General features: G+C 41.6%; 3 protein-coding genes across 3 annotated transcripts in view; 2 read left to right on the forward strand and 1 right to left on the reverse strand.

Annotated features, from left to right (window-relative positions):
• Positions 1-3,122: 3,122 nt before the first annotated feature.
• On the reverse strand, positions 3,123-26,901 carry LOC111239890. Its single transcript, XM_022769828.1, has 5 exons — positions 26,156-26,901; positions 25,153-25,415; positions 23,927-24,980; positions 21,702-21,776; positions 3,123-3,312 (listed from the first exon to the last, which is right to left on the reverse strand). Exons 1-5 carry the CDS (start codon positions 26,899-26,901, stop codon positions 3,123-3,125), a joined length of 2,328 nt encoding a protein of 775 aa, XP_022625549.1.
• Positions 26,902-42,970: 16,069 nt separating this feature from the next.
• Positions 42,971-51,172, forward strand: LOC111239883 (BCL2/adenovirus E1B 19 kDa protein-interacting protein 3-like). The gene is made up of 6 exons (XM_022769814.1): positions 42,971-43,197; positions 46,325-46,475; positions 46,723-46,804; positions 47,397-47,470; positions 47,984-48,130; positions 49,419-51,172. The coding sequence occupies exons 1-6, from the start codon at positions 43,155-43,157 to the stop codon at positions 49,465-49,467; spliced, it is 546 nt and encodes a 181-aa protein (XP_022625535.1). The 5' UTR covers positions 42,971-43,154; the 3' UTR covers positions 49,468-51,172.
• A 7,097-nt stretch (positions 51,173-58,269) lies between these two features.
• The window catches only part of LOC111239880 (thrombospondin-4-B), a 15,007-nt gene continuing 1,338 nt past the window's right edge, over positions 58,270-71,938 (forward strand). The window contains exons 1-19 of the mRNA XM_022769807.1: positions 58,270-58,350; positions 61,442-61,639; positions 62,473-62,723; positions 62,840-62,942; positions 63,097-63,179; positions 63,294-63,345; positions 63,463-63,614; positions 64,941-65,078; positions 66,560-66,637; positions 66,745-66,897; positions 67,056-67,160; positions 67,269-67,376; positions 67,850-68,009; positions 69,330-69,448; positions 69,542-69,594; positions 69,729-69,922; positions 71,072-71,250; positions 71,517-71,565; positions 71,668-71,864. Of these exons, the coding sequence (XP_022625528.1) occupies positions 58,272-58,350; positions 61,442-61,639; positions 62,473-62,723; positions 62,840-62,942; positions 63,097-63,179; positions 63,294-63,345; positions 63,463-63,614; positions 64,941-65,078; positions 66,560-66,637; positions 66,745-66,897; positions 67,056-67,160; positions 67,269-67,376; positions 67,850-68,009; positions 69,330-69,448; positions 69,542-69,594; positions 69,729-69,922; positions 71,072-71,250; positions 71,517-71,565; positions 71,668-71,864 (2,451 nt within the window). The 5' untranslated portion in view covers positions 58,270-58,271. The remainder of the gene's footprint in view (positions 58,351-61,441; positions 61,640-62,472; positions 62,724-62,839; positions 62,943-63,096; positions 63,180-63,293; positions 63,346-63,462; positions 63,615-64,940; positions 65,079-66,559; positions 66,638-66,744; positions 66,898-67,055; positions 67,161-67,268; positions 67,377-67,849; positions 68,010-69,329; positions 69,449-69,541; positions 69,595-69,728; positions 69,923-71,071; positions 71,251-71,516; positions 71,566-71,667; positions 71,865-71,938) is intronic.

Below are 71,938 nucleotides of genomic sequence, written 5' to 3' on the forward strand. Positions count from 1 at the left end.
GCGTGAGCCAACTTTGACCCTTGATGTTTCTTTGAAGAGGCCTCAAAATAAGCTCTCTGTTTCTCTGCAGGCCACCACCACCATGTATCTCCGCAGCTCCATAATGACCAGTCCAGACTGAAGCCCGTTTACCTGGAGTGTCAGCGTGACACACCCACAGCCCGGGTTGCTTTACATTTAAAGCTTTTTCTCCCTTTTGTGCGTGCCAGCATTCATTCTTGAATAGCACTGCAGCATTGCTGACAAAATAGTTACCTACCTCACCCCAGAATCCCTTCACACACACACACACACACACACACACACACACACACACACACACACACACACACACACACACACACACACACACACACACTCGCACTCGCTTCCTTTCTCTTTATAGATTCAGAGCCAGTCTTCTCTGGCTCCTTTGTTCCCCACTCCAGGCTGGGCTCAGATCCTCTCTGCTCTCTGTAAGCCCGCTCCGCTCTGTCATCAGGATTACAGGCTGTGCTGTAGCAGATTAATGACTGACAACTCTACACTCCTCTCAGCATTGCGCGGCACACACAGAGCTACTAGGAGGGAGCATGTGCCTGGTTGTGAGGGAGAGAGGAACAACTGCGGGGGAGATAATGCATTGTGTTGGTCTGAGAACAATATGTTAGCTGTGCGACTGTGTATATGTGTGTGAAGTGGAATTGTGTGGTGCCGTGTGTGACAGGGTTTGTGTGTGAAATGTATTGCTTATTTTGAAGCGGAGGTGCGTGCGGCAAAAGCTTTTCAACTTCTACACCTCAGTGCAGCACAGCGGGACGGAGAGTTAAGTCGGTGAACATGGGGCCTCTGTTGAACAAGCTTAGGTTGATGTGTTTGTGTGTGTGTGTGCTCATGTGTACATATGCATGCTTGTGTACTCATGTCTTGAGAGCCCACGCGGCAAGAAAAAGTGGCAGTTCCAAGTCCAGCACATGAGGGACTGTGGACCCCTGACTGCCTGACAGGGACCACAAAACATCTATTCCCTCCAATGACACTTCCCAACAAAAACAAAACAGCTTCTAACTGCTTTGTTTGGGGCAATGTGAAAGCTGGCAGTAGTTATACAAATCCAAACAAGCAGGCAGACAAACTGAGAGCTAACACTTTCCGAAGTTTGGGATAAATTAGGCCACGATCTCACACCACCTCAGAGCCTCATAGAAGCAGCTTATGTGTGTCATGAATTACTAAGTAGTAATATTTGGGGCTTCTCACAGCCATCAAACAGCTGAGGCTTAATTTCCTGAGACTTGCCCTGGAGTGTCCAGGAAAGTGGGCTGTCTGAGCCGCCATCTGAGGACTGAGGAGCTGCTGTTACTTGCATTTCGGTTGTGACATCCTTGAAATGCATAAAATGTTTTTTGTCATTTTGTTAGAAGTCATTTACCTCTCCTTGTCTCCTACAGCAAATAACATCTAATGATGACAAGTACATTTACATTTAGTTCATTTTTGAGGTACATGTTTTTCTCAACTACATTTATCACAATATTTAACCATATGTGAGTTATGCTGTAGCTATATAGCCAAAGTTGGCATTAGCAGCTGTCTATTTACCAGTCTTGCCAACAGCTTCAGCCATCGTTGTGTTTACAATACAAGAGGTTATAATATGTCCTGCGAGTAGCTACTTCTTCAGGGCAGACTGGACGCTACAGTGACTCGGTATCAGAAAGCGACAAAATGGGAGCTAGCTGGTTAGCATGCTAACTTCAGTAGAAGAAAAGAAGTGATATAAATGGAAGCAAAACAAGAATCAACATTGGCATTACTTTTCAAGGAATGAAGTTTGATACTGTACTCACGTTTTTTCTAGACTGGTAAGTAAACAGCTGCTAATGCTAATGCTGGCTATGTAGCAATTGCAAAACTTACAAATAGCTTGTTTTAATATACATATGATAAACTTATAAAATATAATGCATTGTTAAAGATCAACCCAGCCGTTCCCAACCATTTTGGTTTGTCGGTGTCTAGTTGGAGACCCCTCGTCAGGTCACAGATGTTAATGAGTTGTTCGCAGCTCCACCAAAGAGACATTTCCTGTTCATGTAACAAGCTAATAATGTATTTCTCTGCAGAACAAATACTTTTAATATCTTAAGAACTGATAATAGTCCTGTACTTTAACTTTAGTGGGTTAAATGTAGGAGTACTTTCATGTATTGGTATGTTTACCACAGTAAAGAATCTGATGATGAGGATTCTTTCACCACTGATAATGTCTTGAAACATGAAAACACACACCAGCCAGCTGTGGTAAAATACTTTTATAGAGCAGTAATCCATATCTGAAATATAGCATCCAAGCAGAATAGCTCTGATATGTACAGAACTCAATTCACCCCATTTTCTCATTTTATATTTGCTTTTTATGTAAATGTGTCAGTTCATGTGTTCATGTATGTGTTCATGTGTGTGCTGTATGTGCATGTGGACACGTATAGCAGTTTGTCATCAATTACAGTATATTAAAAGTTTTAAATACAGGTCATAATAATTCTTTTTAAATGTCTCTGGATATAAAAGCTGGTGTTCTGACCCATTAATGAAGTCCATTAATGAAGATGAATCCTTCCACTCTGTCTTTTTGCCTAGAAACTCTATTCATTTAATCTTTTATAAATATGCTCTATCCTCTCTGCTGTATTGCCTGTTGTACTGTGCCCCTTGCCCCCGTTCCACCCTCTATATATTCTCTTTATATCTCCTAATTGCTTCCTAACTGTGACTCATATTGTGGACTGAACTTTTGCTTTTATTTGACTTCAGCACTTTTACTTCCCTGCACCAGTATCAAACCTGTAAGTGCTGAAGAGGCATTTTAAGAGCAGTAACAACATGTACGCCCCAGTCAAACCATTCTCATCAACTCCAACAGCAACAGCTAAAACCATAACCTCTGTAGCTCTTTCTCCTCCCACAGCTTTGTGTTTGAATTTTAATTCTCCAAGTTCATTCCACACTCATTTTGCAATCAAACCACCGTAGTTAATCATTTGTAGTTTTTTTTTTTTTTTTTTTTTTTTTTTTTTTTTAAAGAAGGGTATGCAGTGCATTACAGTATCAAAATGTCTCTTGCTTCTTCCTCTGGACGCTCAGAGGAACCAGAAGCATTTCTTCCTGTTCTTCTTGTTGGTGGCAGGCGGCCGCACCGCTTGAGGGGAGTCTTGTTGGTGGGGTGTGGTGGCCTGGGGAGTGGAGGGCTGCGGTGAGCCCTCCGGAGGGTCGCCCACCTTCCATGTGCGTACCACCTGCCCTTCCTGCAGACGAAAGTCATGCTCCACACTGGAGAGAGAAAAAGGAAAGAGAGGAACAGTGCAGTAATGTGTTACTTCAACCTGCAACAATTGATTTTTTTGATTTCCCTGAGGGAAATATGTGTCTCTTTAGCTGCTAAATGCTCCACCATGTTCACCAGCTAGTCTCTAACTTGTTGTTTGGTGCTGAGCAAGTCGCATACAGTGTGTCTACAGAGATTATTTGCTGAAAACAGCTACAAGACGAGAGTGGTGAGAGTGAACAGTAACGCTGCAGGTCGGACAACTGAACAATGAGCTGAAAGACGCTCTAAAGCTCTGTGAAGCTGAGAGTGCTGAGAAGGCCTGCAGATTCAGGTGATCATTTTCTGTAGGTTTGTGACTATGAGCGGCCCCTTTCACATTCTCACACTGTTTTCACATTATTATTTGATATATTATAAAATAGTGATTATAGCCACTGGTACATGCACGGTATGCAGGATACGATCAAGAACTAATGTGAAAAGCAGTGAAGACTCCCACATGTGCCACTTCCTAGTAGACAATAATGAAGCCGTTGACAAAGTGAATCAAGTGCAAAAATGCTGAGTGTCACAGAAATGTTGCAGCACCAGGAGGGATCCCAGGACTGCAGCTGACACACACACCAAACGAAAAGTCAGCAAGGTGCATCGTCGGTCACATGACAGTTTAGCTCAGGGGGCTTCACTGGCTTCACTTCCGAAATGAGATGTGAACTCCAATGCACCCCTGCAGAAGCTATAGGTAAAGGTAAGCAATAATAAATGAATGCATCTGCAGTAAAAGGAATAAGGACAATATTTGCTTGCTGAATTACTTTTGTCAGCAGTTGCATGTTGGATAAGCTTTTCCCCCCGTGAACTGATTCTTTTTCCCCCTCTTTTCTTTTTTTATTCATTTCACTTTGCTGCTATTCTTGCTTATTATGCAGTGGCCTAGTTAGCTGGTGTTTCTCATCACAGCACAGATGCTGGAAATAAAGAGGACTCCCTCGGTTGACGATATGAGGAGAGAAGTGCTGCAGAGGAAGCAAGGAGGACTGAGCTCAGCAGCAGCAGCAGCGGGGCCTGGAGTTTTCAGGTGAGAAGAATAAGGACTCTCACATTCATATCCATCTGGCTTCATAACTCCCACTCCCTCAGTCACTCAACCACTTCACTCTGGATGCCCACTGGTGTTCTAATGCACAAAAAAAACAAATGAAACATCAAACTCCAGACAGGAACACAGTGCAGGCAATGGGTGCGGACAGAGTAAACAGTAAAAAAGTGAGTGGGTACAAAGAGCAGTGGAGAGGATTTCTTCTCTCCACAATATTTACAGCAGGTAGGAAAAAAGCCACTTCAACTAAACCTCTTTGTGGCAGCTGGGACTGCTTCACAGCTTGAAACAAACCTCCAAAGCTGGGTAAAATGAGGTGCTAGTCGATACAAAAGTAAGTTGATGGAGTCTGTCTCTGCCGTTCTACCATCCTTAAATGAATAGAGTAAATAAAGTGCTCCGTTCCTCCATTTTCACAGCCTCTTTATTTGTGCCACCATACAGCTCAGTTCCTTATAGAGTTCCCCAGTGACTCTTGCCTTGCGTCTGCTGTGTTCCCGCTTGGTGAAAATGAATAGCCCCGGTCCACAGCTCTGCGTGATCAAGGCACACTGGCGCTGTAGGGAGCTGTCCACCCTCAACCTTAATTATCTGCACACTGAGCCCACAAACTGTGGCAGGCAGGAAGCTGTGAACCTAACACACTTCTTCCCACTGCTCCTGTTCAGTCCTATGCTCATATTTTTTGGCTTAAAGGCTACACCCCACCTCAGGCTCTGCCTCTGGGCAAATTAGGTGTGTTTTACAGATGATGGGTGGCCATATTTCAGATGTAGTGTCACAGTGCTACAATATATAGTTCTCAAACTTGGAGCGTGGGATGATCATGCAAGTGTGTTGACCTGAAAAGTTGCAAGCTCAGTGTGTCAGCGCTAGTGTAGGTAAAGCAGAAAAAAAGAAGTGTTTTGCACAGCTGTGTGTTTACTTTATGTTCTGTAACAAAAATCACACGGCCTTGGGAAACTTTAAAGTCCCCTGCAGTTAAAAATGTGTTTTGCTTGTTGTTATTTCACTTGGATGTTTTACCTTCAGTGACTGATGTACAGTACAGTGCGAGAGTTTTGGACAGATGTTAGGTGTTTAGATTCTTATCATACAACACCATCAGCGAGGCGTCAGATTAAATTCATTCAGCAGCAGGACAACGAGCCAAAAACAGTCTGAGAGAATTATCTTCAGACACAAGAAGAACAAGGAGTCCTGCAGCAGATGTTCTGGCCTCCAGAGTCCTGATCTCAACATTATCTAGTCAGTGTGGGATCACATGAAGAGACAGAGGACACTGAGACAGTCAAAATCCACAGAAGAACTGTGGCAAGTCCTCCAAGATGCAAGAATATACCTGCCAAGTACCTTGAAAAACTGCGCACAAATTTGTCAAGGAGAACTGGTGGTCTCTTCTAACTTTCGGTCCCCACTGTAGATTTATCAACACCACCATGAAGACAATACCCTTTGGAGTATATCCCAAAATATTGAGGTGACTCATTAACCAAGCTTAAAGCGGACAATCTAAAACTAAGGGCTATAAAGAAATGGACACGTATGCCTGTATACATTACAAAGACTGTGTAGTTGGGAGCCTAAGATAAACAACTGAATAATACAGAAACATAAGATGAAAGATAAATGATAAGAAATCATTGATAGGGAAAAGAGGCAAGTCTAGAAGATAGACTTTATATAGCACTTTTCAAACAAACGTGCTGCCCAAAGCGCTTCACATACCAAGACAAAACAATAAAAAATTAAAGTCAATAAAACAGTATAAGATAAAATAAACACAAGTGTTAAAAATGGATATAAAAATAAATCAAAGACTAAGGTCTTAACATTAGAGGTTAAAAGCCAGATGAAAAAGATAGGTCTTTAGTTTCCTTTTAAAAAATACTGATTGAGCTTCTAATTAGCACTGTGCAGGACGTGTATCTATAAGGCTGTATCTGACATTTGCATTGAACTTGTCCTGAGAAAGACCAAGTGTGGCCGAAACCTCAGTTATACGATAAAATCACTGGAGCTTAGTGTGCAGTCATCTGCTCTCCAATATGCAACCACCAGAGGTGTGGTATGAAAACTGGAAACCTCCAGTTCGAATGCACTGAGAGTGGACTCTTTAATGAAGGAGGACACATCTGGCATCAAGTAGTTAAACTTTGGAAATGAAGAATATTTGCACACATCCATGGGAGGAGGAGTAAATATGATTTTAAAAATCAAAGAGCCATATCAGATGCAAATTACCCTTCAAAGAAGAGTGTTTAATGTGTCCTTTTCTTTTGCCTTTACACACATCTAATTGTATGATCCTCTAAGTCCTGGTGGTTGAAACAATTATAACCTCAGAGTCTCAGTGGGAGGATCAAAGTGACTCCAAAGTCAACAACACATCAGTGAGAAAAGTTAATATTTCTTGCTGTAAAACTAGTGTACACGTCAGTACACTATCCATTCCCACTGTGTGACCTTACTTTGAACACGTTATTCCATCCTTAGAGATTTGCTGTATAAATCTCTTCTTTTTTTAATCATTCAGTTTGGGACACAGTGACCTTACCCAAGAGCAGTGCATCTCTAGAGGGGATTGACTCAGCAGATTTGTAGTTACCACATCATTTGCCTGCAATTTAAAAAAGATTATTTACAACTCGAGAGTGATATTTAAAATGTTATTAACAATATTACTAACACTAGAAACTCTCATATGACTGTGTGTGGTGCTGTAGCTTTAACTGCAGAGTGCTGGTGAGCAGGATCCTCGCCTTCTGTTTCACTCTCTGTAAATGAGGATGTTAAGTGCAGTCAGATTGGATACAGGCTAAAAATCTGACAGCCTGAAAACAATATTTTAAAATAATATAAGCACAGAGGTTGAGCAGGTCTTCATCGCTTTCTCATCCTTCCATCTATAAAACATTCATACAACAGCATCAGCAGGAGATCATCATTTCTCCTCTATCTCTCCTCCTCTGTGCTTTCGCTCAGTGGCGGAGGAGAGACTTTGAACAGAAGTGCAAAGGCAATCAGCTCGAAAGATCTTTACAATTTTCTCTCCTATGGGCTGAATATCCTTAAAAGAAAAAAAAAAGAGAACATTTCATTTCAGGAGGAATCACACAAGCAGTCAATCTCTGTAGAGAGTGGTGTTCATCTGTGATGAGGTACCACACCCACAAATACTTGTATATCTCAACACACAATAGAAAAGATAGATGTGCACGCACGTACATACACACTCCACCATCTACTGAAACCTCCAAACCCTTCGACATCAACACACACATACAACAACTTCCCTATTAAGGAGGACAGGCTGTACCCCGAGTTATTACACTCTCCTCGGACTATTATTCTGAGATGGTCCCACCAGCTGCTTGGCTGTCACACAGCATCCCAAACTGTGGTCTGGCTTTAAAGATCTGTCTTTGATATCTGCATTAACATTCAGATTGTGCTGATTTGAGAATGAGTGCGATGTAAACAGTGTGTGTGTGTGTGTGTGTGTGTGTGTCATAAAGTCCATCTCTGCATTGTTTGATTCTTGCACAAGATGGTAATTTATCCAGCCGGGCGTGATTTTGTTTAGCTCATCCCTTTCAATAAACTCGGCAGCAGTCTGATACGGAACACTTTAGAATATTAAAAATAAAAGATCTTCCTCAAATGCAGATGCACACACTCCCTCAGTGTTGTTTTGTATGTCTGTCTCCATTTGAACTATATTATACGTATAGCATTTTCACCGTATGTGTGATTCAACCTGAATTCTATTAATTAGCAATAGGTGTAGCCACAGTGCAATTCTCTTGAAAACAAAAAAAACAAAAAAACAAACATATACTGCCTTAAAATATAGTAAAAGTATAGGTGTGGGGCAGAGGGGTTGTATAGCATTGATCAATACTTGTGAAGTCATTTAAGGCAAGTCAGGTGAAATCAAGACTAAGCAGAAACTCTAAGAATCACTTAGAAATATTGGGCAGTAAGTGCATTGATTGACCGCCTAGAATTTGGCCAAGCAATGAAACTGGAATGAAACAGAGAAAATAGAAAATTGGTGGTAACACAATTACACCACTAAAGTGAAATCAAAAGCCTCTACAAAGAGGTAAGAGCACAAAATAAAACATGACTAAGAGTCTACAGCCATGCTAGCAGCCCTGTGACGCTGTACTCAAGCTTAATGCTAATGCCGGCGTGCTAACATGCTGATGTTAAGCAGGTAAAATATTCACCATTGTCACTGCCTTAGTTTAAATTGTTAGCGTGCTAACATTTGCTCATAAGCACTGATGTAATCAGTTTTGCAGGTATCTGGTCATAAATGAAAGTATCAGACAGATTAAAGGAGAACAATGTCTGTACCAAGTTTCACGACAATCCATCCAACAGTTGTCGAACGATTTCACTTAAAAAAAACATTGTGGCACTAGAATAAAAGTCACCAGTCAGTAGCATTTCATCCTCTGGGTAACATGAATGTCCAATGAACAAAATTTCACATCAGGATGACGGGCTTTAAAAGAAAATCTTTAAATCTCCAGATAAGCTCCAGAAATTTAAATTGTGATCATGAGAAATTGCCTAACATTCAAAGATAATGAGATAATTAAGCCATGATCTCAAGCAAGACACCCAGTCAGCCAGGCTACAATCATTTTTTTGCCATTGTCAGGTTCACTTTATTGACAGCTGGCTGAGGCATCTTGTTTTGCCTGTTCTGCTGGTGACTGACGGAGGGCGGGTCCCAGTGTAGCCACGGCGCTATCAGAGGAAGGTGTTATTGAGGAGAAAAACACTGAAAACAGTAATCCTGCATATCCAGACCCTCCATTCATCAAGCTCACAGAGGTCTGGAGGAAATCTCATCACAAAAACTGAAGATATACAACAGGCTTCACTAACAAGATAGTGGACTCGGGCTACAACCAATTGAAATTGATGTCTGCAACAAGCTGAGATTGGTGAGGCAAAGTATTATTTCAGTTTATATCGCTGGGAGGAGACCGCCTGACTGAGCAAGAAAAAACAGACAGTGACACTGTAAACATGACTTATACCTCAGGGACTCATCATCATATGATTTATGCTATTCACGGTAGGGTCTGACTATGCAGTATAATTTATGGTAATCATAGGATGCTAAAAGCCTAAATGCACATCACCAGCAGTCAGATCACATTTTGCCACAACACCTCTTTAGCATAAGACACAACAATATATTGTATTGAAACTCTAAGTCTGCCGGGATACAAATCTGGCCTTTTCAAGGTCAGTGCATTTGGCTTCATAACTAAGTGCTAAGGTTCTTGGCAGCAATTCAGAATAAACAAAGGGAAACCTGTTGTGGATGATTTTAACCTTGTGTAGCCCTAATATTAGTGTCTCTTCCTCCATCTCTGTCCTCTCTCTTGCACCTTTGTTTTCCATTGTCAGAAAATAAATGTCTAATATTTACATTTTTATAGCAACTGCTCATATAGATTTCACTAATGTGACCTTATTAGTGACCTCTGGCACTTTCCACGGTGCTTTGTTTTCAAAAACCAACAGCACAGCCATCCACAGTGAGACACTCTCACCTTGTTTGCCTTTCTCTCCTTGTGGATGGATAAATAATACAAAATGCTGTTTATTGAAGAGACCAGATGAAGAACCTGGAAGGTTTAAGATCAGAGAAAATCCTCTGCATCAAATAGCTTTGTAAATAAAGAGCAAGTGAGGTTAAGATTGATTACTGAGGAGGCATAAGCTAGGGATGAGGAAATAAAAGCAGATGTAGGCCAAGAGCTTACAGTCCCATCAGAGTTAGCTTGTACCAGCTTAAGACCTGACCTGCTATCGTGGTCTAACTCTCAGTGCTTTGTTTACTTTGTAGAGCTCATTGTACCATGGGAAGATGCTGTACAAAGTATATAAATGAGACAAGCTTACTGAACCAGCAGCCAAAAGCAATGCTGGCAGTGCCGAGCATCCAGGATCTGCTCTGTGGGAAAAGAAAAAGCTGTTTGCTGTGAATTCACACTCATTACTGGTTTACTTTGGGAGTTCACTGTGCGTGCACGCTGCTATCACCTAACCGCCTCTGTCAGTAGCTGCTTTCAGCAACCTGATTAGTTAATGTAGCATGAAAGAGGTGTGACAGGTCAGACGTAGAACTGTGACAACATAAATACGTCATGTTTGGCTGTTGATGGACCAAATATCACGTTCATCTTGAGAAACGAGGACCGAGGGAAAAGGATATTAAACCTACATTACATTTTTGGTCACTTGGGGGCAGCGGAAACAAGTTGTGAGCACAACATTGATATACTTTTTAAGTTTATTTGGCGAACTTGTGGCACTTTACAGTTACAGAGCAACATTCTCATTCACTTGCAGTCAAATGTAAGTCCGATATTCACTCTGTTTTAGCTCTGTTTTTGATCTCCATCAAATGTCTGGCTCTGTAGCCGCTGAATGCTTCACTATGTTCACCAGCTAGTTGCTAACTGCGTCTGACTGCCGTGTGGTGCTGAGCAGGTAGAGCGCAGTGGGCTGTTCAGGGGCTTTTTCACTGAAAACAACCACCTGCTGCATCTGGAAACAATGCTTGTGAGAGTAAACCAAAACTTAAAAACACTGTTAAGCTCCGCCGAGCTCCGGGGAACTGCAGAGGCAGGTGATGATTATCAGTGGGTTTGTCACCATGAGCAACACCTTCCACACACAGTCATTTGATCCACTGTTAATATAAAAATATTGATTATAGCAACTTTAAATAAACTGTTGCTAAAAGGAGAAAGCACAAAACTGTGAATTCAACCTTAGATTTCTTTAAACGTCTCACAGCTTTAATGGTAAACCTTTCATATTGTATGTCTGCAGTTAGCCTATAAAGTTTGAGCTACAGTGCAGTTAACCTTTCCTGTTACTGGGGGCCATGAACTGCTGAACATGTCGTTTCAGTTCAGTCGAACTGTGAGTCTGAGCATCAGCGCAGTTTTTTTGTGTGTGCGTTAATGTGTAGTTAACCACAACTTAGTGTGGATCTGTGTCGACACTAGCTGAGGGTTTGTATTGAGGAAATTGGACTGAAATTTACTGTTCGGCCTCCCGGGGCTGTTGTGGGCCAAATTTAGTGCAACATATGTGATGAGGTGTGCTTACACAGTCTGTGCTACATTTCAAGCCAGGACTTTTTCCTCAGCACCCGCCCACAATGGATATTTATCCGATGCTCAGCAATCGCACAAAAGTACTGTAGAGTTTTCCTGTTGCTGTGAAAGTTTTCTAAGTCGTTATTTGCTCACCTGCATCTTATCGTGATACAGTAAGTCAGCTAGGGTGAATTAAAAGAGGTGATGGCTGCTTGCACGTAGTGGGCAACCTGTTTGTCCTCAGCACCACTGAGGTATTGAGTGATAGCTGCTGGAGCGGAAGGCTCTGATGGATGAGTGGCTATTGAGGAGATCTGAGAGTGAGAGAGAGAAGTGTGACGGCAGGGTGGCAGTTTGCCATCTAAAAAAAAAAAAAGAAGAAAAAAAAAAAAACCAACTAGCAGAATCCATCCATCTTTATCTCTGTCATACCCATTCATAAATGCACTGTAACGCATTGAAGTCATCTTCATAGTTTTCTATGTGCGAGGGGCGTGTTTTGTTTCGCCTCTCTAGCATTTGGAGGTGGGGCAGATAAAGACAGTCTCTGGAGGTAATGAAGATTAAGGGCTAAGGTGAGCTGCGGGGAGAATTGCTGTGCATAGATGCAGAAAATAGGGAGATGATTAACACCAGTGTTTACCTCAATTGTTATTTTTTGGATGACCGAAGAGGCAAAATGATATAATAGACATATTTAACAGAATAACAGTGTTTTGTTTTGTTTTGTTTAGATTTGTTTTGCTACAGCTGCCAAGACAATATACAGGCTCTCTGTCTGGAGATGATATTTTAGTGTAGCTGTGTTTATGTTGTATAAAGGAGGTAGACACATCATTGACAAGAAACTAATATAGAAAATAAACAAATCCCCAATGTGTATGAACTTGGACGGCATGATTTCAACCCACATTTGTATGCAGATCACAGAGGAACAATAAAATAAATACACAGTAAACTCCCATCTACTCATGACGACCATGAGATGTGAGGAAAAGCTAGTATGTATTAATACAACACACATATATTGGGTTCTGTTGTATATAAATTCAGTTTTCTAATAAACGTTCTAATAAAAAACCCTTATAGAGAGTTTATAAATTGTAACTAATGGCTTAAATACTGTTAATAAATCATTTAAAATGCTTTATGAAGAAGTAAGAGTAAGAGAAGAACATTCCCTCTGGCTATTAGACTCTTGAATGGTAAACCTCTGATGCTTTAAGGAACATTTTGTTTGTAGTTTAAGGTTGCCAGTAATTATTTATGGAATTTTTGCATATTATTAAATAATATATTTAAGTTATTTGACCTCTGAATTGAAACCTTCTCAGGCTTTAAGGTGAAACATTTTTGCCTCTCATTTATATTTATGGTACTTTGTGTATTTAAATATGTTCTCATATGTTTAATGGTTTTATTATCAGTAACGTTGCGTTGAACATTGTCCTGTCTGTCTTATTGACACTAAATATGAGTATAAGTATAAGTTCGTAAAAGCACAAGTTTTTCACTTTCTAATGAGTCATCACAAAAGTAATAACAAAATGTTAAATCATTACAAAATATAATTTTCACAACAAACTATCGAATTTAGATGTTTATAATTGGTTAATAAATGGATCTGAGTCAGGAGGCTGCGCAGCCCTCTTCCAGAAAACAAGTGGTCAATTGTGCCACTGGTGCCATCTCCCTGATGGTGCCAACTAAAAAAGCAAGGGAGGTGTCACAGCATCAGTATGCTTCACCATTAGTGATTGTCAGATGGTCAAGCAGCATCTGAAACCCCCTGCACCAACACCTTTACAGCATTTAATGTCATTTGCTGTGTGTAAAAAAACGAGTGCTATGCTCTTTCTCTGAAGAAATTCTATGTGAAACTGTGCGCCATTATCTTCATTTGAACAATAATCATGTCCACGCCAGGCTTTTCATCCCGTCTTTGTGGCTGTTGAGAACAACTATAAACACTTGCCTGCAGACAAGGGAGGACGATATGTTGTGCAAACTAATTCATTTCAAGCACACATTCATGCTGGGGGAGCCAAAGTGATTTCTTAAAACCAGGCAATCCAAAACAATGCTTATAAATGATTTATAAAACCATTAGTAAATTATTACTAATAATTACCACTTACGCTACCTATAAATACTATTAGACTATAATTTATGGGAAAATATTGCTCATGTTAGCAGTGAGCATTTAATCATCCATCGATCACGTCTCATAATGACATGAGCTCAGTGCCAAAGCAGGGAGAAGATGGAGAGTGGGTGCTAGTGGAAGAGCTTTAGGGATCTAATTTAGCTGTGGGTGTGATTCTAAAGTGATTAGTATTTATATGACACATCATCCACATTAGGCAGCGCTTCCCTGTTCCACATGCCACTCTTTATCTTCCTCTCTCCTCCCTGTTTCAAAGACATGGCAAAACGGTGATGGGCACCATCTGGCACTCACTGTTGGCACAACTTGGGCTCTGTGATTATTGCCAAACAGCATGAACAAGGGTTCTCGCTCTCCCTCTCCTCTTGGTGTGTCTCTCGCTCCCTCTCCCTCTGTTTCACACCCAGCCCTATATCTGTCATTTCTTCACACAAACAAACTCATGAGTGGATGGATACACATTTGCAAGGACATATAACAATTTTTATGGTTTCACATTACCAGTGAATGGTCTGAGACGAATGCGGGTTTTTTGAGATGTATGCACTGCAACACGTCACATACCACTGTGCCTGTTATTTTCTAACCGTAGTGCTGTCAGTGGTGCAGGAGAAAAACAGAGGATATGAAACAAATAATAATCTTCATTTCTATTTTCTTGTTTTCTTGCTGCGAAAATCTCATGCTCCTGCTGGCTGAACATTTCCTCTGTGTAGTTTCATATGAATGAGACTGATGCCTACAGTGTATTTTCTCCTTCTCCCCTGTGAGATGCCTGTTGCTCCACGGCTCAGCCTGAAGTAAAGATGGATTACTGCAGAAGAACTGCCTGCCCTGCCCTTTACACATTTCACACACACCACTTCTCCATTATCAGCCTCATCCACGGGGGAAGTGCTGCGCATGCGCACACACACACACACATACACACACACACACACACAGGTCTGAAAGCCCTGACAGGGTTGTTAGCAAAAGGTCAGACTCAAGAATCTGACAAATCTTTTTTTCTTTTTTTTTTTTTAGAGAAATGAAAACCTCATATCCAGTTAAACTGAAAGAACACCAGGCCCCATTTTTCTTCTCTTGTTGTCTTTCTATCAGTTTCTATTTATCTCTGTTTCTCTCTACATATTTTTGCTTAAAGATTCAATGTAAGGAAGAAGTTATGAAATGATTTAAGAGATCAGAAAAAAGCAAATCCAGGCTCTGCAGTGAGGAGATTATGCCCTGATGTTGATTCGCTGCAGGGACTTGCCCTGGGAATTCAATAGGTGTATTATTGACTCATTCGTAAGCTTTTTTTTTTTTTTTTTTTTTAAACTATTTATGGCATTTTTTCAGCAATAGCCATTTAAAATATTTCCATTCTTTAACTGACTGTAGTGTGGAACTTTTCATTAGTACTGACTCCACCATTCCCACCTGACAAATTTAAAGCCAATATTTACTTTCTTTTAGCTTTAGTTTTAGTTTTTGGTCTCCATCAACCTCCGAGGGAAATATCTGGATCTAACCGCTAAATGCTCGACCAGATGATAGCTAACTGTTTCTGTCTGCTGTTTGGTGCTGAGCAGGTCGTGTGGAGAGTGGTTTTATATGCTTTTCTAAACTGAAAACAGCCGCCAGCTGACTGTTGACTGACTGAAAGATTGAATAAAAATATAGCAGATTTAATGTAAACACTCAGAGAAACCAAATCCTGCAAGGCTGGACAGTGGGTCTGGGTGGGCGGGGCTTGGGACATGGCTGAGGGCGGTGACTGCTTTGTTGTGACATCATAAACTTACAGAAGTTCTGACGGCTCATTTTAAGGCTCAGTTTCTGAATAAACGCTGTGTGCATTTCTCTGTGGACTGAGCGCTTTGATACTTTTACAGTAATAATATAGAAGATAGACCTGCTTTATAATGAAAACAGACATAGGAATCTCACTTTATACAATACCTTTCATATAAAAATATTGATCATAGACACTTTAAGGTTAAGATCATGGTTACAGTTCATAAAAAGGCAGAATTAACTAGACTAGTTATTCGCCCATTCACCACCCTGACCTCCACACCTTCCAAGTTTTAATAGGACACATTACTTTCCGATGTGACACTGATCATTAGCCCTGGATGAACATTGTGGAGCTCAGAGTCCAATATGAACATAATTTCTTCAGATACTGGGCTGCAGGATTGGTTTTATTTTTTTTTTTAAAGTTGCTTTTGAAATTCATATTATGTCTTCTCTCTTTCTCCTTTATACACACACACACACACACACACACACACACACACACACAGGTTTCTCTGTCTCTGTAATATACTCTGTTCAGTTTTTTCTTTCTGTTGCTTTTGCTTCGTTGCTTCTTCAAATACAGATGCACTTTCCCTCCCCTCCTTTTACTTAACCTCTGTATTTTCCTGGGATTTCATTTTATATTCTATTCAGTCAGGTCTTTTCGCTCCCTGTTATGATAATGGCAGAGAACTGTCAATGTTTAATGAATGGCTGGAGGCTGGATACAGGTTCAGAAATATCCTTATAACTGTGAACATGAGAAGTTCATCTATAATTTGCTCACACATCACAGTGTTTCAGAGAAGCTCAGCTAAATGTGCACACAGGGAGGCACAGATTTATTTTGGACAAGTTTCTGTTCATTTGCATATTGTATGTATAGTGCAGATGTTGGTTTCCCTGAATAAACTGTGCACAGAAACACATCAGGTTCTGGTTCATTTGGCTGTGGAGGGGAAAGCAAAGCTGTAAGTAGCTGCCTGGGCAATCTTTCCTACTCACCTCCTCCCTGACGCTCCTCTCACCCCTCTCTCCTGCTGCTCCGATACCCAATCCAGAGCTGCGAGTTTGCACCACTTCTCCTCATCCCCATTTAGGTGTGAAATGTATTTATATTCAAAGCGCAGAAAAACGGAGAAGTGGGGAGAGAGAGTGGAGGAAGTGACACAAGCAATCTACTGGAAAAGGCGCCTCTTTCTGATGTCTGTAAAATAGCATATTCCTCTGGATAAAACCAGGACAATGAGAAGCTGTCAGTAGCTATGGGCAAGTGTTTGGAGCATGTGGAGAGTATTTGAATTGGACTGCTATGCCTTTCTGGGCCACATGAGAAAGTGAATCAAAGGCAGTGAAAGGAGACTTTCACTCCAAGAGACTCCAAGCTGAGAAGTGGCACTCTGGAGACGGGGAAGTAGACAGAAGCACATTATAGAGGGCAGGAGTAATGTGAATGAGGGCTCCATGCACCACGGCCCACAGCTCTTAGCGCTGCCTTGAGTGACAGCAAAGACACTATACATTGTTCTTCCAACTAGATTCTCCACTCTAGAGTACGAGTTCTCCATATTCCCTTGACTCAGATGTACAGAGAACTGATATTCATGTCCTCATGTGCCATTAGGAATTTTTTATTTATTTATTTTTAATATGATGAATTCATTCTCTCTGAAACTTATCAGCCTACATTTTACTGCCTGTTTAACCATGCAAAACATGCAGCACCGCTCCATCCTGGGGATCTATTGGACAAACGTGTCTGGCAGCCATCCTTCAGCCACACCAGGCCAACAGAGAGATGTCTCCAGGTCTCTTTTAACACTATTATTACTTTTTAAAATCTTTTAAAGCTGCTGTGATTAAGTTTTTATGTGGATGAATATTTCACTGCACCCTAGAGTTAGGCATTTGTTAAAAAGAGAGAGAGAGAGAGAGAGAGAGAGAGAGAGAGAGAGAGTACACGGAAGAGGTATCAGAGAAAAAAAGTTGGAGATATTGAGATGCATGAAGAGTCATCCCAGTTTCCTTCCCGGTGCCCAGTCTCCAGTGTCTCTTATGCTCCACCACCTCACTCTCTGGTCTATCGCAATCGAAAGACAGCGTGCAAGTATCCACTCCTGTCATGCGATGTTGTGTCAGTGGAGATGTGCGTCAGGAAGCGCTGATTCATGATGGGTGTGTGGTGAGAATGGCGAGTGATGAGTTGTTACTGTAGGCGCTGTCACAAAATGTTCGTCTCAAGCTCTCCCAATGGATCAGTCTATAGCCTTCGTTCTACGAGTCTTGGAGACTCAGTAGAGGAGTCCTCCACTCTACCACCACTGGCATGCATATGCGTATCAGTGATGTGAGGAGGCATTCATTGACAAACAGGATGCTTAAAGAGTCAGCCCAGATTGTAAATGAGAGGAACAGAGAGACAACAATACAAGTGTGAAATGATGCCACAGTACAGATACTAAACAAGCATGAGTGGCATCCTCACAGATAGCAGCAAGCAGGGAGGAGAGAAAGAGCAAGCAAGACTGCTTCTTCAGCAGCCCCTTTCTCAATTATCTGCTGTTCAGCGAAGGCGATGACGGATTGTGTTTGGGAAGAAAAAAAAAACCTCTTTGTGGACTCATAGTTTAGCTGAAATCGTATGGTCCAGAGAGTCATTAATCCATCTCAGAGTAGCAGCCCATCGAGCTCCTCCAGCCAAATGCGTGATCGAGCAATAGACAGAGCAGCAGAGATAAAGCAGCACAGCACAGATCTGATTAAGGCTGCCGTCTCCTCACACTCCACGGGGATTAAGCACAACAGTTCCTTGTTAGACCTCCCTACTTTGTTTCACACAGCACATTTGCCATTAGCAAAACAGAAAAATAAAATAAAATAAAACGGAGAGAAAATCACCACTTCACTCACTAATTAACACTCCTGCACGGCCACACAATCACACTCACGTATAAATATGCAGTTAATGTGCCACTGGTGCTGGATAAATAACATCACATACATCATGCATTATTCTTCCTGTAATATGAGACCCTTAAAAAGCAGAACAAATGAAGTGCTTATTTATGAGTCTTGGTTGGGTACAAAATGTTCAAAATGTTACATTCTGTAGCCACAAGTATCTACATTTGCATGCTTGAAGTGTCATTAGCATTTTTATATAAGCGTTGCCCTGAAAGATGTCTTGAGTAACTGGAGAACAAAGCTCTGTATGCAAACACATAGACACAGATGTATCATAATGGTTTTGTACTTGACATACTAATATTATTGATATTAGACTTTTATTTTTTTTTTTTTAAGAAATGTTCTCTATTTCTTGCTATTTACCCTGATTTTCCCCTTAATATTCTCCTTTTGGTTCAAGCTGATTTAAGTAATACTAGTTGTGTTTCCGGCCACCCCAATACTGTAGGTTCAATATTCACTTTCAGCTGTTTTCTGGCTCTTTAGCTGCTAAATGCTTCAGTAGCTAGTTGCTAACCTTAGCTGCTGTTTGATGCTGCGCAGGTAGCGTGAAGTGGGCTTTTAGAGTTACTTTGGCATAAACACCTGGTACAACCCAGAGCTAATATCTGTATCTGTTTAGTATTTATTCAGTGGCTGTGGCTTACAGGCTGCTGTAAGTTTAAAAAAAAAGCTTTTTCTGCTTCATTTTCTGCCTTGTATAATAATCTTATTATTTATACAATATTTTTTTATTACACGTGGTTTGTATTTGAGGGGAGGTTTATTTTAAAGCTGTGTAGCTGCTAATTTGGAAATACAGCAGGAAGTTTTAACAATGGTAAATTACAAGTCCGAACTGCATACTGCTTGATTTTCTTTCTTTTTTTTATGTGTACATAATGAGAAGAAGCCTAAATGAAAACAGCTAAAACAGTAAAGCTGTGAACCAGCAACCCAAAACAATGGGCTGAAACATGCTGTAACGCTGTGTAGAGCTCAGGAGAACTGCAGAATTGGGAGATATTTCTCTGTGAGCGATCCCTTTCACATCATACCTAGTCATTTCATTTATTGTTATTATAAAAAAAATATTGATCATAGCAGCTTGAAAATAAAGTTGTGTAGCTTTAGATTTACTCAGGTCAAATTTATTAGTAGCTTATTGGGTGGGGACAAATGTTCTTGAATCTGCATCCTTCACAATCTGAAATTATTTTCATTTTTCTAAATAAATTCTTCTATAAGCTTTTCAAGTAGATTGATAGTGTGTGGTGTGCTGAGCTGTGCTTTCCTTTGAGGACTAAGACTTCTTGAAGAAGCTTTTTAATTGATGGAATCTGTCCTGTCAGATTTCATGGCTTTTCCATCACTCACTCCTTTTCAGGCTTCACTTTATCTTTTTTTTTCTTTTTCCCCCCTCCAACACCTTTTTCTCTGTCGCTGCCAAATTCTCTTTTTAGACTCAGCTCAACTTGAACCTCAAAGAAAAGAAAATCTCTTCCCCTTTCAAAGCAGGAAAATCCTCTTGTCACACATGAAAGAAGCGTGTCGACTTGACAGGTGATTGAGTGATAAGTTCTCATCTGACCATAAAACAGTGGCTTGGGATTTTGACTGTGCAGTGCAACATTTCAGACTGGCCACCTAGGAGAGGAACACAGCCTTTTACAGTACAACATGCCATAATGATAACTTATTTACTGTCACGTTTCCTCTCTCAGTCTGTATGTCTTATTCTCTGTCTTCAAGATGAGGAACTACCGCTGCTTCAGACTGACGTTCCTGAGCAGTAACCCTCACTGTAATATTCTAATCTTTCAAGATGAAGCTGTATTTAGTTTCTGAATGAATCATTTTCTTTATAGGCCTGTTCTCCCTCAGCTCTCTCTCTCTCTTGTTCCATTTCTAAATCTCAGATCTTTTTTCTCAGATCTTTTTTCTTTTTTTTTGCTTTCCACTCTCTTATCCTCAACTGTCTCTCTTCTTGTCCTCCCCCACTGTCTGTCTTCTTCTTCTTGTGTTCCTTGATCGGGGGAGGTTTGCATACACAGTATAAATAAATGACTGAATAACCAGGTTAGGGTAATGGTCTGATTGAATCATTTATGTGGTTTACAGTAACTCAGCTTCAGCAATAATATCATTTGTTTGATAATCCCTTTAACATTGAGGATGTGTTGTAGCTACAGGAAACAGCCATTAATAAATAAATAAATAAATAAATAAGTATTATTAATAAATGAGTGGGTAGGTGAGTGTGCAGAATCAAATCATTGGAAGTAATCAGTCTAAGGTGCATACATGCCACATCTCACAGCTCCAGTCCACAATTAAAAAGACTGATGATGAATCTTGGCCTGGTAATTGGGTTATGCTTTCTGAGATTTATTACATAATTTGACAAACACAACCCCTGTAAGGTGTTTACATGAAAGTTTTAATAATCAGAGTACTGCCTTAATCCTGTCATAATCAAATTATATTTGTGCATGTAAGCACTCTGAAAGCCATCCCTCCTCTCTCTCTCTCTCCACTGTTTTCTTTCTCCTCTCCCTCGACAAGATTCGCCTCCTCTGCTAATATCCCTCATTTTCCCCTTTTTTACAGTTTTGACATTTACAACTAAGAGACAGGGATTTCAATTTCATAGCAATCCACACTTTTCTTTTTGCTTTTTCTTCACCCTCCTGTAAAGTGTGAAATCCTGTTTGTTAATTGATTGATTTCAATTCAAATCTCAGAGCGGAATGATTATGCAGTAACTGTGTGTGTGTGTTTGCGTATTTGACACTGTGTCATCTGTGCATCTGTGTGTGTAAAAGAGAGATAAGGAGAGTAAAAAAAATGAGAAGAGTATAGAGGAGGAGGGAGGGGAAAAAAAAAAAGAGGGAGCTCACACGGGTGCACGACTTAAGTCTGTGTTGTTGCTCACCTCATTAAATTTGAGAGAGAGAGCATGAGAGTGTGTGTGGGATAAGTCTTAATCAGTCTCTTGTAACTTGTGTTCAGTGATCAAACCCGCAACGAGTGGCCATACTCAAAGTGCTGCATCCGGCTGTGCTGTCACACAGAGCAGAGCGACGATCCTGCCAAGCCATAAAAACTGAACTCCCAAAACTGACATGATTCAAAATGACAGCGTGGTGCACATAACTGTGCACCGAGACACGCACTGCACTCTCGCTGCTCACATGTAAAACAAGCAATAAATATGCAGAAATCCACACATAGCATCCAGCCACATACCTGTAGATGATGCAGGCACAGTCCCTGCAGGTCCCACAGTTCTCAATGTCCTGTCCGGTCCTGTAGGAATGTCTTCTGTTGAGAAGCACAGAGATGACATATCAGGGGTAAAAGAGTGATGTTGTGTGTGTGTTTGTGTGAGCCCACAAAGACATATTCAGGTTATCTTCTCCCTTGTCGAACCGGATTTCTGGCACACACACACATCCTTGCAAATATACCAATCTCCTCTCTGAAATCACCCCTGATCATTTTTTAATGAACGATACCCCTTCCAACAGGCTCAGGCTGTTACGTAAACCATGAGTCACCATATCACTCCAGGCATAAAATAATGCTTATGAGGTAAAAGTCAAGTCTGCATGCATTAGACTTAGTCCCACCACTGATTTCTTATACCGGAGCATGCGAGATATGTCACTTTATGAGACGGCCGATCGCACAGTCACATGTTCAAATGTCAAAGTATAGTGTTGGCATTAGTGTTAACAGTGTGATTTGGATTACGCTGCTCAGATATCAGTCAAGCACTTTCCATGGATTCATAGACACACATCCATCCGTGTATGTCGCTTCCTATCCAAGAGTTTTCTTGTCCCAGCATCGTGTACTATTTTGGTGTGATAAGGCGGGAGAAATTACTAAGCAGCTTACAATGTAGGAAGCAGATTAATTAAAGACTTGATGAGAATGGTAAAGGGTTTACACTAAGAGGCGTGGAGCATCTGAATCCACCAACATGATGACAGCCAAATGCTGATTTCTATCTAGCCTCGCCTGCTGCATATATACATGAGGAAAGAGATGCTGCAAAATAGGTGCAACCAATCTCCCAAAAGTCTCCTTGTGGTCTGACATGACATAAATTCTTTAGCATATGGAAAGTTGAGACTTGCATGAGACTTCATAAAAATAACTACAGATGCTCTCCTGCCTTCTGTCTTCCTTTCAATCAGGTATTTCCTTTTCTTTATTTCTGTCTCCTTTTCCTTCTCATTCTTACCCAATTTTTCATTGTGTCCTGTCTATACAGCTTTTTGTTGCAAAAGTATTTACAATGCTTACAATGCTGGGATTGCCTATAAATAGAGTAGTTGCATCACAGCAAAAGCTTAGGCACAACAACCATCTATCTGTAATATTCACAGCATATGATGCAGGAAGGTTATTACTGCTGGGTTGTGGATATTCCCTTTTTGGTGAGGAATAATATGCCTGCAACAACCCACTTGTCTACTCCTTTCCAGGAGAGACGAGACAGTCTAGTGCAAAGCTATGGTCACATTATAATGTCTGCCCCTCATTTGTTTTTGTGCAGAGAGAACCTGAATCTTACTCGAGAAATTAACTGTCTGAGAATAAAACAGCAGGCACTTAGGCTACATGCTGACATTTACTTTCCAGGTCTCCGAAATACCAGGCACTCATAATTTACGTACTCCTACTGTTTGTTCTTCTCTCCCGCCCTGTTATCTGTCTATCTATCTATCTATCTATTCATCTTGGCCACAGACTACCAGATGGTATTCCACACTGCACTCTGCCCTGGGCTGAGAGCCCCCCGTTAGCCCTGGGTTTACAGCTCCATTAGCCTGAGGCCTCCAGTCATTTCACATTTACAACTTCAAATGTGGGATAGCTCATCTTTTGGCCCAGGGCTTTCACACTACATTTAAACTAAGGCGAACCCTTTTCAAAACCCCAGATTTAACCCTGGGCTATGCAACATTTCACACTACTGTTAACACTAACTTTGAACACCACCTTGGACATGTGGTGCAAAGAACAATACTGTGATCCTGGTTTCATTTGCCCTGCAATGTGAAATCCAAACTGAGGTTGAATGGTCTTCGCATCATTTCAGTGAAGACGCCCTCTAAGACATTTACTTTGTGCTCTGATTTTTAAGTGTCAGTCCTTAACTGCTTGGAAAACTGCTCTGCTTTAAGCAACACAACTCAGATACTGATGAGGCAATGAAATATAAACCAAATAACAAGCCAAAATACTGCACAGCACCTTAGAATGCTATGAGACAGGATTTTGCAATTCTGGAGAAGTGTATATCACAGTGTAAATCATTTTATTTTTGTCATCAGGTAAACAGTAGAAAGTTTAGTATCTTACAACCTGACAAAAGATCTGTGGTTTGGAGACAGTGTGCAGGCATTACCTTGTCATTCTTATAATGTAAATTGTCCTACCGAAATGAAATATTGCCTCACCCGTCTCTCTCAGCTTCCTTCTTCTCAAGGTCTTGAATGACATCCAGCAGGACCTTAATGGTGTTCTGGCTGGTCTCCAGGACCCCCTCCAAGCTGTGGAGCTGGTTCTGCAGGCTACGAATATCATGCAGGGGTCCATTGGGACTCAGGAGCTTTTCTGTCACTCTGGACGGGTCCAATTTACACCTTGCCCCAGACACTAACCCCCCCAGGATTTCCTGGACCTGTCTTAGTGTGTCAGCTTGGGTGGCAGTCAGGGGCCCAGCTGTAGACCGCTCCCCAGGAGCAGAGCAGCCCCTGGCTCCAGAGCAACCCTGCTGGTTTGGAGGAAGAGGGTGTTGGCTGTTGGGTGTGTTGGGCCTGGCGTTGGCTCCTGAGCAGAGCATTTTGTGTAGTGCCCCAAGCTGAGCCTGAGCTGAGCTGAGACAGCTGGGCTTAAAACAGGCCTTGGCAGGAGAGGATGAGGAGGACTGCTTCTCTCCCTTCATCACAGCAACTGGCGGGGTTTGAGCTCTGTGCTTCAGAGAGCTGGCTCTCTCACAGAGCTTGGGTGAGTCTGTACATTTTATACCTTCCTTTTTCTCCTTCTCTCTGTCTTTATCTTTCTCGCTGGCCTTGCTGTCTGCCCTGAGCATGGGTGTTCGGATCGCAGGACCTGGTGGATCATTTCCCTTTTTACGAGGCGTGTAGGGCGGAGGTGGTGGGGGAGGAGGTGGAAGTCGAATGCCCCTCTTATCCTGAGCATTGTAGGAGGCCTGAGAGGGGGGGGTGTATGGTGGCGCAGCACGAAATGTGGAAGAGTACAGAGGAACAGTTTTAGTTGGTGTTGCACACGGTTGCACATTTGGAAGAGTGGACGCATAAGTTTTCACAAGTGGAGGCGGAGAAGTGCAAGATTTTAGGTTTGGGACGGGGGAGGAGTAGGGGGTTATGCCTGTGTTGGCAGAGGAAGTATTTTGAAGCGCTTGACATGGGATGTTGCAATGAGATACAGTTTGTATTAGAGTCGCATAAGAAGGTGAAGTAGAATTCGGGTGAGGGGCATGGGGACCAGCTGGATGTGTGGTAGTGTAATATGATATAGAGGTGCAAGACAGGGCAGTTTGAGTTACAAACGTACAGGGTGTTAGATTTGCGGGAGGTGCAGCGTTTGATGCATTGTACAGGGGTTGATGTGTCACGTTTGGGGCAGTGGTTGGATGTCTGGGGGGGTCAACGGGAGTTACATTGAGGGTTGTAGTTGGGGTAGGGGTGGAACAGGTTAAGGGAGTGGATGATGTTGTGTTTGAGATTGGAGAGGTGCAGTTTTGAGTGGGACATGATGGTGCAGTTGAGGAAGGAGTGGCACAGACAACAGCTGTGCTGGGGGTTGTTGGTGGTGACACAACAGTATAATAGGGTATAGGGTGTTGGGTAACAGTAGGTGCAGAAGTGGAGCAAGGAATGGGCAATGCTATGGGCGGAGGTGGGGTGGTGCAAGCTGGCTTGGCTGGAGAGGAGCAAGGTGGCTTAGCGCAGTGTTCAGGGTTCTGTGGTGGTGCACTTGTAGGTGGGGGAGAGGTAGAGTAAGGCACAGTAGTTATTTGGGTGGTGGGAGGGTCTTGAGTTTCAGTTGGGGACACGGGACTCTCAGATTGAATTTGCACTGAACTGGGTGTTACTGTGAGAGGTGGGGAAGCACAGGGACTGCACGTTTGTGTCTGGGTGGCGCAAGGTTGATTATCTAGAGGCGAGCGACGGGGAGAGTCTGTTTGTATTTGAGTGGTGCACTGTTCCGTATTTGGAGGTAGGGCTGGACAAGAGTTGGGGATTTGAATTTGGGTTGTGCATTGTTTATCACTCAAAGGTGGAGACTGATGTTGGCTTTCAGTTTGACTTTGGGCGGTGCAATACTTTGAGTTTTGCGATGGGGAGGGGCTCTCAGTTTGAACTTGAGTGGTGCAGAGTTTGGTGTTTGCGAGTGGCGGGGACGGACTGGGGCTCTCAGTCTGAGTGGGAGTCGTGCAGTAGTGCACTTCCTTTCCAGGATCACTTGTTGTCCTATTCAGCCGCTTTCTCCTCCTGACCGTCGATGGAGTGCTGCTTCCCTGCCGCTTGGGGCCATCACGGCAGGATACAGAGGAACAGTGACATGGCTCAGTGCTGTGAAGGACTGAAGGGGGACAGCTGTGCCTTGAGCTTTTTACCACACTCACAGCTGATTTCATGTCTGTCCTTGAGGCTCTAGACCTCCGTTCCACCACAGTTCGATCCCCGGGACCAGGAGGACCGTTCTGGTCCTTGGACCCAGGCAGCAACACATGGTTGTGCGTAAGATATTCATCTTGAGAGTCATGTTCGTCATCCCCATCCACGCCTACTGAGTCCCCAAGGCTGTGGCTACGTGTGTGGGTGGAAGAAAGGGACTGGGGCTTTTTCAAGCATGGGGAGGTCTGGATGGCTGTGCTGGTGCTTGTATTGGGCCTGCGTGTCATTGGCAAGGTTAGGGAGTTAGTTTGGGGTGGAGCCCAGCATCGACGTGTAGGACCCGGCGTCAATGGATGGGGGGGGGCCCTGGCTAAGAAAGCAGCCACCACTTCTATAGTACTTGCCATGTCTCCACGAACGGCCCCCACCACAGAGGTTTGGCCAGGTAGACTGTCGGTCCGTGGCCCATCCCTGTCGGTCCATGGCTGGGGGGATCTGCTGCTGTGTTTACGAAGAGGATGTGGGCTGTCACAGTCTGTGGCAGGCCTCTGATGGCTATTGTTTTCTCCTGTTCCACTGTTGCCGCTGCTGCTGCTGCCATCCTCCAGGTCTTTAAAGCGGACCTGGTGGGTACGGTTGCGGCGCCGCTTGAGGCGGCTCTCAATATCTGGGGAGTCTCGATTGAGCAGAACAGAGCGCACAGTCATTGTCCCGGGCAACTTGTCCGCCAAAGTGCTCTTGCCGTTGGTTTGGCCTGTGAGCAAGTGGTTGGGCTCTTTGCTCACCATTTCTCTTGTCTCTCTTGCTCCCCCAACATCCACAGGCTCTCTAGGCAATTTGATGTTGTAAAAGTCCAGTTGTGTTAGTGTGTCAACAAGAGAAGTGACCTCTCCTTTACTATATATTAGTTATAACAGTGAGAGATCTGTACAATTGATTGACTGAGTTCCAGTTTCATCCCAGAGCAGACTGAGAATGTAGCTGTCTCTTTATAGGATTGTGTGCAGCCGCTCAGGTTATCTCAGATCTATACACCAAGGACTTCCTTTGCGAGTAAGATTGTCCTCAAGAAAGGATGGATGACCATATTCACAGTTCAACATGTAGCAATATTAAGCACATCAAGTAGAAATTGAGTATAGATAACTCCGATAAATGCTAACCCAAAGAACATTGTGGGTCTTTACTCTTACGTTCATACAAAAATAAATATATGCAGCATCAAATATTCTTTAAAATGTGCACGGGAAAAGTGTCCATACTTGTTCCATGTCTTCAGAAATTGTGCACTTTTGCTTCTTATTCCCATTTCTCTTTAACTTTCCAGGGAGATGAACTCTTGATGAGGCCGGAGGAGGGGAGTGCAAGTTGTCCATCCTCTCTGTGCCCATCACATTGGCTTGTCTACTTGGCGGGCCCTCCTTGTCTGCCTGTGTTGTCCCCTGGGCCCTCAGGAGATTGGATGTACAAAGTATGTGATGGGCCTGCGTTCTTCCCCATAATGGCCTATCTCCTGTAACTTTTTTTTTTGTTCTCCCTCTCTTCCTTTTGATTTTATCCCTCTCACCCTCTGTTTCTTTCTTTCACAGCTCTTCTCTCAGTGAGTCACTCTCTCATGGCTGAAGACACAGGGAGCTCCTGAAGACAGCAGAAAGACAGAGAGAGAAAGAAAAGGAGTAAGAGACTGTAATTGTTTCCGTATTATTGCATTTCCATTGAAACACAAAAGTGCTTGTTCCTCAGGATAATGAAGAAGATATAAGATAGGCAGCTATTTTAAAAATGCATGAGAGCGGGGTCAATGCAGAACGGGAAAAGAAGACATCAATTCAGAGAAAGTAATGAAAGGATGGAGGTGGCGAAAGAAAAACAGAGTATAGGAAAAACACTAGGTATATCATCAGCAATAGAGAAATATCCATCCAAAAACAAAAGAAGAGATTGTAATTAAGGCCCATTCACACTGGCTGAAGGGGATACTTATAGTTTATGTCTATTTCATATTGCTCTACCTGCAATTCCCTTTTTTTATGTCTTCTGTACATATGCATGTAAGTATTACTAACACTACTATTAAAAGTAGCTGAATTGAAGTAGCAGCAGCAGCAGCAGTACTGGTGGTACACAGTATTATTCCTGTTCATGGGCACACAGTATGACTCTTATTTTATTCCTCATATGTGTGTGTGTCTTACAGATTTTTCTTTTCCTCCATGTTTAACAGTCTGTGGCCCTGTTATCAGTCCTTGATGATCTGCCATGGCGACATCCTTTCTGATTCATCTGGTCACTGTATGACAGTCTGTCCGACATGCTGTAGTTAGTAGTATGTTCTCGTCACTCTGATTCTGCGCTCCACTTTTGACAATCTATGGCCTTGATACGTATATATATCACTTCCATTTCCTGCCCGTGCCACTGGCAGTCAGGCGTGATGCTGTCATTTGCCTTACACAATATATGGATCTGTGCCTTGTTATCTCCCTGTGATAGCCTCTGACATTGACAGGCCCGGGCTAATTCTGTGTGCGAGTGTGACTGGCCGTTACTCTGTTCCCCCTCTCTTCTGTGGGAGGGGTAATTAGTGACTCCTTCACAGCTCCCAGGTTATTTAGGGAGAGAGATACCCGAGGGGCTGCCACTTTTATTTACGTCCACTGTTTTCTCTGTTTCTCTCTCCAGCTCTGAAGAGGAGGATCTTTGTCACAACCGCACCCCCACCGTCAACCCCTTTAAAAACATGGTTATTAGGATTAATTATGATTAAAGTCACAGCAGACAGAACCTTGAGGGGAAATAGCTGCCATACATACTATATATTAGATATATTAATGGATTTAGAAACAAACCACGGGATTCCTTCTCATTTGACTTTCTTATCACTGCAGTGTATACAGATGAGCTGTTTAACTATGATTCACATAGAAGAAGCAAATCACTCTGGGTAATAGTACACATTCACTCAGCCGGGGAGGACTGAATCCTGCACTACCGAGGCTAGAAAACAAAAGCAAAGGCACGTCTGTAGCATATTACTGACCTGTTCTGATCTACACTGTCCATTTGACCTTGATGAAGATTTTTTTTCTTAATTCTCCCTAGATAAAAATCATGTTTCCACTTCTCCCATTATCCATTAATATGCCATTTCACACCAGTTGTCAGTCCTCCTCCCCACCTCTTAAAAAGTACTCTATTGTCAACCTTCACCCAGACAGATTTTCCTCTGAGCTTCATCCACTCGTCGCAGGACCATTACCCTTACTCATTCAGTGGGGTGTCATCCTGATCCTGCCCTCTTTCTATCTTTCTTCCATCTGCTCCCTCTCCTTTTTTGTTTCCACCCCTGTCAGTCGTATCTTTCTTGCTTCCTCCACCACCACCACTCGCTCCTGCCGCCTCTTTTGGTCTCACATCCCTTCCTCCCTCTCGATCTACGAACAACCCTCGGATCAAAATTTACGCTGACACTTTAATGAATTCAGACCCTCTTAATGCTGCATGGCCTCACTCCTGTGGGTGAGGCCAGCCCTTTCCCACATGTGACATTTTCATGTTGAGCTTTATTGGCAGACAAGAGATAAATCACCAGGCAGGAGGAGGAAGGTGTGCGACGGCATAATGCCAGCAAGGGTCATAACTCTTTGCGGTTATTATTTAAGATTTACTACAGCCTCCTTGCTAGCTGCCTACCTCTCTGAGAAGGCATTACTGTGAATATAGGCTTCTATCCTCTTTCCTGTGTGTGTGGTTTTATGACTCTGTATGTGTGTGTGATGATAATGCTAAGGTCACATCTGATCTCCTTGTGCTAAGCCATGCTGACTCTGAGAAACATATCTGATGCATGCAAAATTCAAGAAGCCAAGACTCTGGTTGCGCAGATCTAATAATATTCTGAGCCTGAGTCTTTCAGGGATGTTGAGAATTGCATCCATGCCAATAACACACCTTTGGGTCTCACTGTGCTGAGGAGGTGGAAGGTGCCGTGGATTGAATTGTTATGTAAAGGCATGTCAGATCGGATTGTCTAGGCACGCTTAAATTTGTCAGACAGGACTGAGATGAAGAGGAGGCACAGAGAGGAAGAGGAAGGAGAGGAGGTAGACATGCTTGGTTATATTTAGAGATGCTATGAGACACATAGCAAACTGAGAGGAGTAGGAATCTGAATAAGTAGGAGGGAGAAGAGGCGGTGGGAGACAGACAAGGCAGAGGTAGGGGGACAGGGAGCAAAGCAGGAGGGAACAACCCCTGGCAGCAGAGGAAATGTCATGGTTAGGGTTCAGTGAAGTGGCAAATCAGGAGCATCAGCGTGTCAGGGCATTTAAGGGGGAACTGGAGAGGAACTAAGCAAAGCTATATGATCAGTTATTGGTCCTGTGAGCACAAGGAAGAGTAAGAGTTATACCTGCGCTCTGTCAGAGGAATTTACAACACAGTCAGCTGACAGAACAGATGTAAAGCGCATAAGCCTTTGTGGTGTTTGTATTCTTGTCCAAAGAGATCTTGAATTCAAGAACAACTCCTTGAGAGCTGCCTGTAGATGAATATTTGTTAGGTAAGCATTGTGTGCAGCGGAGCACAGCACAGCAATGTCTCAAACACTGTTTCATTTTATTTGATACAATAAAATGAACAAGCGCATTAAAAAAATGCAGAGTTAAGCCCATAAAGGAGAACGCACAAAGACTTGTATGTCCACATGCATACATAAGCAAAGCTAAAGCAGAAGTCAGCTAAACATGTAAAGTAAAAGAATATGTAAAGTACATCATGGACGTAAAGCAAGTAAAGGCATCATCTTCACTAGTCTGGCATCTGGTTTTGAAAACAAAAAATCTTCATTGCTTTTACTTAGGGCAAGAAACAGTGTTACTGATGTAGCTGCCTCTGACTGATGAAACCTTAAGCCTGATCATGCTTAACAGCAAATTAAATTAACACAAACAAATACAAATGAAATTATGATTCTTAATTCATTTTATATACGAGGCAACACGATGAACACGACCACTGTTATTCCTGTCAGATACTTGGGGGTAATAGCAGCAAGATGCAAATGCTAGTTTGTTTGTTTATGACTGTGTAGTGGCATCCAATTTGGCCAGTTACAGTCAGCCATTGCTGCAATAGCCATATTTCACCAGGCACTAGCTGCAGCATAAGTTTTACATTATCAACCTCTGCAAACAGAGAGCAAGGAAGTTCTGTTTTTGTTTTTTTTTTCTGCCAAAATAAAGCTATTTTCCAAGTGGAAAATTGCTGAAGCAAACATGGAAGCACCATGACATGAACTTCTACATGCCAACTGCTACCGCCTTCCCATGCATTATCCCTGCTAGCTCACAGTGTCTATAGGGGAGAAACAAGAACACAAATAAATACTTGCAGACACATGATACATACAGTATATGGTGCATACCAAGTATGAAAATAAAACTCAATGCAAAGCAACAAAGAACAAAATTTACGCAGGAATAATCCCAATAATTGCCCCACTACCCCCACCCAGAAAGGACCATACGTAAGTGGTTACACACATATGATCTGATCCTCATAGACACAGCTGCCCAGAATTCAATGCAGAAAATTTTATCACCGTAATGTTTTTGCTGCAGAACCTTCAAGAGATACTAACACTCCTATTTATGCAACAGCACAGGATGCAAATATTTCAAGGTTAAACATCACTTTCACAGTCCCACAAACAAACATAAACGTTGGCTCGCAGAGTCACTGGCCAGCTCATTACTAAAGAGGACAGTGCGGCCACCCTACTTGTTCCAGTTTCCTTGAAGGATGGCTGGATTACTGCTAACTTTTAGAGTGTGAGTGCCAGAAATGATTTGTTCCATCTGTCCTCTTTTGACCAAAATCCTCTGCCTAATATGAAATCCCTATATGTAGGCCAATGGATTGTGATAAGCATACTTAGCCAACTGTGAGCAAATTCAAGGATGTTTGGGTATCTGTGAAAGAAAGCCAGAGTAAACATTGTTTTCTTTCTTGCACTCATTCTGCAGCCTAATTGTCTTGTTTCTCTGGCTGGTTAGTTCTTTTGTGCTCTAGCTTTTGTGTCTCTCTTCTCCACTCTGCCACAGGATTCGGAGAGGTTAAATGTTCCAAACTTCTCTGTGTGAATTATCAGCAGCGAAACAGGTGGCATAACTGACATGTCCAGTGCATAGCAACACGCTACATGTAGGTACATGTAGCGTGGTCCCTCTCCCTGGGGGTTACTTTCTGCCGGGCTGTCGTGCTGCAATGTCCCTGTCTAAACTAATGTCCCAAGAGTACATCATAGTGTGTTACCTATGAAGCCCAATCGCTGTCAGTCCAGCGAAAACACCTGGCCAGCAGACACACAGATTATCAGAGCGTGGAAAAAGAAAATTAAAGTAAAGGAATAAGAGAGGAGTACATTCACTTCTGTTAGGTAAAGAGAGAAAATGAAGCGGTGAGGACAGATGACAGATTTATAAGCAATGTGAGAAAAGGATTAAGTGGTAGACAGAAAAGACGAAGCTGGGAGATGGAGATAGCTGACCCCGTAAAAGACACGCTGATGAGATAAGATGAAAGGGAACGATACTGTAGTGTGGAGCAGAGGGAGTGTGAGAGAACAAGTGAAAAGAGTTGTGCGACGACAGACAGGATTAACAGCACAGCGTTTCTTCACGCAGCAAATGTGTGTGTGTACAAATGTGCACCTGTGCGTGGTGAGTGTATGCGTGGCGTTGCATGTGCATGCATGCATGAATGAGAGAGCACATGTGCAATTAGATTTGTATCATGCATGTCAATGACACAATTACTAAGCGACAAGTTAATTGAGAAGAATGTGCAAACTACAATACACTATTGCTCCTGAATGTATCATCATGATGTTAAAGCACAGCAATGTTACTGAAACGCATTAACAATTTCACACATCACTTACATGAATCTGCAAAATTAAATGCTCATGTAGCCAGAACAGCATGCATTGATGCATTGGACTTTGCTTACACACACACACACACACACACACACACACACACACACACACACACACACACACACACACACACACACACACACACACACACAGATCCATACAAATGGAATTCCCTCACTTAGTTCCTCCTCCTCCTCCTCAAACTTTCTGCGTATATGCCCCCCCACCCCCACCATCACCACACACACACAAGACACATACACACACAAACAGTCCTGCTCATGACAAATATGCAATGAAAGCACGCTGCTGGAATCTGCAAAGCTACATCACTGACAGACCAATCTAAGCTCCTCACTCTTTAAAGCTTCTCATAAAGCTGCACAATCTCAGAAAATAACTCCCACACCTGCAGTGAAGCAAATCCCAGTACCCAAACACACACGCGCGCACACACACACACGTACAATCTCATTTCACAAAGACAGCCACACTATGAGGACAGGAACACACCCCCATTGTCAAAATAAATATGTGCGCACGCACGCACGCACACACCTGCCAAACACATAAACAAAATGTATGCTGCACGTGTGTGCACGCCTGCAAGGACATACACTGCCTTTCTTTCCATTGTACAGCAGAATGTAAAAAGAGCCAAAACAAAACATTAAGTAAAAGATACTAATGTGTCACTGCACAAAATAAAAACAGATACTTGTATGATGCTTTTAAATCTGTCCTCATCTCTGATCTTTCTCACTTCGTTATCTCTATGGTGATGCTAAGAGCAGGCTGATGGGGAGATTGCTGTACTATCTTCCATCAGGACGGAGAACGGAGTCACACATACCACATCTCTCTCTTCCTGTTTCCCTCTGTGTTGTCTCTTTCCCCCACAAATGCTCGCTCCTCTTCTCCGCTGTTCCTTCACGTCTCTTCTTCCCATTCTTCCATCCCTCTGACGTTCATGTTTGCTTTTATTCCCACCTCTCTGTCACTGGTGCTCGGTGAGCTTCGCACCGTTTCCTTTCCTCTGTGTAGAGTCCATCTGCTCCTCTCCTGTCTCCCTTTCCTCTCCTCCTCACCTCTTCCTCCTCTCCTCTCTGGCTGTGTCTTCTTCTAGCTCACCCTCCTCTTCTTCCGTGGATTCATGCCTTTCACGTGGGAACCTTTTTATCCATCCCTCAGAGCTCTGAGCTCTGCTGTGCCTACCTAGCTGTCTGAGCGTTTGTGCTGTGAGTGGAAGTGAATGGACAGGAGGGGGAGCAAGAACACAAGAGTGAGCAAACAGGCAGTTATCCTCTCAGATGCTCCTCTCAGTTCTCTCTGTCTTGTTCCTTTTTCCTCTCTCCCCCTTTCTCTCTGCGTCTCTCCATCATGACCTCCCCTCCGTGTCGCCATGCAAGCCCCTCTATCCTTGTAAGCAAAGGGAGGGAGGGAAAAGGGGGGAGGAGTGTGGGATGGAGAGTAGGAGGCAGAGAGAGGAGGAGCTAGTGAGTCTGTCTAATTAAAAAGCAGAGTATGTACAGCTGCAGAGAGCAAAGAGGGAGAGAAGCGCGAGGAGGAGAGGGGAGGAGAGAGGGGAGAAAAGTGATCCAGGGGGCGGAACCAAGGGACAAGGAGGATAGAAGCAGTCAGTAGGGGGTGGAAATGAGGGGGCACGAGGTGGTTTAAGGGGGTTGGTGGTAGAGAGCCGCTAGTAGTGTGAGGTGGGGAATAGGAAAGAGCTGACAGGACACCAAGGTCAGCTGGAGAGGAATGCAGAAAGGTCATGCATAGAGAGAGGCAGAAAGAAGGGGGGAGAGAAGGAGGGAGAAGGAGATAGGAACAGACAGGTAGAATTATTCTACAGATATCTCCCATATGAAGGGGGGGCAGAGCCGGGGAACCGTGACCAGCAGGATAATAGAGACACATGGACAATGGCCCTCTGAAGCAGAGGCAGATCCACAGTCAGCGAAGGTTAAACCACTCCAGTGTTTTCAGGCCTCTCTAAATTAACATGCGTAAGTGTTGTGCATGCAAATTAAAAGGTGAGACACCCAATTGTATAAAACTAAACATGCATTTGTGCTTGAGTTGTCTCCTGTCTGAAGTTCTGAGCATGGGGAATATGTTGTTTTTGTCCAGGCATTATGACTAGAATAAATTGATTCCTTTTTTTTCCCCTCTTCTGTTTCTTATTGTTTCACATTGACCCCATCATCACTGCACTGGCTGTTGTCACCTGAGGCTGGATAGTAGAAATCACTCTATACAGCGGAGATAGAGAGATAAAGTCTACACTGAAATGCCTTAAGGGCTGAGACATCTCATCCCATTTTATCAGCTCTGATCACTTATCTTGTCCTATCGCCTCTCTCTCTATCAGAATTACATTAAAATCTCAGTGAATCTGGTTTTTACATCTCTCAGATGTTGTACTTTTACACTTTCAGACCCAGTTTCTGGGAATCATCATTCGAATGGATTTCAAACACAATTTCATGGAAAGAGCACAATTATTTCCACGGAATTTACAGTAATAGGAGCTGAATGGACAGGCCACCGGCTGCAATATTGATACATAATAGTATATAATAGGATATAATGTACCCATGGAGCACAGGGAATATACATATGAACATGGAGTCAAGCCTTGTTGAAAATATTCTGTACAGTGCATGGACAATTTTGCATATACTCTCAGTGGCCACTTTATTAGGTCCACTTGTACAATCTATTGCAATTCAATACAATAGCTATGCCATAAATTGTACCTTTATAATAATTCTACCTTAATATAGATTTATACATTTATTGCATGTATTGTAATATTGTTGTTAATGTCACAGTTAATGGCGGTATTTTACTGGACTACATTATATTGAGAGGTGTTTCTAATTTTTTGTTCTCCCTATTAACATACATGAGGGACAGCATTCTAATGATTATTTTCATTATTAATTCATCTACCAATTATGTTTTTGATTACTCATTTAGTCTAAGAAAAATCTGAAAATTGTTGAGACATTTTACTGAGCCGAAAGCGATGTCTTCAAATTTCCAAACCTCCCAAATATACGGTTTATCATGACATATGGCAAAGATATGAAAAATGACTGGAACTATTAAATAGATTAACGTTTGCCTGCACTGCTCAGCACCTAACAGCAGAGATACAAAATTAGCAACCAGCTGGTGAACAATGTGGAGCTCTTAGCAGCTAAAGCACCAGAAATTTCCCTCAGGAGCAGGTGGAGACCAAAAACAAAGCTCAAAGAAGAGTGAATACTGGACTTAAACATTCATCAGGTGGAGAGACGTAGGACTCCAAATGAAGGATAATGTTACTCCATAGCTGCTGGATGTGTAACTGTTTGCTAACAAGTTCACCATATCAACTTAAAAAGTCATGATATGTCAGTGTCTGGTCCACAACTTGTTTCTGCTGCACACAAGCCAAAAATAAGTTATAGTAGCAATATCACACTACAAATATACTCCATTACTAGGAAAAGTCCTGCATTTATTTGGTCACACTTCTCCAACAATCCTACATACACATAAAAAAAGGAGCTATTTGTAGCTTTAGCTAGCCAAAGGAGCTATTCCGTTTTGCTATTGCCTCATAACCAGCAATAACATTAACAGCTGTTTACTTACCAGTCTAGAAGAAACGTTGTGAGCTCAGCATCAAACTTCTTTCCTTTTCTCACCAAGCTTGTCTCCAGTGGTGGGAAGCAACGCCAATGTTGGCCAATGTTAACTCTCTTCTTCTACTGAAGTTAGCATGCTAACCGGTTAGCCCTAGCCAGTCGAGTCGCTGTAGCCTCCAATCTGCCCTGGAGATGTAACGCTGCTCAAACGGCGTATTATAACCTCTTTTACGGTAAAAAACAAAAACAAAAACAAAAACAAAACAACGATGACCGGAGCTCTTGTCTTATCATCACTTAATCACCTCCACCAGCTCCTGACAACAAACCACGTTCGGCGGCAGAGAAATCTTACAAATATCCCCTATAAAGAACCTGAAAAAAATATTGAAGAACCTTTTGTTTTTGATGTAAAATTCACATAATGTCAATGACGTAATAATTTGTTTACACCTCTAGGGTAACAACTTTGAAACTTATGACTAAATCATATTTGTTATCAAGATAAGTCGGGAGCATGCCCCAGGATCTGCACCTGCAGCCGGGTTGAAGCAGAGTGACGCATTGATTGGAGGGGTGTTCAGGGTCATGTGCTGCACTGAGAGCTTTGCTGTAACACGACTGCAGCGACGTTGACGTCTGCGAGAGCTGAAAGACCCAGTGATATTTGAATCAGTGCATATTTGTGTGTCTGTTGGAGACTGTCAGCATGGTGAGACAGCAGATGGAGCAGTGGAGGATAATGAAAGGAGGACAGACTCTATGAGGCTTCTAAACAGGCGGAGTGGTCTATCAGCTACAGAGAGGACCTTGAGTTTACAGATGACAAAGCGCTTCTGCTGACAGTGTTTATAGGTGGTATTTTGTTTATTGTCCATAATATTTTGACGATGTTTGAAGCTGACCACCATCTAAACCATCACAATGGTGATTAGAGTGGAGTTGTGTGAGGACCAAGACATCTTGGGAGAGCTAAAAAGCATTTTTTTCATTTTTTTTTTTTACAGTTTTAGAGGCTTGCAAGCACAGACACAGCAGCTGCCTGCAGCCTGCTTTGTGAAATGACAGAAATGAGAATGCTAATAGGCCACAATAGAGTTGTACTGTTGATGTTGTTGCATTTCCTAGACAGAATTTAAAAATACTTATTGTAATGACCCTTTTTAGCCTAACAGCTTTAGAGCTGGAGATAAATCCACTGTATTTACTGATATTTTATATTGAATATACTGCATATGCTGATAGTATTGTCATTAAAACTGTAATATCATTTCATTGCTGTCTGTGTATGTGGATCATTGGGCTGTAGAAAACATGGACATTTTATATATTATTATTATTTATATATTTATATCCTATGAATCAACAACATGTCATAGTAAAAGTGTGTATATATAGCATGCATTGCAGCTGTTGTTCTGTATCTCTTTTTCTCTCCTCTCTGTCTCTGGCTTTGTGTTGTCCCCATGAGTCTGTTGCCATCCTCTCGGGGTAAGCCCAGGAACTGTAATTATTATTTATCAAACTAATCCAAAGGCTCCCTGCACATAGCCAATCAGATCTTGTTTTCACAGTGTCCACATAGCCACCAGAAGAACACTACAAGTTTCACTGGCACCCATTAATCAGCCTCCATGTCTGAGCGGCAACAAAAAGTGAATTTCAAGCAGATCCTTTAATGTACACTCAGATCAAGTCATCAATCATAGCCTAATACAAGGTTGTAGGATAGGGGACGTGTCTAATGGTGAGACCTAACCGTGGCCATTACCTGAAAAGGTTTTATTATTTTGCTATCTCACTTTCAAGCATGATGGATGAACGAGGTGGGCAGTCATTTGCCGGACCTGAGTACAGCTGGCATCTCCCTCTTTGATCTAAGCCGGGCCCAGGACATTGTCAGAGATCTTAAGTTCCTTTGATGGATGAGGGAACTTTCCCTGCTTTGTTTCTGGGCCGAACAGTGACTTTCTGTGTCTGTCCTCTTGTCTAGAGACAAGGCTGGAGGTCAGAAGAAAAACGCTGCTTGGCAACATAATAAATGGGAGAGAAGATAGACTGTGAAAGGAGAGCAGTTTCTGGCTGCTGCTACGCACCAGAAGGCACTAACAATACTTTGCATTATTCTTAATGCTTCATCTTCTTGTCTGCCTCAAATAATTCTTAGAAAGTGATTAACAAAATAAGTTTATAGGATAAAACAGTTGTATTTTAATCAGTATGGGGCTGTATAGCATATGACAGCTTGAATTTTGATGGTGGTAAATAAAACTGCCTCAGGACATGAAGCTTGTTGGTAGCTCTTTCCACCAGGTGGTGATGTTGTTCTTAAAGTGTTGCATTACAACACACTTCCAGGAAGAAAAAAAAAATCTGTTTGTTTCAAATGTTGTTTACTTCATTTGAACCCTGAATGGTTTTGCAACGAATTGCTAATTATTAATAAGTATAAGAGTAAATAAGGGGTACATGCTTCATGATGTGATTTGCATGAGAGCGTAGCGCATGCATCCTCCTGTGTTGTGTCTCTGTTTGCTCTTGGCTACATGAATGAAATGCAGCACTGAGTCTGTGCACTGATGTCACTGATGCCAAGCATCTTAAAGGAATGTCACAGGAATAGATGAATCATTGGCCACAGGGCTCATTCGATACAACAGAAAAATCTGAAACACACTCTTGATGTAATTCCTTTAAAAATTGTTTAAATATAGCACAGAGTTCTCACATGTTCTCCAGGTATATGATGCTGATAAAGTGATGATGCAGCGACCATGAACATCCTGATCTGCTTTGGTCCATTTCATTTGATGTTTTTAAGGCACACATCAAAGGGTATTCTACAGCCTATATACAGCTTGCCAAAGATTAAAAAGGGACAGCTTTTTTCCTGATATCTTCTAGAGTTTGGCAATAACCCTAGCCTTGCCTAATTATAATATAAAGCTGCAATTTTATCATAGTAAATATGAATTTTACTAATATGACAAATGAATGTTAAATAATTTGGCTCCAGAGCAGCTGCATGTCCAAAGAGCAGCTCACTAGAAACCTCCATCCCTGCCAGAGATCTTTATTTTGTATGATTAATTTAATTTTAATTTCTCTAAGCAGGTAAGAGTTAAATATTCAAAATATGAAGTGCAAAAACCTTGATGCCAGGGTGACTTTTGGGAAGAAGATTGATACTACTTCCATGTCTGTACACTAAATATGAAGCTACGTGAGGATGTCCCGGTAGCTGGACAGAGATAGCTGTTTCCCCCTGCTTCCAGACTTTATGCTAAGCTATGCTTGCTAGCTTCATATTAAATGGACAGGCATGATAGTGGTATTGATGTTCTTATATAACATTCAAAATAGCATTAAATGTAAATACAGTAAACACACTTTGGTTAAACAAATGGATAAAATGTTGTCATTGCATATTCACTGACTTTAATGCAAAGAAAGAATAGATAGAGCATGACATTAAATAAAGTGATTGATTCTGACCTGATCTCCTAATTTGTGGAAATGAGTCAGTGTGGATTTGCTACGGCAGGAGTCTTTGGACAGCCTTTCCCTTTTCATCTTTACTGTAACAAAATGCTGAAGTTCAAGTGTAGTTTTCAAACAACAGCAGCACTTTAGAGCTATCGTTAACCTGTGAAATGTTGCTGCAACTGATGTAAAACCGCTGCAATAGCTGCCTGTGTGGGAAGAAAGGAGGGGCCTTTTACATATCTGTGCCATTGTCTCATAATCCATCCATGGATCTGATAAATAAATGATGTGTACTGCTCTACAGTAAAATTATATCCATATAAATAGGGAGCTCAGGGGGAATTTGGAAGGCTTGTTCCCAGAACCAAGAGAGTCATTCTTAATCTTATTCCACCAAGCAAAACAATATTTAATTTTGCCATGAGGAAGTAACAAATCGTAACATGCAGACATCACAATATATCCTTTTAGATTACATGATATTTCTTAAGACATGGCATGATATACATATATAACTCCTAAGCTCCTACAGCACAGGCACATAAGCTTTCTGTAAATCCATCGTTTTCATGACAGAGGAAACATTGTACCTTCATTTGTAGCAGCACATGTATATTATGGTGTCATATGCTGCTACAGACAACAGAAGATACCTATGCGTGTTGTTTGGGCCTGAGGATGGTGACATTGTTTGGCTGGTTGGCTGGTCTATCCTTCCTGCACTGGTCTAGATGTGTGTGGTCATTTATTGCCTGAGTTGATTTCTTATTTTTATATATATTGTTTTTTGTCTGACAACCTGATCTTTACTGTAATAACACTATAAGGTTAAACTTACCCCTGAACAATTTGGACCATGACAAGTTAAAATAACAAACAAACAAACAAACAAACAAACAAACTGGTTTCCATAGATATTAGCTGTGGATCTCCATTAGTCCCATCTTTCCTGTAGTTCAACCAGTTCAGTATTTCTAGTGAAACAGAAGAAAAATCTAAATCTAATTGCTGTGAAATTTAATCAGCATACTGAGGATGTGTGTAGGATGAAAGAAGATTAACAAAATTATCATGTTTTTTTAATGTTGTTATTAACACTGAAGCCTTTGGAGGCTGTCAGGGCGCTAAACCTTTGGTCTTTCCTTATGTTATTTTAGGTAAATTACTATATTTATTAATTGACCCTTTATTAAAGATTAAAAAAATCTCAATGTGACCTTAAAAAAATAGCGTTGTGCTCATACAGCAGCTATTTATTCTGCGTCACAGGGAGGTGAGTGGTTCTCTACTTTCACAGCATACACTTACAATTAAGTCACGTTAAACAAGCTTTTGTTTGATATTCATTAAGACTCTGTTCACAAACAGTACAATGTGACCATAAATGAGAACTAAGTAACTTGTTTATTTATTTATTTTGGGAGTGTGGAGGCATTTCATTTGAGAATATAATAAAAGTTTTCTGCTGCAAAATTAGTGGTTGTTTGTGAAATATGATCAGAAACTAGACAAGACAAAAATTCTGTATTTAAGCAGCCTAATCTGTCGCATATGTTGATGACTGTAGTTGTTATTGAGGAAAGTGAGGTCATACCCTCTGGGAATTTGTTGTTCAAAGGGTTTTGTCCGGTGTTTAATCTTCTTCCAGCAGGACACTTGATTTAACTTTTTAGATAGACAGTCTGATGAACCTCTATGGAAAAACCTAATGAATTAACAACTTATTAACGTTTACACTCTTCATGGCTTATCAGAAAGTATGAAACTCACAAACATTTATTAAAGGAGCCCATCTGTTAGTTTTGCTATTGCTACACAGCAAACATTAGCATTAACAGCTTTTTACTTACCAGTCTAGAGGAAACGTTGCAATTTCAGCATCAAACTTTCAATTACTCACCGAGAGCTGTCTCCAGAAGTGAAAAGGAACGTGTTAACTCTTGTCTCTATCACGTCTTTTCCTCTTCTGAAGTTAGCACGCCAACCAGCTAGCCCCGGCCTGTCTCATCGCTTTCCGATAGCGACTCACTGCAGCCTCTAATCTGCCTTGACGACCTAACACTGCTCAGAGGGTGTATTATAACCTCTTGTCTTGTAAACACACTGATGGCCGAAGCTCTTGTCAAGCAACAATCACCACCACACGCTCCTGGCAAGAAACCATGTTTGCTGGCAGCGAAAAAACAGCCCTGCTAAAAGCTAATATTTATAAGTGCATTAAATAGAAAGGAAAAACACCAGCCAGTAGGGAGTTCAGTTTCCTTCTGGCTGGTCTAAATAATGATTTATAACTGATCTACCTATAATACAGCAATACATTTACCATCAATAAAGCCACTAGTCACAACTTATACACATTAGAAAATGTGCCATATTAGAAAGTGGCACCCAATCTTTACATAACCTTACTACAACTCTCCAGCTTCCGATGGATGATGTAACATTAACAGTGAGCTGGGAGAACATTTTGAGTGTGTGTAGTTTCTTGTAAAATTTATATTATTAGACTGTATTAGGGTATTAGTATTAGTTTCTTACATAACCTCCTATGAATAACTTTTAGCCGATCAGAAATGAATGCTTGGTCATGTTAACTTTACATCAAAAAATGGAGGTTTAGAGGAAGTTTGCACACACCTACTGCTGCTTCATGCACCTTGTTCTTTCGGCGTGGCTTCTTACCTGCTGAGCTCTCAGCTTGTTTTGTTTACCTCTTCCCTCCTGACACGTGGGAGAGGGAGGAGGTGGGAGGAGGGAGGGAATGGAAGGAGAGGGGAGGGCAGGCGGATTAACGCAGCGTCCCTGCCTGGTGTCCCTTTTAGACTACAACAAACACAACAGTGATTGAGAGAAAAGCGTACGGGACAGAAACGCATTTGCACCTGCTTGTCCTCCTCGGTCAGTGTCAGCATCTCTCCGTGCTCTCTTTCTCTCTCTCTCTCTCGCTCTCCCTCCAGCCCCCCGGTGATCAGACATGTCTGTGTCCGGCTCGCAGACGCCTGAGGACGGACTCTACGGTGAGTGATGGTGGTAGATGGACCAGGCCGTTGTTTTGTTGTTTATTTATTTAATTGCTTTTAAAGCCACGACGCATAAGATTACTTGCTCACATGTAGCTATCAAACAGCCACTAGAGATGATGATTAAAGCTGCTTTGTGTGTGCACAGATCGATTTACATTCACAATGCAAATGTCAACAATGTGGGCAGACAATGTAAAGCAGGTACCCCATTCATTCATTCATTCATTCATTCATTCAGTCGCTCAGTGTTTCCAGGACTGATGTGCAGATATTCAACTGCCCATCAGCGGAGACATGATTACAACAGCGTGTCAGGCTGAGAGCAGGTGTGAGAGGATGCCACACAGAGAAGAAGGCAGTTTGGTAGTTGTCATTGTTGTTGCCACTGACACTGTCATTGTGTAAACGGATTCCCTGACTCACCTGTTTGTATCTCTGTAAGCCAATTAAGCTGTGGAGATTTCCTGACGCTTATAGCTCCACTGTGCTGTGTGCACATTGCTTGGCACATAGGATGCTGGGTGAAACATGTGGAACAATGTAATGGTGAGCAGGACACTAAGGGACTGTAGGAAAGTTATTCAGGTGGGGAAGTGTTTGGACTTTAATTTTGGCTTAACAACACAAGGTTGTCGACTGTAGCATGACCAATACTGGATTTATGGGCCAATACTGATATTGATAGTTGATATTGTAACACCCTTCACCCTAATAGCTCAACTCTGATTTCAAGTTTAATATGTTAATTGACCATTTCTACCTACATTGAAAATTACTTAGCAATTACCAAACACATAACAAATGTGTATCCTGTTTACTAAGCATTCCAGCTGCTCTCTCTTTTTAAACTAAGGGCCTCTAAATGAAGTTATTACCACCAGTCAAGTTTCCATCCAAATGTTGTGCAAATCTGAATCAAAATTTCCAGAAGAACTGGCAAAAGAAAATGCAAATAATTTGTTATGATCACGTTTTTTTCTAGTGCACTTAGTCGCATTTTGTTTTTGTTGATACATAATCTTTCCAGCACTTCTACTCTGGCTTTTAAAAGCCCAAAATGAAAATATGTATAAAAACTGGTCACTGAATAAGTGAACAAGGCACAGTAATATTTTGTGTGTTATTATGTTGGTTTGTGCTTAACATGCATTATATCATAACTAGATATGATACATTTAACTTTACTGTCTCTCTTTTATGATGCAGAATCTAATCATTAACTAGCTAGCAGCAGAAAAAAAAATCACCTTTATGGTCCACGGTGCACACAAAAGGTGTTTCTATTTTGATGTCATTATTTAGGCTTTTTCAGTAAATTTTGCAAAAAAAACATGGAAGCAAAAAGTAAATGTGAGGCGACATAAAACCCAAAGACCCTCCAGTGGTGCAGACATCCCTCTATTAAGCAAAAAGTAAAAATAACCTCCACACCCTGATCATTTGTGTGCAGTCCCTAACCTGAAAACAGGCATTCACAACAAACATTAATCTGTTGTGCTGCAGTCCATTGAGTCTTTTAACATCCAGCTCTTGTCCACATTACATAAAGCTGATTTGGCAGTGGCACAGATGAATGTGTACAGGATTGCACCATAGAAACTGATTTAGTGCTGCAGAATGGCGACAGATAGATAAGTCAGGCAGCAAGGCAGCTGTTATGTCATAACTCCCCTCTGTAGACAAACAACTAGGGCAATGGCACAGTTTCCCCGCTCTGTCCCCTCCGCCCGCCCCCTCCCTCACTTAATGTTTCTCCCTCCTGTGCTGCTGTTGGTGTGATTACACAGTGTCATAAACCCGGGTAAAGCGAAGATTAAGAGGGACCAGATGAGAAGGAAGGATACTTTGGTGGGCAGATGAGGTGTTGATGTTTTGTAAATGCTGCCAAAGTCAGAGAGGGATACAGACAGCATGACAAGAGAGAAACAAGGGGAGGAAGGGAGAGGGTGAATGGCTAATCTCTAACAGAAATAAGATCTTACGTAAGCAAGCATGCTGTCAGCCTGAGTTAGCCCTGCCCTACTGTTTGGCTGTGGGTGTGGGCACGCCAAACACACCAGCATGCATATGTGTGTGTGTGTGTGTGTGTGTGTGTGTGTGTGTATATATATATATATGTGTGTGCATGTGTGAATCTCTTCCTGCTCACATACCCAATGAACCTCCATTCATATGTCCATTCATTCATATGTTGTGTGCGTTTTCATTGTCATTGATAGATGTGTTATATTATATTCTTCATACGTGTGTTTTCAAACATAAGTGTAACACAGCACTGTCCATCCTGAACTCAACATCTCTCAGGTCATGTCACAGGACATCCGTGGTGCTGCTTAGCCTATAACTCACCATATGTCAGAGCACAACACACACCTGTCCACACCTAAGCTATAGCATTTTAAAGGAAGCAAATGGGCTTCAATTGTCACACATCTCTTACAGGGCTCTGTGATATGGCTGAAAACAAGCACTCTGACAAAAACATTAAGTGCTGCATGAGTGAAATAAAGTACATGCATCATTTTAAGCCTCAGAATGGGATTAGGATGGGTTATCTGTCAGAAACAAAAGCTGTAATAGTCAGTCTCTAAAAACAAAAAAATCCAATGAGTTGGTATGACAAAAACAAACAAACAATCATTTGGAAAATATAAACTAAAATTGAAACATTCTGAGAAAATGTCAGGCAGGTTAATTCATTATTTTAATATATTCAAAAATTATTCTCAGTCTTCCACTGTTCATTAAATTTAACTACAATCTGCCTGCAATTTGTAAAATACTAATAGTTTCATCATATCTTGACAACACAATTCTTCAGATTTTAATTGAGGATAATCACTAACATCTTGTCATTATTTGATTCCCAGTGACAGATCTACTCTCAGAATAGTGTGCAGTAGTAGAAAATTACAACAAAAAGTCTTACACACTCAATAAAAGTGACTCAGTGTAAACACTCAGTTTTAAAACTAAAGATTTGTTTACTTTCCTCAACACGACTTGTTCCTGGCTCATTACAGTCTAATATATGTGCATGAGGCCCCCACTGCTTTCTGCTTCCTTGCTGACTGCCTGTGCATCATTACAAACTCTGCTGCTCGTGTTGTTTCCTCATCAGGCTCCTGGGTCGAGCTGGAGGAGCTGATTGCAGCCGTGAGCCGCAGGGAGAGTCTGACAGGGCCACAGGACAGCATCTCCTCCGCCCTGCAGGGGGAGCTGGAGAGGATCCTTCTGGAGGCGCAGCTTGAGTGTGAGAGGAGTAGAGACAGGTAATGATGCAGATAGTCTTTGTGGATCCTTTTGTTTTGTTGGGGGGTTGAACGGCACAGTGAGGTGTTTAATTCATTTTTTAAGTAATGAGTTTCATTCTGTGCTCAGTGGAACTTTGCTAGCTTTTCTCAACGTGTGTTTGCTTTCTCAATTTTATTTTGTTTTAATAGAAATACTGCAATAAATTGCAGTCTGTCTATTTCTTTATACTAAATCCATATGTAAAAGTCTGTTTGTTGTCCACAGTCCTCCGCAGGTGGTGACTCCACAGTCCACTGGTTCCCCAAGACCAACTAGTGATCAGGACAGTGACTGTGTCACCATACAGGTATTCAACACTGACATAGTCTGACATATGTCAAAAATATTCAGTTCATTCTAACTTCATCCTCCTTATTGTAATCTACAAATAACATTTACTTACACTGCGCTGCATTTTACATTAATACTAGATGTTTTTATAAAGATTTCCTGCTTTCCAGCCAGCCAATTATTTCCATCGTTTCAGTACAGTTTAAAAATCAACTCACAGAGACATGAGACTTGCTTGAGATCAGTCATCAATTTCATGGAACATTTATTTGAATTTATCCAGTAAGTTATTTATTCATTAGAATTTTAAAAACTCATTGGCAATGCATTCAAGGGTGCCTTACACCCAGGGGAGATGCCAAGAAAGTTTGGGTTTTTTTTTTTCTTTGTGGAGTTGCTTCTACTAATGGTATGTAGTTTGAGATTTCCCCCAAATTTTTACAAGACATATGTTTAAACTCAAGATGGAAGTGAATATCAGCATCAGCAATGATGTACGTGTGCTCAGGTTAATGTCACAGTCTCATTTTTATATTTTATTATTTTCCCTGTGTCTACTCTTCTTTTTCTGCTGTTGGACATCATCTGATCCGTCATGTATGTTGCAGGAGGAAGGTGAGCGGCGAGTGGACACGGACTGGGTGTGGGATTGGTCCAGTAGACCAGAAAATATGCCACCAAAGTAAGATAATCTCTTTTAAAGTCATTAATTGCATTTATTTTTTTATGTATTTATGTTTGCTGTGATGTCATACTACATCCCAAAGTTGGTAAAGTACTTGTCAGTACTTGCGAAGATGTGTAGGGGTTTTAAAAGAACAGTACTTTTTTGCCAAGACTTAGAGGAGAGGATCACTATGACACTCATACTGTGGAGCCAGAGGCAATTAGCTTAGCTTAACATATAGACTGAAAACAGGGGGGGTGGGGGGTGGGGGGGGCTGGTTCTGTTGAGAAACACATGAATCACCCTCATTTTTATATATTTTTTGCCACATGAACAATACGTCTGTTTGACAGGTAGCAGTTCTTAATGGTCTCAGACTCTCAGTACTTCACCACCTGTCTTGCATTCCCAGTCTTCTCTCTTGTGTTCTCATTATTTCTGTTTATTCTTTTTCCTTCCTATCTTACCTCTCCCTGCATCTCTTATCTCTGGCTCCTCCTCGTCCTCTCTCCTTTCTCTCCTCTGCAGAGAGTTTGTGTTTCAGCACCCGAAGCAGCCGGGCTCCCTCAGTGTTAGGAAGACAGAGGTGATGAAGAGAGGAATCTTCTCCTCCGATGTTCTGCTCATCCTTGTTCCCTCGCTGCTGGCTTCACACCTGCTCACACTTGGAGTCGGGTGAGACACACATGCACATACACAGACTCACTTTTTGCCATGTCATGTTAATTAAAACCTGTAGCAAAAACATTATAGCACTGCTCAATATAAAACGTGAATCTTGTAAAAGGGGTGGTAAATATGCACTTGATGGCTACATACATGTTATCGTACATAAAAAAATGGAGGCTAAAATTGTTTCAAGCAATTTCGCCCATGTTGAAGACATGTAAATAAAGAAACAGAGTATTGTTCTTGTACTGCAGTATACCGTAGAAATAGGTAGTCCAATAATAACAAATGAGTAGCTTACATTTGTGTTTTCAAAAAGTGTGCTTGTACCTTTAAAGGACCTATTTGTAAACTTTGCCATTGCTAAATATCTAGCATTAGCATTAGCTGTTTACTTACCAGTCTAGAAGAATCGTTCGCATCAAACGTCATTCCTTAGCTCGGAAAGCAACGCCAATGTTAATTCTTGTCTCTATCACATCTTTTCTTCTACTGGAGTTAGCATGCTAACCAGCTAGCCCCGGTCCATCACGTCACTTTCCGATAGCGATAGTTACCATGGATGTATTATAGGAACTGCACAGTGGACTCAATGATGGCGCCAAGTCACTTGAAAGAAAATTGTTTGCCTGGCACATAATCCAAAAAGATTTGTAGCTTCTGGATTTGCTTCAATATTGTACGACCCACTGAACACGCACATTAGTGTTTCCCCTGCTGGCCGCACATTCCTGCTCAGCCCATAGGCTTTACATTGGAATAATGAAAGTAACTTTTCTGTGCTCCGAGAATGTTTTACAAATAAAAACTTGCCTTGGATTAAATATTTAGAATAAAAAGACTAATAACCAAACTTGTTTGCTTTTCTAAGTGTCTCATTAACAGTTTTACAGACATCTATATAATGGTGGTCTATGGGGGAAATGCCTTTTGGGTTGCAGGGGATTTATTTGTTGCAATACCGCAAGTGGTCACTGGGAGACAAAACCAGCAAAGGCAGAGTGACTGCGCCAGATTCAGTTCTTATAATACATTTACATCAGTTACTAGGCAGTAAGTTAGTTAGCTGGGTGCTAAGAATACAGCTTACGTTAGAGCAGATAACCACTCTGTTTAATCAATTTTCTTTTTACTTTTGCTCTTTTTGTTTTTGGTTTTGCAAAGGCTAAACAAAAGACACCATCCTCCAAACTCTTGATAGTCCTGCTGTGCATAGTTAGGGTTACTATTGAACAATCATTGTTTGAGGGAGAGGTTTAGCTAATAATTACCACTTTCTCTTTTCTCTTTTTAGGATCTACATAGGAAAGCGATTGGCTGCTTCCACAACTAGCACGCTGTGACGTCAGCTGTAGGCCATTGACCCCCCTTCGCTAACAGTCTGGCCAGTAAGGTCACAGTCTGCCCTCTGTACCGCACTAATTTGCCTCCTTCCTTCTTCGTCATGGGGCAACCATAGGACCCTGCCTGTCTGTACCTCTGTCTCTGTTCATCTGTACGTCTGTCTACCCAGCAGCAGTCTGTCTTTGTGTCGGCCTCTCTGTCAGTCTGTGCATGTCGTAGGGCCCGAGGAGCGGATGGATGCCCACCAATGAGTCAGACTGAGGTCACTTTTACTTTCCCGGAGAGTAACACTGATCTCAACCAGCTAAAGCATAATCAGAGAGGAGAGATTGCCCAGATACAAGAGAAAAGAGAGAAGGAGAGTTTTACCCAGCTAGAACAATAAATCCCTTTGATAGGAGGAGATGAAAACGGTTAGCTGGGAACAGTGTGTGCAGACAAAATGAGAAAGATAATATGTGGTAGCCTTTCTCCCAACCTTTGAAAGAGCAAAATGTCTGTCATTTGTCAAAAGTAATGACCCTCTGTAAGACTGAGCTGCTGAGAGTGGTTCTTGGAGGTTTTCTGCCCTGATGGTTTATCTAATGTAGAGAGTTTTAGTTGGCTGAGTGAATGTAGGAGTGGCTCTGGTTGTGCTTTTTGTCCCGTAAACCAATTAAATATTTGACCTCCGACAAAGACAATCATGATCCCATTAAACTTCACTCCTCAAAACCTTAATGTGCCTCTTGGGTCTTTTATTCTTCTCTTCCACTCTCATCCTGGCAGTTTGTCGTACACATGTTCATCTCGTTTAATAAATACACAGAAAGTGAAGCATTTTCAGCTAGCGAAGCACAAAGATTTGCTGAAGTAAGCTTGGGCCAGGAATTTATATCGGATGTGGACTATATATATTGTCAGTTTTGGGCTATGGTTGTCTGGAGATTGTTTGTAGGTAATCAAAGAAAACAAAATGGAAAGATTTTTACAACCTACTGTGTTAACAACCTGCAAATGAACCACAGCATCTGTTTAAAATTTATGCCTTTTTCCTTATGAGGTAAATCACCCTGTTGATTTGTCCTGATAAAGTCTTTGGTGTATATTTCACTGGTGTTTTTTATACCCTGTCTCCACCAGTGATGACTCTCCCTGTTGTCTAACTGAGCTCTTGCAGAAATCTTATGACATCACAGCAGCCTGTCTCTTTCCATCTGTCTTTGTCATTCCTTACCTCACATAAGTCTTCCTTTTCTCCTCTTTTTTTAACAAGCTGCTTCCTTCACCAGTCAAGGATTTGACGTTTTATTGCTTTCCCATAAACCAGAAACCCGTTTCCTCTTAACATCTCATGAAAATAGCTGGCCTGGATTCTGAACGGGGGAGAAGCCGGAGAAGCACGCTGAGGTTTTCGCTCTGCTGCTTTGGACATAAACGTGCCCATTTGTTGTCCAGCTTGACCAAGCCCAATGAGTTTATCAGCCATTAGCGGAGTGTTTGATGTAAGAGGTCCTGCTGAGCTTGTTAAGCTACTTCTAAACACACCAAGCTGACGATGCAACAACAAGCCTGCCTTGGCAGAGCACAAAAGGTTTCCATTCACAGATGTCCACATGAAACACACCCACAAGCACACATGCAAACTACTGCTGGTACATGTTTTGGCTTCACGTTGTCAATAGATGAAACAATTACACGTGCTTAGGAAATATCCGTCCACAATCCTTGACTGACATTAATCCATTTATGTTTTGCAATGTTGCAATTAAAGTTTAATTGAAATGGTTGATTGATTTTGGATGTATCAGCTTCTGTCTTCTTGTTGAACTTTTGGCCAATTTTTGGCAATAGTAATATTGTCCTCACCAAAATTTAGAAGAGAAAACAAAAACGAACAAAATAAATAATCAATCAAAATGTCCAGTTTAAACATCCATTGTGGTTTACAGATCATCTTCTTGGTTCAGCTTTGAACCACTGCAGTTACGCAGTTGAGATTATTATTGACACTGTAGGTGTGTTCACTTTTGTTTTTACATCTCGGTTAAGTTTGTTAGATCAATTTTCATTTCGTCCACAAAAACTACAACAAAAAATATTCACTGAAATTTTTCACGACAAAAAAAAAAACAAACAAAAAAAATGTAACTCTTTTAAAACAAAAACTTTGACAAACTCAACGATTTACTTCAGCTAGCACTAAACAATAATGTGAAAGACAAATGAATGGATAAATGAGCTAATTAAAGAGTTAATGCAGTCTTATTCAACAACCTGCAACCACCTCCTGATTGTCCCCCTCCACTCAAAATGTCTCTTCTTCAAAAGCTGCTTGACATGTTCACTAATAATCAATAAATACATTTCAGTAACTTAATTTCTCGACCAGTAATGTTAGCCTACGTTAGTGCTTCTTGGAAGGAAAAACATAAGATTACAACTTGTCCAATAGTTTGCTTCTTGCCTGGTCAGATGACATTCTTGCATCATCACTGTGTTCCCAGTTGTCAACAATTGTTTTGGTGATCTCAGCGTTACCAGATGTCAGTTTTAATAGACAAGAATGATCCTATAAGCCATGAATTTTGGCTGTGGATTATCCCTGATTCAACTTGCCCCAGTCATTTATCCACAGCTTGGGGCAAACAGACAGTCACAGGTGGGACAGGCTGTTGTAAATCACCATGCTCTCGCACAGTTTTATCCCCTGCTGCTGTGAACCTTAGTTAATTCTTCATAGCAGGGGACTGTGTGAAGATCTGTCGACCCTGTAATATCCTCCCTGAAACAGGGGCAATTACTACAGTGAACAGCCTTAAATGCCATGTGTGATTTTCCACAGACCTTTCAGATACATGTGGAGTAGGGTGATAAGCATGAGTCGGAGCATTTGGTGTTACGAAAGAAAATATAAATCCTATCCTCATGCCTCGTCCCTTGTAACTGTTGGAGGCAGAAAAGACTGAGGCCGAGACAGAATGTGGAAGAAATCTGTTCATTTCCTGGACTGAACTTTAGAGATCGGACATCTGTCTCCCTGGGAAATGCATTATCTTCCCGCTCCTACAGTGCTAGACAGGAAATAGAGAGTCCAGTTTCAAAGAGTTTGGATGTAACAAAGGAATTCAGTCAAACTGGCATGGCGTCTGCGCCTCAACATTTCAAACAAGGTCACTAATTTCAGCCTCCATCTCAAGTAACTTCACTTTACCACATGTGGCCCACTTCCCCTTCATGAACCACTTATTAAAAGGAATAGTAGGTTATGATTCCACATACACCCACTCAAAAAATTATACGCAAAATCGTGTACAGCTTACCAAACCACACTCCTACACAAGAGTGAAAAAGTTTTTTGGTTCACATTCTGTGGGCTTTATGCATTGGCTTGATCACCAGTATTTTATATTTGCTTCAATAAATACAGAATTTATGTTTGTAGGGGGAGATCACTGTGTCTCTTCAGATTTGACGTTCAGTATGCGCGACGAATGCCCTGCCGGAAACATTTTCAGGCAGAGGTTCTTGCATTTTTCATAGTCTCTGTCACTCCTGAGAACGCAGCAGCAATTTGACTAATCAGCCTCATCTCCGACAAGGTATGGAGGTGAGACTGGGAGAGCGGAAGAAGTTCCTGTGTGTACAAGAATGGTGAGGGGTTTTTTCTTCTTCTTCTTTTTCTTGTCATGTACCCAAACACGTGCACGTCATCTTGTATCTGCTGTGTTAGATTACACACCAGACAGGGGCAATAATTGCTTCCACGTGCTGCCTTCCCTCTCTTCTTCTGGTGTACACTTCCCTTTCTTCTTCGTAGTATAATCGATCACGCTAGCTGAGTATGGCACAGACGTGGTTGCGAGCTGTGATGTGTCTGAACAAATGACCCAGTGTGCTTTCACACACATAAGAGCTGTTTCCCACTGTTCAGTGGACCTATCTAGACCAGACATGCTCGGTCTCAATGCGCCAGAAGTATGAGGGATTAATGAGAGCACCTGGAATAAGACTCAATGGAGCACAATGCAGCACTGTTCAAGCTGCTCGCTATTGTGTAGGTGTGTTTTGTCCTCACATCCTGAAGCAATAGTCTGATCACGTTTTGCTTCGAAGAATCCTTCATGAACATGTTTTGCACAAGAGTGAGGATTTATTTTTCACATTTTAGATGAGGGGGTGTGGGTTTATAATAAATGAAGAGGAGAGGAGGTTAAAGCTTGTCGGATGGTCTAATAGCTTCAACCCCCCCACCCCCCACCCCCACACACACACACACACACCTCTCTGAAGACCTCACTCAAGCCCTGTTTATTTCCTCTACACATTTTCTGAAAATGTGAATGTGAGAAAAGTTTATGCAAGAAATAAACTATTTGACAAGTTGTAATCTTACTGTTTCCCTTCCCAGAAGCAGTAATGTAGGCTAACATGAATTTGTTTATTATTAGTGAACAACTCAAGCATTATCCCCTTTTTCAACCCCCACGTCCCACCCACACCTATGACCACAGGTGGTCAGAAAAAGACGTTGTACTAAACAGGTCTCCAAAGCCAAGCTAGCGGCTCTTTAAGGCTACAGTTGAACACATCGTGAGCTAAATGCTAACGTCAGTGTTGCTAACACGACACAATGACAATGCTAACATTTCTGATGTTTAGCAGGTAACGTTTGCCATGTTCACCGTCTTAATTTAGCATTTTAACAAACTAACATGTTGCTAATTAGCACCAAACCCAAAGTACAGCTGAGGCTGATGGGAAATTAGTTTTGCAGGTCATTTAGGTGGTATTTTGACATGATTGGCAGCACTACATGAGGGGTTAAGCGATCCCCGAATTCACTCTGAGAGGACCATGAATATCTGAAACCAAATTTAAAATCCATCTGATAGTTATCGAGAACTTTAACACAAAACCTCATGGTGGCGCTAGAGTGGTCAGGGCATCACTGAAGTTATTAGTATTCATACAGACCTAAAATGTCATGGCAGTCCATCCAATAGTTGTTCAGATATTTCAATCTGGACCAATGTGGTGACTTGAAATTGCTCTTTCTAGAGCTGCGCTGCTAGTGTGGCTAAAAAAACTTAGGGGAAAGAGGGAAAGGTCAGAAAATGGGAAAGGTTGCACTGGGGGGTGTTAGTGTGAAAATCAGAGAGAGAGAGACAGAGAGAGAGAGAGAGATTTACAGAGCTGCATGACCAACTTGGTGTCAAGTATCTGCAGTGATGATTTACAGCAGTCTCCATCTACAGTATGAGGTGTGTAGGTGTGGGTGAGACATGCATTGAAATGGAGAGAGTGTGAACGCATGCAGCTGGGGTGAGTGACTGAAGGAGCAGCTGGCTAGTTTGAGATGGTCTGAGAATGAACTCACAGTTCACACATGGCAAAACCATCAGCCGCAGCTTCTACCGACAACTTTGCGGGGGCCATCATTACGTATACCCTTGCATAATACCAAGAAATTTGGTGAGACACTGAAACCACATTGTTGTTTTAGAAACGATACGTTATCCCATCACACTGAGGCCATTCTGAGAAAACCTTTATGCACCTATCATCAATCTTCTCACATAATAGCCATGTTTTTCCAAGAAGGGCGTTCAGGTTTATGTTACTATGTCCACAACTGAGACAATTTTGAGTGATTTTACAGAAAGATACGAAGTAGGCGATTCGGGCAGGTAAATGGAATTGGAAAAAATATAGCAATGGTTTTATACGTTTCCTGTAATTTTCCAAAGTTGGTTTCTAAGGATTAGAAAAATCCTGTTTTTGTTTTTTTTAAATGCACAACCCAGACTAATAGTTTAAACCCACATTCAGGTCAAATAAATATGTTTGCATCAGCTTTGGTTTGAATATCTGAAGGCCAAGGAATAAATGAGCAGTGATTCATTTCTAAAAAAACTTTCCGTTCCATATTAGCTCTGAATAAATTTTCTGATTAATTTTGGATCTATAACATTTAATGTATAATTTGTATTCATGCCCTCTGTGCTGTGTTAGACGATTCCAGGAAAGTCGACAGCTTTATCCACCATGACATACCAATTTGGCTCAAGAGTTTGCAGTCTAAATATTCTGCAGGATGTGGGTCCATTTATTAAGCCTCTGCCTTGGGTTCAGAGTTACAGTCTGTCTAATACCAGAAATTCAGGCAATTTAATGCTGTAATTTCGGGTTTGGAGTGAGTTCCCTCTACCAGTCTGGGGTGAGGTGATAGATGCTGCAGATTTAATGAGCTGTTGGATCAGACCCCTCTGACTTGCTGACTGGCTGCTGTTACGTAACTTCATCAGGTAAGACAGTGCAGAGCTTGTAAGACATTGCATCCCACAGCGTAATGAGCACTTAAGCACTCAGCACAGGAGCAAAGAGACTTATGATCACCTCCAGCTGTGGTTTGCCGTGTTGTAAAAGTCTGTGTCCATTCCTTCAACATAAGGGTACTGAAGTAAGTCGCTTTATGAAAGAACCTCTTGTAAGGAGGAACCTTTATGTGGTGAGTTTAATGATTATTTTCTTTATTACTCTAACACTGTAATTTCTTTCACATAAAAAGTTTTCCTGTATCATCAGGAAATCTTTTTCAGTTATGCCAGAAAACATCACATCTATGAGAATGAAGATGGATTCATGTGTACCATTTGTGTGGTATAGTTATGAGACTAAAATAGTATAGAATAAGCATAAGTAAGAAAAGTCACAATATTTCATACTGACAGTGAGTAATACTATTATATGTAGTCCTTAAGTAAATTACACAAACATTTCTGCACAGCACAACCACTGACAAAGAAATCCAAAGAGCTCGATAAATGCAATCTGCCACAAGAAGAATAATAAATGATGTAAAAAACATATTTATAATCAATGTCAAATGTTGAGTTTAGTCAAAGAAAAGCAAAATATATAAATAAAAATGAATTTCCTCTGTGGGTGGATTTGATGAGAATAAACAACATTAATAAAATTTGTATGTCTTGCGTTTTTCCCCTTTTTTTCTTCCTTGGATTACAGTAAAATATCTTCCTTTGTTTTTCTCTTAATGCTCCACATGCTTCCTATTATGTACCTTTAATCATTCCTGTTGCTGACCTGTATGTCTTGTTTTCTTTTTCGGTCCAAAGCTTTTGAAAAACGCTAATTGTCAGACCTCCCCTGAGAACACAAACAGACCTCACTGCCTTTTTATGCAGCATAAAGCCACTTTTTCAGGTCAGCTGTGTATTTTGTTGTCATTGTGGCACCAGCAAGGCTATAATCTTTTTGATGTCTAGCTACCAGCTCACCATACGAAGACTTATGAGCATGAATATCAGAGTCTTGGGATGTGGTCATATCACTATCATGAATAAAAATAGTCAGGAGATGGTGTCAGACACATTTGGGGTTTGGTTTTATCTCTGAGCCAGATGCAACGTTCACTGTCTGACCTCATCAACCGCACCATGATGTGACTCAGCCCAGGTCCTCCAGCAGGCTGATGTGGTCTACTGAGCTCTTTGCTGCAGCTGCCGACCATGCATGGAGGTCTGTGGGGCTTTTTGTGATCCAGAACCCAAAACGCCTGTAAAGGATCAGTCTGAAAGCCAATCAGAAGGCAGATAAAACTCTGGGTGTCCTGTTGCTGACTGGATGGGGTCCATATCAGTGCACAACAAAAGACGAGAGCAGCGGTATACAGACTAACCACAATGAACACCTGTGGGATGTAGGGAAACTATGACTCATTCGCTGCTGTTTGTTGCTATAGATACTTGTGTTTATCCTTTTACCCGAAGTGGGAGCATCATCTTGTTGCCACTGAGACTTGGCTTTCATGGAATTACTGATGGATTCAAACATTATTACAGATTCAGTACTTTTTTTGAGCTCAACGGTAGTTACTCATCCGCAGAATAAGACTCGCTTGGTTGAAAAAATAAGATGCAACAGGGAAAGAAAGAGGGAAAAACAAACATCATTAAGACCTGAGCGACCTCATCTCTGCCAAATGTGGCAAGTCGTGTGGTGCCAGACATGCTGACGACCTGGAGGCCGTGTGAGCCAGCAGCCTGTCTGAAGCTCTGCTGGCCGGTTAACACGGCTTGTTAAGGCGTGGGCTCATTTCCTGACTTTGCCCGGGGAAGGAGGGAGGAAAGCAAGGGCATATGGGAAAGGTGTCACATCTGATGCCTGGAAGGAAAGTGAAAGAATTTTCCTGTGTGTTCAGACAGAGTGTGAAAAAAATACTAGAGGTCTGATTGCTGGAGGTGGGAAACACATTTTCAGAAATACACCCCAAGCCTGAACTCAGGAGTCTAAAAATATAAGTTTGGGTTGAAACATGATTTCAGCAGCCAAAAGTGGGTTCCCAGAGTGGGATTAGAAGCCGCTCATGTACAGTACATTTGTGTAAGAGCCTGTGGGAATTGGTAGCAGCTAGTGGGAGCCAATGCAATAGAGTCTCCCCAGGTCACTCCTTCTCTGCATGGGGCCGTCTGAGGAAGGTTTTAAAGGCAGGTTCAGGCTCTGATGCTCCTCCCTCACTAAAACTCCTGCAATCTTCGTTTCACATTCACACACTAATTCAGACACACACACACACACACACACACACACATACACACACATACACACACACACACAAACTGCCAGCAGCCTCTATTAGGCTTAACATGACGGTCTTGCCTCACTTGTGATTCAAAAAAAGAGGCAAGGACACAAACACACCACTCACAGCAGACGCAGACATACGGGGAACTGCCATTGTGTCACATACAGGTAATCACTGCAGAGAATCTGCTGATCTGGGACCAGTTGGAAGGACAAAATGGGTGTGTGGACAGCCTTGATACTGGCCTCGCATCTGCTATTAAAACTGTGCTTACACGTGGAAGCCCAGGCTCTAGGTAAGTGTTGTTTGAAGTGTTTTAATTTGCTTTTCATATCAATTATTTAGAATGTCATAACATTTTTTGCAAAATGCATAAGATTGATTTGTGGTAACTATTTTATAATATATTGTTTATTTGTTTGTTGTTTTAATTTTAACACACTGGACAACACACAAAAAAAGATATCTTTGATTTTATTTGAATGCAACATCCTGCCTGTGATGCAATCCTCCATTTTCATTATCTGTCAAAAAAGATTTAATGGCTCCACCACTGGGTATTTTAACACACTATGTATGAGTTCAATGCATAATGGATAAAGCAGACACTGTGAAAGAGAATATCATATGCAGACCCAAAGAACACAAAGGATTAGCCATGGTGTGTGATAGTCACTAAGGTACGAATAAAATGCTAAATATCCCTGTCAGTTGTAAAAGAGTCAAATACATTTTTATGTTTGTGAAAGGAGGTAGACTAAGATAAAGAATATAAGTAGACAGAGTTTCATCTTTCTCCTGAAGTAAAGTCACCCTGCTTTTCATATCTATGCAGCTGGATCTGCTTGATTACTCCAGCTCAGGAGATTCGGCTCTCTGGCTTGTATTAATTCAAACAAAGTCCCAGCTAGGTCACACACATGGGAATAATCAGAGACGATCTGGGCGCAACATTGAACTTCAAGTCACACATACACACAGACTCTGCTCTCTCTCTCTCGCTCTCTCTCGCTGACACACACTTCCAATCACACACAAACTCGTTCAAGGTCACACACACACACACACATACACACACAAACTGAAGCTGCAGTCGACTTGTAGAAATGTTGGTGTTTATAGTTTATCAGCTTCTTTCAAATCACCCCAGTTGATTGATGGCGTGCCTTTCGTGCATCCATTAATCCCTACAATCTTTCGGCGATAGCTGACTGATGTTTTGTATAAAGCAAGTCCAGATTAATGGAGTTCATCATCTATCATTTCCCTTGCAAATAGCATATTGTCTGCCTGACTGGAATTCACTGTGTTTAAAAGGAGCGAGACCGATTTAAAGCTGCGGTAAGTGATATTTAAGCAGCACAAAACAGCCGTTCTATCTCTGCAAAGGGTTATTGGGGTTATTGATCAATATTAATGTCTCAAGGATGACTTCACTGGGAGATGAGATTACTGGAATTCGAAATTCACTTTCTACTCTGAGCACAAAGACTCCCTGGCCAGGGACAAAGTGTATCTTTACAGCGGGTGTAATCCATATTTTTATCATAATGATGTATCAAATAAAAATGTGAAATCAATGTGACAATAAAGGGAATCACTTCTAATGATGAAATTAAAGAGAATTCTCACTTGAATTGGCTTTATAGGGAGTTTTATCTCAGTGTTTAGCTGTACGGCACACAACTTTATTGTTTTGGTTCACTCTCACAGCTCTCATAGCACTGAATGGCGGACAGACACAGTTAGCAATTAGCTGGCGAAACATAATGGATGGTATAGATGAAAAACATAGGAGAGTTCATATTGGCCAGAAACATGACTCAGAAAATGAGCACATAAATATTATTATTACACTATTTGACATCATGAAGTAAAATGGATCTCTGGTCCCATTAGCTTGGTTACTCATGGCAGTAGCGAAAAATGTGACCTCACTGTTTATGTTAACTACATACTGATGTTGATGATGTCATTTCTTCTTCACTGGTAGCGGTTGACTAAGTTTCTCATGAATTTATGATAAGTCACAGCTTTCTACATCCAACCCCCAAGTGTGAAGCATTTGTTAAGCACTGAGAAGAAGAATGCCGACCATTTATACACTTTGTAGTAATCTATAACCCTGACAGATTTATATGCTGGTGTTAAGGAGAGGGCAAGACACTGGATTACTTTATGGCTTTCAGCAGAGCTAGTTTTATGAAGCCTGAAATCGGAGGTTAATCAGGAGGTGAAATGAGGCACTCTCTCAGGATCTCTGGTGTAAGACAACGCTGACCCCCACAAAGCCCTCTGTCCAGAAGACTTATGAACAGCGGGTTTGTGTGTTTATGTGCAAGTGTGTGCGTCTTTGTAATGTTGTGGTAACTCTTAAAATGTGAAGCGCACAATGACTATCATTTGCTCTCGAGTTGTTTGGTTCACTTTTGCATTTTTTTTTGTCAGTTTAACAGAGTAATAAGTCACATGACTGTTTGTGCAATACTCACCAGGTGATTTTGGCAATCGCAAATACAAACAAAACACCATGTGAGCAGGCGTTTTCAGTGGCTTAGTCACATTTTACTGCACACATCCCCCCCCCCCCCCCCCCCCGTGTCGTGCTGAGATACACCATGTGCCGGACAAAACACACAAGGGACCACGGACAGAGGACAGAGATAAAAGAAAGAAGAAGAGATCTCATCATGCTTTGCAATCTTGGCTGACAACAGCCAGTCTCTGGGAGCATTTGGGAGCAATTTTGCTCCCTCGCGACACAGGGCCTTGTGGACTGCTGTTAGGGTACTTGTGTATTCATGATGTGTGCAGATGGTAGACTAGAGATTCACTGCACATCCTCTCCTGGCCTGCCCAGTTCCCAAGTCACGTTATTAAAAGAAGCCTCTAAACATCAGCATAAGTGTACAGCGTCTCTCTGGCATTTCACTCCCACTAAGCCTGTCAGGAGATATGTCTAAATTCTGCCATACAGCTGCCTGTGAGAACAATGAAGGGATATGAGAGCTCACATACATTTTATCAACCAAACAGCTTTAGTACAGACCTAACCAAATACAGAAAAAACACCATACATCCAACAGAGGACAAGCAACCACAATGTGGAAGCTAACGGGGATCCAAATAAAGAAAGAAAGTCACAGTACATAGCTCAGATGTACTTAGAAATCCACCAGCCAACTCTGTCTGCCAAGTTCGTTCTGACTGATTGACACGGCGTCGCAAAACAGCAACAAACACCGGGTCAACATCATCATCTTCTTGTTGACTCAGGATGTGTTTACTCTGGGATCGGAGCGCGGCTGTGGGTTGTAAATATTCATATCTCATCATCCATTACTCATGTGCTTTACCGCTTGTCTCTTTCCCATCCCTGTCAACAGTCTATGATCTGCTCACCTCGCCTGATTGCCTGCCAGACCTGCTGCAGGGGGGTCTGGCTGAGCAAGGGGTGAATGAGGCTTTCATCCTAGCCTCCTTCAAGTTGCAACCCAAGACCGGAACCACTGTGTTTGGCCTGTACAACCCACGGGACAACAGCAAGTACTTTGAGTTCACCGTGATGGGGAAGCTCAACAGAGGTAAGAGAGCAGGAAAGAGGCTTTGGCACAGTGTAAAGCTGCACTAATCCTATTTTTATATTAACAATGGGTTAAATGACTGTGTGTAATGTGAAAGGGGTTGATGATGATAAACCCTCAGAGAATTATAACAAGATTCTGCAGTTCTCCACAGCTCAACAAAGCATTTAAGCTTCTTTCTGCTCATTGTTTTGGTTTTTACGGTCGCAACTTTACTGTTTTAGTTCATTCTCACCGCTCTCATCAACTTTGTCTCATCAATTTTTTTTCACAAAAAAATCTTTCGTGAACTCCCAGCATGAAACAGCAACAGACAAAGTTACAGTATATTTACCTCAGGATTGGGAGGAGACAAAAACAGAGCTAGAAGAAGAGAGACTATTCTACTTAGATTAGATGGGTGGCCACATTTCACACCACTATGGACAAAATGTTAGAAACACCTCTAGTAAAACGTCACCTCTCTGTATGAACTCAATAATAAACATAAACTAGAATAATCAACAAAAAATTTAGTGATGATCCTCTGACGTTTCATAGCACTATCACCAGGTCAACATTTCAATTTATCCAATATTTGCCGCCTAGCAAAACAAATCTAAGAACAGTAGTCGTATCATTGCCAATTAGTAAATGTTAGCATGCTAACATGCTAAACTAAGTTGGTGAACATGGTAAATTTTGTTACTAAACATCAGCGTGTTAGCATTGTCCTTGATGTTACCATTTCGCTCAAAGCACCACTGTGTACAGCCTCACATAGCCGCTAGCATGGCTGTCTGTCTCTGTTATCTCTTCACTGCTTCCTCTTGTTCTGCTCTGTCCTCTCATAGCTGTGTTACGCTACCTGCGGACTGACAAGAGGATGAGCTCGGTAACCTTCAACAACCTGGTGCTGGCAGACGGCCAACAACACCGACTGTTGTTCCACCTGAGGGGGCTGCAGCAGCAGGGGCCAGGCGGGGTGGAGCTGCATCTGGACTGCAGGCTGGTGGAGACGGTCAGGGATCTCCCTGCTGCCTTCCAGGGTTTGCCAGCAGGCTATGGTATGGTGGAGCTAAAGACCATGCAAGCCAGAGAGCAGGTGACCCATCACTTACAGTATTTCCATACAATAATGAATATGTTTCTGTCTCAATAATGGATCTGGAGGTTTCCAAATGGCTTAGTCGTCCACTTTGACTTTTTTTATTCTAACAGGAGAGTTTAGACGAGCTCAAACTGGTGGTTGGAGACTCCTTTGAGAATGTTGCTTCATTACAAGACTGCCATTTCCAACAAAGGGACTCCGTCCAAACTCTGGGTAAGATTCTTTCTTAGGAAGTAAACGTCCATGGAGACGGCCAAATGTTCCCAGGAAAACAATCACAGCGGTAGGAAAACAACAGTCACTGTTTCCCAGAGAGACTTGAGAGTCTCTGCTTCAGTCAAACAAAATAACAGTCCCTTTCTCTTAGGGGTCAACACGAAGCAGCTGTCAAATCAAATGCTGGAGTTAACAAAGGTGATAAATGAGCTGAAAGATGTCCTCATTCAGCAGGTAAATACCACTAACAGTTCCTCTGAGGCCACTTAATCCCTGCTACCTCACCCCTGACCTCCCTGACAGCTTGCCTGACTGCATATAAACGTGTTTATGTTTGACCTTTTGTAGGTCAAAGAGACCTCATTTCTCAGAAACACCATCTCCGAGTGTCAGGCCTGCGGTAAGGGAATCTCCAATAACAGTCATGTCCCTCACCAGTAAATATGATGCTTCATGACTACTTTAGGATAGTTTAACAAACAAAATGAAACTACGATATTCATCTGTTGTTTTAAAGGCCTGGGTGGAACTGAGGTGGTGAAACCAAGGTGTACCCCAGGTGTCTGTTTCCGTGACGATATGTGTATAGAGACAGCGGATGGTGTTGAGTGTGGACCCTGTCCTGATGGGTACACCGGGGATGGTTTCAACTGTGATGATGTGGACGAGGTAAGGCTCAGTGTGTGTGTTTTCTCTACTACTCTTGTGAGAATCAATGAGTTTAAGTCCTTCAGATTAAGGACATTTACACAGTAAAGTGTGGTCATCCGTGCCCATCCTCAGTTCTTGTATTTCAGGGCTAACCTTATGGTAAAGTTAAGATGAGTAAAGTTGGCCTATACCAACAAAAAATCTTATGTAGTTCATATATCACCTGATGACAACGTAGCTGCAAGTTTAAATACCGGTTTGGGATCCAGATGAAAATCAGTGTGAGCTAACAGCTTGTTAAATCCTCCCTCACCTTCAGTGTAAACTGAAAAGTGCTCAAAGGGAGTCCTTGAACTACAGCACATACCCTAAATACGTTTGGCATTTTGTGGCATACCGTCTGCGTGAAAAACAGGTGTATCTTCACTGTATTTTTGTCCACTTATCTTAAATTCCATGCATAATACAGCGATAAATATGTTGATCAATTAGCACGGTGGCAAGGTATTTATTTCCACCATTTGATGCCAAAAGAAGATAAATATAAATGTAATGGGAGGGTGGGTAATGTGCAAATTATGTTCAATTCCCATGATGCAATTGTGGGCCTGAGGCTGTTCCTTTGTTGGCAAAATTTGTATATTTTCACACGGAAACTCTGCCACTGGATTTGAACTGGGGATGCTAAAATCACAGTACATGGTATGCATCAGCAGGTCACCATGACGCCCCCATTTTAGACGATCTTTGTTTGAAAATACAGAGCTGTACCACAGGGCATTATCTACTGTTAGTGTACTGGTTCTCAGTGAAGCTACGAGCCTGGGAATGATGGTTTAGAAAGAGTTTTGTTTTTATAAATTGGGGTCTCTGAGTTCTGAGTGAGCTGACACAGGACTTTAAATTTGAATAATTCAGAACTGAGATTCTCCAGGCCTCAAAAGGTCTATGAGAAATTTTACAGACTAATTTCACCACCAGGTTTTTTTGGGAGTTAGACAAAGAATGTGGCAATGGGATCATGGAACTGGCACACAGGGTCTAAAGGCACATAAGTTAATATGGTGTCATGGGGTTTGGGGACCAAAGCTGCAGATAAAGGTAAAAGTTTGGCAATTTAGTGAAAGTTGAGGAAAGGCTGTTGCAGATGGAGGTCCTCATAAGGATAGAAGTACAAGTATGTGTGTGTTTGCACTGACCTCTTTTCTAAGGACTGGCCCCTTCAGCATTCTCTTTTTTGCATGAGCAAAAGTGTCATCAAACCTAAAAGCTTTTGGGGAGAAGCCCTGTGAGAACCACATACATTTTGCAGCTTCAACAGAGCTCATGTCCTCCTTCCTGCAGTGCCAGTTTAACCCCTGCTTCCCCGGAGTGAAGTGCGTGAACACTGCCCCGGGCTTCCGCTGCGACGCCTGTCCTCTGGGCTACACCGGCCTGCCAGTGGAGGGTGTGGGAGTTTTGTTTGCTCAGACCAACAAACAGGTAAGACAGTGGATAAAATATGGAGTTCAAAATGAGATTTCTTTTTAATGGATGCATACAAATTACATCATATATCAAAAAAAAGACATGCTATTGCACTTACAGGGATTACAGCTCTCCAATATGTATAATTGTTAAGTACAAATGGAATATCAATAAAATAGTGTATTTACTGATCATCTAAACTTAGTTGCCAGTTATTAGGTGCAACTAGATACAATTTTTATTATTGTAATTTATAAGAATTTATGGTATCATTTACTGTGTTTTTAAATTATGATGTTCTTACAAGTAAAAGTTATAAATATGAATAGTATACTTATCATTAAAGAACCCCCTGCCCCAAAAAAGACATTTGGAAAGACTTTTGAATACTGTGGTTCCCCAGAAAAATGAACCAATAACTTCTTTAAAAGAAAATCTTAAAATTACATCTACTCCTTCTCCCTCATTGAAAAATCCACAATCTATATATTGTATATGCAAATAATTTTCATTTCAGATGCTCAACTGCTGGACATAAGATGAATCCAACTGTACTGAAGAGTCCAGTCTCAGTGTTTGTGACCTGGAGGTTTCAGATTTCGGCATCACACTTGTGTAAATTCCATCACTGGCCTCAAACCAGTTGTGATGTCGCATAAAACTTGAATGAAATTTAAGATGCACGCAGAGATACTTTCATCCTCCGGCAGATGGATGTGAAAACAGTCTTTTAGTATCAAATTCTGCACATACTTTATTCTGCACTGTGAAGGCCAAACGTCCAAATGAAGTGACAATAAGCAAAACATATTTTTGAGCGGAGGGGGACTTTAACATAGCGTACATTTTTATTGCTGCTTGGGAACAAAGCACAGGTTAAGCCTGGGAAGAATGATGTAACTCTTTAGTTTTAGCTATAAAATATCAGTGTATGCTTTTGAAATTATCATAAAAACTGGGGAAAAATTGTGTAATTTTAGGATCCGTCTGACTCTTAAAACTGATGTTGAAGAAGAACCTAGAAAAGCTTCCTGTTATATCATCAGATATCACATAATTAAGGGGGTGAATATGTGCTCTTACAGTCAGAAACAAACATTACTATGATTTTTGGGCAAATTATAATATGAAGAGTAGTGTGGTGAACGTTAATCTATTCAACAAACGACAGTCAGTTTTCTACATGTTTTTACCAACTTTTTTTGAAGTGCATGCACAAGCAATACTGAACTGAAGAAATCAATAAAGTGTGCCCCTGTTAACCCCTTTGTGTAATACGTAATTAATTAACATGTACCAGGTAGTTTAAAGAGTACTTACAGTGTCAATTAGCCCCTATCAGGGCTCATGGAGTGATGTGGCCTCTTTCATGTGTGTTTTGTGCTGTGATTATTGTATCCCTGAAATATGAAGAGAAGTAAAGATGGTAAATGGTCATGAAAACAAACTTTTGGATGATTTCACATGTTACATTAGACTCATATTGCACAATACAGGTGTGCGACGACATTGACGAATGCAAAGAACCCAACAACGGAGGCTGCACCGCAAACTCAGTCTGTCACAACTCTGTGGTAAGACGACTGTCAGGTTCCTACGGGACAATCATTTCCATTTGTGTGTGACTTTTCAAACTGCGGTGTGAAGAAGCTCATACGTAGCTGCCCTTACTCCTGCACAGGGCTCCTATCAGTGCGGCAGCTGTAAGTCAGGTTTCACAGGAGATCAGGTGAAGGGCTGTAAACCAGAGGTCAGCTGCAGCAACAGCCTGACCAACCCCTGTGATATCAACGCCCAGTGCTTTGTGGAAAGAGATGGGTCAGTCACTTGTCAGGTAGGATTTCACACCACTCGCACATTCTTATAAACAACTTGCACACACACACACACACACACACACACACACACACACACACACACACTGTTTATAACCACACACAAGTGAACATACTAGCTATCTGATTTTCTGAGGAGTTTCATTTGTCTTGTCAGTGTGGAATTGGCTGGGCAGGTAACGGGTACCTGTGCGGGAAGGACACCGACATTGATGGATACCCAGATGAGAAACTCAAATGCAAGGATGTGAGCTGTAGAAAGGTAAAATCATTTCTTTTTTTTTTAAAAGTACTAATTGTCAGCAAATACAACCTTGCTGTGATAGGCTGGCCTTTTTTTAAATTCTTTTACTCTAACATCTCATTACAGGATAACTGCGTCTACGTTCCTAACTCTGGTCAAGAGGACGCCGACAGGGACGGCCACGGAGACGCCTGCGATGACGATGCAGATGGTGATGGTATTCCAAACGAGCAGGTTGGTGGAAATGTTTTAACAAATCCATGGAAGCACACAGGGGCTGCAACTAGTAATAAGATAGGGGAACACGCACATCACAGTTTCCCCTTTTCTCTGACAACTACTACAAAACCCAAAGATATGCAAAGATATAGTTGAATATTTTGGGAAATACGCTTATTGGCTTTGTTGCTGAGAGTTATATCAGAAGATCCATACTACATCTATACTACTAAGTCATGGAAGTAAAACAGTCTTTAAGCTCATCTAAGCTAATTGGCTGCTAGCAGTAGCTACATGTTTACTTCATGAGAGTGGCATCAATCTTCTCATCTCTCAACTCTTTGTGAAATGTTGAACTAGTCCTTTAAACTTTAAACAATCACTCATCAAAATCATTTATTTTGATCTGTTAGTGGAATTCATTGTTTCAGCTCTAATACACACAAACACACTTTTACTTCACACCAGCCTGTCTCTGTCTGTCTCAGGACAACTGCTGGTTGAAGCCCAACTTGGACCAGAGGAACAGTGATAAGGACAGCCACGGCGATGCCTGTGACAACTGTCGCATGGTGGAGAACCCTGACCAGAGGGACACTGACAGCGACGGCAAAGGGGACGCCTGTGATGACGACATGGATGGAGATGGTATGGAGAGAAATTACATCACCAACACTGATGCTCATGTTATATAACCGGCATCAATGAAGGCATCCACTCATTGCTCTGTTCTCTCCTTCACATTTGAACCATTTCCTATAAATTACACAAAAATCACAATGATGAAGACAGAACTTACACTAAATTACACATCTCTTTTAATCATGTTGTAGAAATATATCACTGTCATAGCGTGGATGGCTTTACAAGGCAGCTCAGCAGTGGGAAACAGCACTTCAAAAAAAAAGAAAAAAAAGTCAAAGGCAATAGCAGTGTGACCCCAGAGCGAACACAGGCTTTGATCATTCACCAGTATGATTACACCTCAAAAAACCCCACAGGAGAGAAGATAGTTCTTCCTCTATCGCTGCTGCTTGACCTTTAAGCATTTGTGGTGCTGCTGCTGCTGCCTCCATGCGAAGAATAAAAAATAGCCTCTGAACACAAACTGGTGTTCACCTACATAGGAAATGCAACAGTGCAACCTAGTGGTGAAGTTAGAAACAACATGCTGTGAAATTGATCAGTGATCACGCAGTAGTGTGGATATTATGTCTATGTGTCCACTAATCAAATATAAATTCACTCAGTGGCTGATCAATGTAAATTTTCAATTACTGGCAAGTTTGCCAAGAAAATGATTGATTACTCAAAACTTAATTCAGATCAAGTAAACACCCCATGACTGTATCGATGTAATCAACACCCATATTTGGTTATAATTTCACTGGACAGGAATATGATTTGTTTTGTAATAGGGTTGCCACTAACGATTTTTTTTTTTTTGCATTATCATTTAATCTGTCTATTATTTTTTCAATTAAATGATTAATCGTTTGGTCTATAAAATCCCAATACATAGTGAAAAATTATCATCAGAATTTCTTAAAGCCCAAGGTGGCATTTTTTGATATCTTTAAATTGCTTGTTAGATTTTCAGTTTACTATCAAATAAGAGGAAGAAATATAGCAACAACTGAGAGGCTGAAATTACACAATGTTTGGCACTTTTAGTGGAAAATTGACTTTAATTATTAATTATTAAAAAATTAAGCACATTAATTTTTTTTGATCAACTAATTATTCTATTGGGCGAGCCAGAATATGTGACAATGAAAACAGTTTGTATTCTGCTGCAGTAAATATTCTCTATACTGACAAAGTAGGGTAGCTGAAGCAGCTGTGCCACTTCTGAATATAATGTAATTATACATAACAACAATCTTTATCCACTGCTGTACAAGGGGACAGGCGTGGCTTACCGTGCTAAATGACACTAACTATCTCATCTGGGTGAATGGGGATCAGGCCTGAAGAACTTCCTGGACAACTGCCAGCGAGTCCAGAACAGAGACCAGTTGGACCGGGACGGAGACGGCGTGGGAGATGCCTGCGACAGCTGCCCCGACATCCCCAACCCGAACCAGGTCAGTCAGAGCCAGATAAGTGGTGGGTGGGTGGGGGGATGGATGGATGGATGGATGGATGGTCTTTACGTGAATTCTCTGCTCTCATTTCAGTCTGATATTGATAACGACCTGGTTGGAGACTCCTGCGACACAAACCAAGACAGGTAATGAAGCTTTCACAGTCTCTATGTTGTTATGTTGCAGACATCTGATCATATATAGATATTTTTTCTTCACCTAAAATATCTACTACTACAGCTTTTATTCACATCATGCGATTGTGTCACTTCCCCTGTAGTGATGGCGACGGTCACCAGGATACCAAGGATAATTGCCCATTCGTGATCAATAGCTCCCAGCTGGACACCGACAAAGACGGGCTGGGTGACGAGTGTGACGATGATGATGACAATGATGGTATCCCAGACTCTATACCACCCGGACCAGACAACTGTCGGCTGGTGCCAAACCCTGACCAGACTGACGACAACAGTGAGTCTCAAACACATTCTGTACCACATTCACACACCTCACAATGAAAACAGTTTACAGTAATGTTCAGATATTATTGTTGATACCTTTGACTGAAAACCAGCTTGGTGCTCAGAGGTAAATGTTCATAATTTCATCGCAGCGTCCATATTTCCCCTGAACTGTTCCTGACTGACCTTGACATGCAGTTTTCCGCCCCAATTTCATACCCACGGAGATCAAGCAAGAGCAACCTTGGGCAGATTAAGTGGCAATTTTGTTGGGTAAAAGCACAATTTTTTGCGCTAGCACCCATTTGGCAATTTTGTGACATTACTTGCGTGAAAATGGGCTGTGAGGTCAATGGGAGTGGAGTGCCAATTGAAATCAAGTGTTGCAGGGTAGTTCAGGGTTGGTAGTCAGGGAGTTCAGTGATGTAGAGTGGAGAGAGACCTTCAGGGTGTCTTAAAAGTGATTCTTAAAGTTGTATGATCAGCTGTGTCCAAAGGATGTATGTCTCTATTTGTGCCTCTGTAATAATTGTTAGTTTTTTTAATTGTTATTTTCGGGTTGTTTAGAGTTTATAGTTGTAGTACTTAATAGTCTATCATGACTCCAATACAGAGAAAACGCTCTGTTACTTATTTCCCTCCTTTTACAAACCCACACCATCAGACAGATTCAGAAATTCACCTGACATAGCACAAGATAGAAGTTGATACTGAGATTACATCATAGCACTTTTTACCATCGCAAATGCAACATAGCGGTTTTTAATTCAGAACACACACTCACGGCAGGGTGTAGACCAGGGTGAGCTTTGATACAAGTCCATCAAAATTTAACAAATGCAACACACTGTAATTTCCAACAACGTGAATATTCCTTTAAGAAAAGACATCATCTTGCCTTCAGAAGGATATTTGTGATGTTTTATATTCAGGCCTTGCATCTCTGCAGCTTCTGAGTGAGGACAGCAAGTTCCTTTGGAGTAGGCCTTTTTGACTTTGTTGATGAAGGCGGTGTAAAATCTCCTCATTGTGACAAGGGGGGGAAAAGTGCTGGTTTATAAGGGAATGGAACAAGTGCCTGCACTTGTACCTTGACTAAGAATTGATGACTCACTGTTGACTGGGGAGCGAGTTTTAATGTCCCTGTCTTGTCTCTTAGATGATGGAGTTGGAGACGTGTGTGAGTCTGACTTTGACCAGGACAAAGTGATTGACAGGATTGACAACTGTCCTGAGAATGCCGAGGTTACCCTGACTGACTTCAGGGCCTATCAGACAGTGGTGCTGGACCCCGAGGGCGACGCCCAGATCGACCCCAACTGGGTCGTTTTAAACCAGGTAAGATTTGTGCTGAAACTTTCTTTGCTCAAAGTTGTACAACTATGACAACGTGTAATGTGAGAGCCTGACAAATTAGCCAAATTAATGTTAATGTTGCTCCATAACTGATGGATGTATAGTGTAAATAAGTAACTGTTTACTAACCGATTTGCCACGATGTCAGTGTTGTGTTCAGAACTCGCTTCCGCTGCCAGGAAGTGGCCGGAAACCAGTTATTGCAGGTGTAATCCATTTCTAAAAACTGAACCCTCTTCCTCTCACAGGGAATGGAAATTGTTCAGACCATGAACAGTGATCCAGGACTTGCTGTTGGTGAGATGTCTTTCCTCTCCATGTTGACTGTCAGTCAAATGTGCGCCAAACTTTTCCAATTCTGAACATATATAATGTGTTAATCGCACCCTCTGTTGTCAGGTTACACCGCTTTCAGTGGAGTGGACTTTGAGGGGACATTTCACGTGAATACAGTGACTGACGATGACTACGCCGGCTTCATCTTTGGCTACCAGGACTCATCCTCCTTCTACGTGGTGATGTGGAAGCAGACTGAACAGACCTACTGGCAAGCGACACCCTTCAGAGCTGTGGCCGAGCCCGGCATCCAGCTTAAGGTGAAAGTGCAAGTCATGTCAGAAATCCCCCGCAGCAGCAGCACATTCATACTCATCCTATTTTTATCTGTATT

Source organism: Seriola dumerili, unplaced genomic scaffold, assembly GCF_002260705.1.
Source record: "Seriola dumerili isolate Sdu_G_001 unplaced genomic scaffold, Sdu_1.0 BDQW01005691.1, whole genome shotgun sequence".
Lineage (NCBI taxonomy): Eukaryota > Metazoa > Chordata > Actinopteri > Carangiformes > Carangidae > Seriola > Seriola dumerili.

What these genes read in the sequence shown, in the direction of transcription:
- LOC111239883 (XM_022769814.1), top strand. Translation starts at nt 43,155, where the DNA reads ATGTCTGTGTCCGGCTCGCAGACGCCTGAGGACGGACTCTACG. An exon ending in GTGACTGTGTCACCATACAG is followed by an intron (nt 46,805 to 47,396) that starts GTATTCAACACT and finishes TGTATGTTGCAG; the next exon opens with GAGGAAGGTGAGCGGCGAGT. An exon ending in CCAGAAAATATGCCACCAAA is followed by an intron (nt 47,471 to 47,983) that starts GTAAGATAATCT and finishes TCTCCTCTGCAG; the next exon opens with AGAGTTTGTGTTTCAGCACC.
- LOC111239890 (XM_022769828.1), bottom strand. Translation starts at nt 26,901, where the DNA reads ATGGTGAGCAAAGAGCCCAACCACTTGCTCACAGGCCAAACCAACGGC. An exon ending in CCCCAACTACAACCCTCAAT is followed by an intron (nt 24,981 to 25,152) that starts GTAACTCCCGTT and finishes CCACACATCCAG; the next exon opens with CTGGTCCCCATGCCCCTCAC. An exon ending in TGTGCCTGCATCATCTACAG is followed by an intron (nt 3,313 to 21,701) that starts GTATGTGGCTGG and finishes TTCTCTCTCCAG; the next exon opens with TGTGGAGCATGACTTTCGTC.